This window comes from Linepithema humile, chromosome 8 (genome assembly GCF_040581485.1).
Source record: "Linepithema humile isolate Giens D197 chromosome 8, Lhum_UNIL_v1.0, whole genome shotgun sequence".
Classification (NCBI taxonomy): Eukaryota; Metazoa; Arthropoda; class Insecta; order Hymenoptera; family Formicidae; genus Linepithema; species Linepithema humile.
Genome location: NC_090135.1, coordinates 2891798 through 2952745, shown reverse-complemented (window position 1 = coordinate 2952745; position 60948 = coordinate 2891798). Strand labels below are relative to the sequence as shown.

The window sequence follows — 60948 nt, the reverse complement described above, 5'->3', positions numbered from 1 at the left end:
TTAATTTACTTTGTATATTTTATTTTACAACGAACTTTTAAATTTTGTCAACCGATATGCGTTAGCCTTGCGAAACATACTTGTTTTATTATTGCATGTTTCTTTTGTAACGTTTGTTTACTTATTTTGATATTATCACTGAAGATGGCCGAAATAAATGTGCCGAAACGTTTGAATTGACAATTTAGTTACTTATTATTTTTTGAGCATCTAACACCCGGCTCTGGGTCAATACAGCCAATTTATTTTTTATAATAGAATCCTCATCTGAAAGCGATTCATCAGATGAGGAAGATGTTTTGCCAATATTAATGTTAATTGATAGGCCACGTACAATGCAACATGTTCGTTGCCAAAATTATGTAGAAAATGTCGTGCCTTTATATACAGATACGGAATTTCAAATGCATTTTCGGTAAGATATACGTGTACATATAATTAATCCTTATAAATATTATTAATTTAATATAATATAAAAATGTCCCTCTCTTATAATCTATTTTACAATTATAAACAACTATCTCTGTCAAATTTACAATTCTCTCTCTCTCTCTCTCTCTTTCAAATATATATTTCTTATTACACCTATCTTATGAATATATAATCAATCTACAAATAAGTTAATTAATACACATTATTTATTCTTACTCATATATATATACATCAAAATAATTATTATTGTAGAATAAAACGGAATACTTTTAATTTTTTATTGGAGTTATTAAGACCAAAACTCTGTAAACAGAGTGAAAGATTTGGCAGAGAACCAATTTCTCCGGAGAAGCAATTACTGATTGCGATATGGACATTGGCTACACCAAATTCTTACAGGTAAATAGCATACATATTATTGAATTTAAATGAGAATTTTATATTACAAACATTTATGGCCAATTTCTTCATCTCCAGATAACTTTATCCGGCGAGTAACTTGCTGATTAGCCAATAGAAATTGACTATTCTAGCAAATATATATATCTTGCAAATAAGTTATGTGCCAGATATCTAGAGGTGAAGAAAAAGAGTATTAATCAATAAACCATTCAGATGTGTTTCAGACAGATTCAATGTTGGTAAAGGTACTGCATGGCGAGTTGTGCGAAGAGTGATTAATGCGTTATATGAAAAAGTAGGAACATTTATTTCTTGGCCAAATAGACAAGACGCAGAGCAAACTATGGAAACAATAGAAAATAATTACGGTTTCCCAGGAGTTATCGGTGCGATAGATGGAACGCATATAAAAATTACTGCGCCAAAATATCACGGTGAATCATATGTAAATAGAAAGGGATATCACTCTATTCAATTACAAGTAAGAGATATATAATAAATAATATATAAATTACATATAATTATAATATAATTAATAAATAAAATAATAAATATAATAAAATAAATAATGAATAAAATATAATAAAATAATAAAAAATAATATAGTAATATAATAATATAATAATAAATCAAATAAAATAACATATATAATAAATAAATAATAAATAATTAATTTGTTTCTAGGTTATTTGTGATGCACGTTTACGGTTTATTCATTGTTACACAGGACAAGTGGGATCTGTGCACGACATGCGTGTGTTTCGTTTATCAAATGTCGAAAACATGTTCACTAATGAAAATTTTCCACATGATAGTCATATATTAGGCGATGCAGCATATCGGCTTACCAAACACGTTATGGTACCATTTAAGGACAATGGTCACTTAACTGAACGTCAAATAAATTTTAACAAACGACTTTCTAGTGCAAGAATGATTGTAGAACGATCGTTAGGTTTGTTAAAAGGTCGTTTTAGAAGCATTCTGGATACACTTCCAATGCGAAGAACAGATTTGATCCCAAAATATATTATTGCATGTTGTATTCTGCATAATATATGCATATTACAAAATGATATGATAAACATTCCTATTATTGTTAATGAGCCAAATATCGCGCCACCACAATTAGAAATAAATTGCGAACAGAGAGAGGGCATTGAAAAAAGAAACGCCATTATGTATTTGCTACCAAACATGTAAAATTAAAAATAAGTTACATTTGTTTTTGTATTTAGAATAAATAAATAATTGAACATTTCTGTAATAAATATATTATATATTTTGACTGTTTTGTTATACATATATATCTATATCCAGTACAATATTATATTATAATACTAAAAAAATACTGTTTTGTTTTTATCAATCATAGTTATACATACACTGCTTTGAATTAAAAGAAAAGTCTGAATCTTTTAAATGTATTTAACTCTACTTTTAAAAATATGTAACTTTATTAAATTGTATATGTTACTATTGAAACAATAAAATAAAAAGATAAATAATTAAACAAATCAAAATAAAATAATTAGTATCACTTTAACTCTTAAACAAATCAAAATAAAATTATAAATAGTATCACTTTAACTCTTAAACAAATCAAAATAAAATTATAATTAGTATCACTTTAACTCTTAAACAAATTAAAATAAAATTATAATTAGTATCACTTTAACTCTTAAACAAATTAAAATAAAATTATAATTAGTATCACTTTAACTCTTAAACAAATCAAAATAAAATTATAATTAGTATCACTTTTGTTGAGGTTGTACGGGATTCAAAGAATGCACAGTATAAAGGATATAAAGTTTATTTAGCGCACACTGGTTGTACAGCGTGATGACACGGCGAGCTACACATGACACATACAGAAAAACCAACCCACAAGAGGGAGGAGGGAACAGGAAACCGGATGCATGCGCATGATGCTACCGCACACATTACGCGCCAGAATATAAAAACAAAAATAGAAACGCGCTATGTACTAAAGTAGAAGACAGGGCGCATTGATTAATTGAACCTTACATTCTAACACTCCTCCTATCAATGCGTCCAAAGGAACAAAATAAAAAAAACATCATTACCTCTTAACTTTCTATTCTTATTTTAATCCTAACAACTTTACGCATTCTTCGTGCTTTGCTTTGGTCAAGGGTTTTGTTAATAGATCTGCTATCATGTGGGTGGGGGAAGTCCGAGTCCTGGTGGGGACCCAGATGAGATATCTGGGCCTCATCCTGGATGGGCTTTGGGGATTCGAACGGCACTTTGTGCAAACCGTCCCCAGGGCGGACAGGATGGCGGCAGCGTTAGGCCGTCTCCTGCCCAACGTGGGTGGGCCGAACGTAAGGGTTCGGCGTCTGTACGCCAACGTAGTGCAGTCGGTGTCCCTCTACGGGGCACCGATATGGGCCGATAAAGTCCTGGCCAGTCGGCGCATTAAAGCGATCGTGCATCGCCAACAGCGTCGACTGGCCTCGAGGATCATTCGGTCCTACTGCACGACGTCGTTCGTGGCGGCCACGGCCCTGGCGGGCCTCCTCCCGGTAGAGTTTTTGGCGAACTCGTACGCTGAAGTGTATCAGCGTACGAGGGACCCTGACCGCGCCGGGAGCGCCCGTCTAAGACCAGGGGCCGTGGATAAAATTAGGAAGAGTGCCCGTCGCAGAGCTATATCCCAATGGCAAGAAGCCATGGCGGATTCTGCGACGGGCAGATGGACCACCCACGCCATCCAGCCCTGTCTACCGGAATGGGTAGACAGGCGAGGACGAGGACTTGAGTTCCACCTGACACAGGTACTCACCGGGCACGGTTGCTTCGGTGACTACCTGTGCAGGATTGGTAGGGAGCGTACGACGAGATGCCACCACTGTGCGGCCGGTCGGGACTCGGCGCAACACACACTCCAAGAGTGCAGCGCATGGGACGAGGAGCGTCGAGTCCTGACCGCAGTGGTCGGCGGAGACCTCTCCCTGCCAGTAGTGGTTAAGGCCATGCTGGAGGGAGAGGAGAAATGGAGGGCCGTCTCCTTCTTCTGCGACAGCGTAATGCTGCAGAAGGAGGAGGCGGAGAGAGAGAGAAGAGGGGAGGCGGCGGGGGGAGGGGGATGATTTCCCCTCCCTTCCGTCAACATGTATCCCCCACCCACCCCCCAAAGGGGTAAATAGGAGCAGAGCCTTCCCAGGGGGGCGGTACTCACCCCACTGGGGAGGACTCTTATTGGAAGGGGCCCATTAGGGGGCCCCTCTACATCGGGCAGCCGGAGGGGAGGGAGAATATAGTCCGGTATATCTGGAATTATACCTCTCCTCCGGAGTTAAAATTGGGCAGTAACAACCGAGGGAGAGGGAAAGCCTCTCCCTCGGAGTTTACATTGAGCAGTGGCCGGGGGGGAGGGAGATTACCTGCAATTGTTGGAATTATACCTCTCCTCCGGCACGTGGAGGACTTAATCCTCCACAGCGAATGGCCGGAGAGGTGGATACCGAGCTTTATCGGAATCACATCCTCTCTCCGGCGGGGGGGGTCAGTAGGGAGCGGGGGCTCCCGGCTGGCCTCAGCCCCCCACCAATTACGGGAGGGCGGGGAAAGGCCGAGATAGCCCGGTCTTTCCCGGTAAGGATGGCGACAATAAAGGGGAAGGGGGACTTGAGAACCCTCCCTTCCCCCGAGATGAGACCGATAAACGGTCAAGATTGAGGAAGGGTGAGATGAATGCCGCTGGCGATGCCTCACCCTTCCTCCTTATGGTCTAGGATGGCTATCGGCAGGGGTTTTAGTGGGTATGCCTGGGACATCTTCCCAGGAGAATCCCACATAACCCACGGGACTCCCCCCGGATCCCGTGGGTATCCATAAAGGATTTCCCCTGCCTTATCAAAAAAAAAAAAAAAAAAAGATCTGCTATCATTCTATCGGTAGGTAAGTAACTTAAATTAATTTCGCCTCTTTCTCTAATTTCTCGCGAAAAATGATATCTAATGTCGATATGTTTACTTCGACCATGAAATGTATGATTTTTATTTAACTCTATCGCGCTTTGATTATCGCAATACACTTTTGTTGCATCTGTTACACAAGACTTGAATCCCATATGTTCTAACAAACGTCTTAAGTATACTATTTCTTTACATACTTCCGATAAAGACATGTACTCAGCTTCCATCGTGGATAGTGCTACAGATTTTTGTTTCTTTGATTTCCAACTAATTGGGCCATTAGCCATTATAACTACGTTACCACTACATGACTTACGATCTTCTACATCACCGGCCCAATCCGAATCTACATAAGCTTGCATTCTTTTACAGTCTTTAGCATATGTTATGCCGTAATCGATAGTATGTTGCAAATACCGTATTACCCTTTTTGCAAGTTTCCAATGAACCTCCTCGGGATCCGTGCAGAAACGACTTAACGCATTGACAGCAAACGCTAGATCCGGACGCGTTGCGTTAGCCAAATAGATTAAGCTTCCTATTAATTCTCTGTAAGGTCTACGTTTCATATTCAATCTCTCTTCTTCTGTGCTTGGTTCCAACCTTCTTACAAGCTTTTGGTTTGCTTCAAGTGGAGTCGATATTGGTTTACAATTTTCCATTTTAAACCTTTGTAGTATATCTGTAATATATCTCTGTTGTGTTAACTTTATTTTTCCTGTGTGCCCATCCCTTTCTATGTTTATTCCGAGAATGTCATTTACAGGACCTAAATCATTCATCTGAAACTTGTTACTTAAAGTATCCTTTAGCTTTTGTAATTCATGCATGTCTTTTGATGCCACAAGTAAGTCATCTACGTAAACTATTATTATTACTCTATTATTCTTATTAGTACTTACATAGACGCAAGGATCCACATCATTATTTAACATGTTTATACTTCTAAAATAAGTATCTAGTTTTTCATACCAACATCGACCTGCCTGTTTTAAGCCGTAGAGTGGTCTTTTCAAGAGACAGACTTTCTCCTCCTGTCCTTGGACTTCAAAAGCTTCAGGTTGCATCATATAGACTTCGTCCGGCAAGTCACCTTGTATATAAGCAGTCTTGACATCCATTTGATGCACATGCATCTCTTCTTGAACACATCCGGCGAGAAAAGCGCGTATTGTCTCATATCTTGCTACAGGTGCGAATACCTCTTCGTAGTCTACGCCGTGTTTTTGTTCACAGCCACGTACCACTAAGCGTGCCTTATACTTATCTATTGACCCATCTTGTTTCCTTTTTATTTTGAATACCCATCGATTGGACAGTACTTTCTTCCCTTTGGGTCGTGTTACGAGCTCCCATGTTTTGTACTTCATGAGGGAGTCATATTCTAATTGCATAGCATCTAGTCATGCTTGTTTGTCGATTCTGTTTTCTATTTCTTCTATATTAGATGGCTCAGCTGATGATCCTTCATTGTGTCTCATTTCATGATATAATTTTCTTGGTCTACCCCTTTTTCCAGTTTTCAATATTTTTGGTCGGCCAGGACCTCTTCTTGAAATTTTCGGAGTATCTATTTGTTCTTCATTCGTCTCCTCTTCATTTTCTTCGCTTGATTCTTGTTCGGAATCCATGTTTTCGCCTATTTCTTCGTTTGTTTCGTGAACGGTAGATGGATCCACTGGCTTGGTACTGGGCAATTCCATTGACTGGTGCCAATCTGGATTTAGGAGGACCCTGAAATTTTTCTCCAAACTACTTACTTCACCTTCCAAGTCTTCAGTGAATCTCACATCACGGCTTTTTATTATCGTGTTTGTATGAGGATTCCACAATCTATAGGCCTTGGACTCCTGTGAATAACCAGCCAGTATATACTCCTTTCCTTTTGGGTTAAACTTACCTCTAAAGGGTTTCTTTTCGAGCGCTATGACCTTGCTGCCAAATATACGCATAAAACCTACGTATGGTTTTTCATTCGACCAGGCTTCTATGGGTGTTGAATGTTCTAATACCTTTGTTGGGCATCTATTACGGATATAAGCCGCAGTGTTGACGGCCTCACCCCACAGACTATTGGGAACTCCAGACTGTAATAACATGCAGCGTGCCATTTCTACCAAGGTTCTGTTAGCACGCTCAGCGATACCGTTTTGTTGAGGACAGTATTCGACGCTCAGTTGTCTCTTGATCCCTTCTTCTTCAAGAAAGTTACTAAATTCTTTGGATAAATATTCTTTCGCGTTATCTGTACGAATTTTCTTTATTTTGCAACCGGTTTCTTTTTCAGCGCGCCTTTTGTAAGCCTTAAAGGCTGTTATAACGTCTGAACGTTTTTTCAACATCACGACTTCTACATGTCTAGACATGTCGTCGATAAATGTTACAAAGTACCTTGCTCCACCTAATGAAGGGACGTTCATGGGACCGCATATGTCGGAATGTACTAGCCCGAGTCTTTCTTTTTCCCTCTTAGTTGAACTTTTATAAGGAAGTTGGTGAATTTTACATTTGTTACAAACTTCGCAATTAATTTCTGTGGAATTACCTTTCATATTTAGGCCAATTACCATCTCCTGAGACTGTAACCTTTTTAGATCTCTTAGATTTAGGTGGCCAAACCTTTGGTGCCAGCGTAGAAGATTATTATTTCCGACATCACGCGCAGCCAGGGCCCCCGATTGTACAGCTTCATCTACAACATACAACTGCCCCTGTCTTTTTGCAATTAACGCCGTAGAACCATCGTGTCGATTTACGAACGCGCATTTCTTATTAAATGTCACCGTGTAGCCATTGTCGGTCATACGAGATACTGACAATAAGTTACTTCTAAATTGTGGCACTAGCATCGCGCCTTTTAACTTAATGTCGTTCATCTTACTGTTCCCTAATCTCACTTTCATTCTTACGTCACCACTACCGCCGGATTCAACAAAATGTTCTGTAGCGGTGTAGACGTCACACCTCTCATCTGCATTTAATTCATGGAATTTTTCCTTGTTGTGACACATATGGTTTGTCGCACCACTGTCTAGGCACCACTGCGTTGACTTTTGTGGTCCGCTATATTGGGCACATGCAAACATTGCATCTTGTGTGTTATTTCCTGTATGACGTTTTGATTTGCTCTTACAGTCTATCGATTTATGTCCGATCTTGTTGCACTTATAGCACTTTCCCGTAAACTTGTAGTTTTTCGTGTATTTCGTATGTGTGTCTTTTGCATTTTTGACGGATCCTTTATTACTTGCCATTAATGCGTTGTTTTCTGAGTCATGATTTTTACAATCATCTTGATCGATGCGTCGCGCTTCCTCTTCAATAAGCTTTGTTTTAAGGAAATCAATCGTCGGTATGTTATCTCGTGACTCCATGGCAACACAAAAGTTCTCGTAATCGGGTGGTAATGAGTTCAGCATTATGATTGATATTAGTTCTTCTGGTAACTTTATTCCAGCGTCTTCTAATTGTTCTACTTTATCGACAAAACTATTCACGTATTCCATCATGCTTTGTCCTTGTCCTTTCTTCATACGATATAAATGCTTATATAGAACGGATTTCCTTACCGGACCTCTGGATTCGTATATGTTTGTTAATTTTTCCCATGCCTCATGCGACGTTGTTGCCTTTTTAACGTGATTTAATTGATTCTTCGAAATGCTCAATAGTATTAACGCCAGCGCTTTTTCATCCTTCGATGTCCAAACATCACTGTTTTCGGGCGTGCGAATTTCGGTTCCACTGGTGTATTTCCATAATTCGTTGCATACGAGTACACTTTTTATTTGAATTTTCCACGACTCGTAATTAGTATCGTTCAATTTTTCAATGTTTTGCGTTCCAATGACGACCGACATGATGATTTCTTCTAGAGGTTATTTTTACAGAACAACGAGACTTAGAACACGCACTCGATTTTTACTTTTCTGCGCTCTGGGCCCATAACCTGTTGAGGTTGTACGGGATTCAAAGAATGCACAGTATAAAGGATATAAAGTTTATTTAGCGCACACTGGTTGTACAGCGTGATGACACGGCGAGCTACACATGACACATACAGAAAAACCAACCCACAAGAGGGAGGAGGGAACAGGAAACCGGATGCATGCGCATGATGCTACCGCACACATTACGCGCCAGAATATAAAAACAAAAATAGAAACGCGCTATGTACTAAAGTAGAAGACAGGGCGCATTGATTAATTGAACCTTACATTCTAACAACTTTAACTCTTAAACAAATTAAAATAAAATTATAATTAGTATCACTTTAACTCTTAAACAAATTAAAATAAAATTATAATTAGTATCACTTTAACTCTTAAACAAATCAAAATAAAATGATTAATATCACATTTCAACTTTTAAAGTTTGTAAACGTAACTTTATAACAAAATAAAAACGTAAGTTTTTTTCTTTTTGATTCTAACATCACAATTAATCTTTTCTTTTTTCTAACAGTCTTTCCATTATATTCTCAATCCGCTTAAATATAACCATTTTTTCATTATGATGCTTTTCCTTATTCTCTCTTCTTTTCTTTTGTTCTTCCTTATTATCTGCTATGTATTGCTCCATAAGTGTATTTAATTTCTTTTTTTTAATACCTGAAATTATAATTATAAAAATGCTAACCTAATAAATTTAATTTACATATACATATAAAATATTTAATCTTACGTTTTTCTGGTGGATTCTCTTCTTCTTCTTCACTTTCGGTAACATGAGATCCAGCCACTGCCAATGGTTGCACCCATGGTTTGTCCGCAAATAATTCCTGCATATTCTGAAGTAAAGAAGAGAAAAAAAAAGATACAAATAGTACATTATATTTAATTTACATTTTAGTAAGTAATATTCACTCTAACAAGTAATATTATTTGTATAATAAAATTGTTAAGTATAGATATACAGTGTCCCTAAATTTGCACCCGTGCAATACAAGACGTAATACTTTATGCTAAAAGAAGTAACTTTTCTTTAGCAAAATTACGATAAATAATAATAGTCCGATAAATAATAATAAGATACTCTGTAATGTTAATATAGTTTCTCGGGCGCAATTTTGCTAAAGAAGAACATTGTTTCTGTATTAGGTTCTGTACAGTATGTCTTATACTCCGCGGGCGCAAATATAGAGACATCCTGTATAAATATAAGTATATAAGACATGTATATAAGAACAAGCATATGTCTTTACATAAAATAAAAATTTAAAAATAAGCAATACCTGAAAGTATTTCCATTTCTTAGGGTTATTACCACTTTTGCTATTATGGTCTAAAATTGTTTTATATGTACGTTTCAAGGCCTGAAATTTTGTCGAGCATTTTACACCCGATACATTATATCCTTTGTCTTGCATAATTTTTGCTATTTTTTCCCAAGATTGTTTTACAGTACATTTACCACTATAAAACTCGTCTTTGTAGTCACTATATGTATTTATAAGCAGCAAAGTCTCAGCTTTGCTCCAAAGATGAGTGCCTGTAACAATTAAAAATAATAAATATTTTATATACATAAATATTATACATACATAATTGATTTTATAACATTCATTTCATAAATTATATTCACTTAAATCGCTAAAGTTAAATTTAATAATTTCTAATTATGTACCTTTATATTGTGTGTGTATGTGCAGTATTTATATATATATAAAACATGATTTTTTATATAATACGTAATATCAAAAGTTACATAATTAGAAATTATTAAATTTACTTTAGCTATTTAAGTAAAAATAGGTTATGAGTGTTATAAAATCAATTTGAGATTGGGCTATAATATTATTGTCGTTTACATACAAAGACTATGTTTCTTTACCTACAAATATAAAATATTGTTACCATTAATTATATTGCATTACGGAATCTATTTTATGTAGAAAACACCCGATTGACTACGTTGACTACAGTCATTCACAACTATCGATGCCTAGAATTTTTCCACTGGATGGTTGCTGTGAATGGCCTATGGTTTATTGCAACGTGGTCAATCGCGTGCCATCTATTTTATGTTAATAAATCAATGCATAGATTATAGTATCTTTACAAAATTGTGGCATTGTGTAAATATATGCATAAAATTTTTAGCTTACCTTCTATATTTTCAAAATCACTTTTATCGCTATTCGCTGTACTGGTACTGGTATTTGCTGAAATAAAACAAATTATAGTTTAGATTATTATGTAAATGTAGGCAATTTTGTCAAATGTAAATCAATTTTTGTAACTTACCTTCTATATTTTCAGAATTGTTTCTGCTACTATTGCTCGTACTTGCTAAAATAAAACCATTTGATATAAATTAATAATATTCATTTTATTGTATATTGATATTTTGCGCATAACATCTATTATGATATTTACATTTGGCACAAAGTAGGTTGTAGCTGCACAGCGTCTTTTTTTTAGCTCTTTCCAAAAGTAAAGTTGCAAAAGTCATATCTATAAAATAGGTTAAGTTATAATATAGTATTTTATATTTATAAAAATATCGAAATTATTCATTATATTACATTAAGCATTGGTACCTTGTCGTGCTTTTTCTGCATCTAAAGCATTTACAATTATTTTATATTCACTGTTATCCTCTATATCTATCAGTGTCAGTTCTTCACTGAATGCCGCCATGTTTTTACTTGTTTTTACTGCAACTGCCTCACCTCGCGAACCGCAGTAGTCGAAGCAGGAAGTGACGACGAAATCTATGACGTCACACGAATGTGAATACGCTTTGAAAGCTTACTGCCGCGTATATCGAAACGGCCTTTACTGTGCTACCAGTACTGCCAGTGAATACCGAAACGCAGCCTTTGTGTGATGCTGCCGCTCGTTTCTGGCAGCACTGGTGTGTGTGTGTGTGTGTGTGTGTGTGTGTGTGTGTGTTTGTGTTATGTGCTATGAAACCCGGCTGAAAAAAATGGATTGAAGGCACTCTGAAGGATAAAGTGTATGTATTACACATAAATTTTGCAACATTTTTGCAAACATTCACATTATTTAGTTACATATATTCATATTCTAATTTCTGTAAAATACTTTTATTCATGTGCTTCATGTGTATATATTATATATATTATGTGCTCTATATTATACATATTCACATCAAAGTATCTATGTAAAAAGTTAATATCATTTTGTATATTGTTATAATAAATGTATATGTTATATAACTTATATTATATATTATTTATATGACGAATGGCATATATCATTTAACACATACATTATATATATATAAAGCATATGACGTAATAAAAATATCTTACAATAAAGAATAAGACAAGCCAGAGGTGGTTTTCTCGTGGACTGGCAATATAAAATAAGATAAGCCAGAGGCGGTTTTCTCGTGGACTGGCATTAGAGAATTCTTATTCTTGTCTTCAAGCCAGAGGCGATTTTTTCATGGACTGGCAATACAGAATAAGACAAGCCAGAGGCGGTTTTCTCGTGGACTGGCAATATAAAATAAAACAAGCCAGAGGCGGTTTTCTCGTGGACTGGCATTAGAGAATTCTTATTCTTCTCTTCAAGCCAGAGGCGGTTTTCTCGTGGACTGGCAATACAGAATAAGACAAGCCAGAGGCGGTTTTCTCGTGGACTGGCATTAGAGAATTTTTATTCTTCTCTTCAAGCCAGAGGCGGTTTTCTCGTGGACTGGCAATACAGAATAAGACAAGCCAGAGGCGGTTTTCTCGTGGACTGGCAATTTAGAATTACAAAAGCCAGAGACGATCTAACGTCAGCTAACAATTTTTAATAAATATAGTTAGAGGCGATCTAACGTCAGCTGACCGTTTAGAAAAAAGAGAGCTAAAGACGATTTATTCGTGAACTGACAGATTTTAAGAAATATTGTCAGAGGCGATCTAACGTCAGCGGACCGTTTAGAAAAAAGAGAGCTAAATACGATTTATTTGTGAACTGGCAGATTTTAAGAAATACGTATTTCTTTTAGTTAATAATTTACTACACTTGTGGTCTGTTTTTGTTTTATCGAATAATCTATAAGGTTATTTCATCTTTTTTCTCGCTATTAAAATTCTATCGTATGGCTGTATGATGTACATACGAGACGAAATAGACTTATACAAGGTGTCTAATAGATATAAATTAGATATGATAAAATTTCTTATTTGAAAAATGTATGTATAATACTATACAGGGTGAGGCAAAAGTATGGAAACCCCCGAATAAGTTTTGAGGAAGGCATTTTACGAAAAAATGTTTAATACAAAAGTTTTAGGAAATTTCTCTGGCTTTTTAATGGTGACCTTGGATTTGACCTTGACCGTGACCTTGAAGGTCATTTGAAGGTCAGAGTAATTTTTTTAAATGGAAACCCCTATTTTTTATTCCAAAATCTAATAGCTGGTGTCAAGAACTTTTCAAAACACTATAATGAAGTTATTTTTCGTTAAGTACTTTTCGAGTTATGAGGCTTGTAAATTACAGTATTTTGACATAAAATACAAAATATCTTGTAAAACATTCAATTTTTGGGAATTTTACCTTAATACTTTTATGCATAAAATAATGAGACGAATCAATTGGTATAAAGAAAACACATTGGTTTTAAAAAAAAGTATGCAGTTGCATGTTGCAAACTACATATTTTTTCTTGAAAGCAACTATGTGTTTTCTTTATACCAATTGATTCGTCTCATTATTTTATGCATAAAAGTATTAAGGTAAGATTCCCAAAAATTGAATGTTTTACAAGATATTTTGTATTTTATGTCAAAATACTGTAATTTACAAGCCTCATAACTCGAAAAGTACTTAATAAAAAATAACTTCATTATAGTGTTTTGAAAAGCTCTTGACACCAGCTATTAGATTTTGGAATAAAAAATAGGGGTTTCCATTTAAAAAAATTACTCTGACCTTCAAATAACCTTCAAGGTCACGGTCAAGGTCAAATCCAAGGTCACCATTGAAAAGCCAGAGAAATTTCCTAAAACTTTTGTATTTAACATTTTTTCGTAAAATGCCTTCCTCAAAACTTATTCGGGGGTTTCCATACTTTTGCCTCACCCTGTATATCTAATAAGAAAAAAATGTTATATGCTTTCCTTATTTTTATTCTTATGTAATTAATACAAAATAAATAAATAAGGTAATTATTCAATACATACATATATATATTGAATATAGTTGTCTTTATTTTGTATTTTATATAACTGAAATGATATATACTCTCATTATTTCAGTTATCATCATATAAAATATAAAATAAAGATAATTATTTATTTAATATATATGTATATGTATATATTAATTAATTGATTAATTAGTTATTTTGTATTTTCTACATAAGGATAAAAATAAGAAAAGTATATGACATTTTTCTTCAGTGATATATATAGTATTTTATGAATATTTTTATTTATTATTTTGTCATATTTAGTTTGTATTTATTTGACACCTTGTATACGCCTATGTTTTCTCGGACATTATATTGCAGCCTTGCGACGAAATTTCAGTCGAGGAAACAAGCGCAAGCATCGTTTGTTTACAAACTTCCGATGACACACGTACACAGACCACACGTCAGTGTAGTGAGTTACCACTACAAACAAATGCGTACACACGGACCTACGCGGCGTAGGCTACGCCGATAATGTCATTTCATTTTTAGTACCATCGAAATGATGGCGCTTTCGCGTCGGAGTTCGCCCGTTACTTTAGCATCCTCTTAAATCGACGCATAATCTGATATTACCATTTTTCTTCCTTACAGGTATTATCCGCGCGCAATGGTGAGACGCTCGGACGGATAATTCCCCTTTTTAATAGATCATCGGTGATCTCTCTGATCTGTAGGCGCTCCGCATAGGCAAAGCGTCGCGGCGCAAATGCATAAATTGAAGGATCACGTAAGTGTACTTTTACTTCATAATTATCTTCGATCGGCTCGACATTCTTATTTTCTATATCTACTAACAAGTTAATTAATTTTTCCTTAAATTCTAAATCTATATTGCTAATGCTATTTTCAATTATTTTCTGCAGGTCGTGCGCCTGATTATCTTCAATACAGAGCGGCAATTGCTCGAACAAGCTGACTCGGCTTGTTGAGCTTACCTCCGATGCGTCGCTGTGTTTATAAATTAAGGTGAGTTTGTTCTTTTTTATGAAGTCGCGACCTAGAATCAAATCACCTGTGTACGACTCGTTTAAAATATACAACGGGATTTCGAATATTTTGTTTTCAATGTCTTTTAACGTTACTTTAGTCGGCACGATTCCTACGACCTTCAACGATTTTGTACTCAAATTTACTAAGTCCCTATTTGCCGGTAGAATTTTATGTTTTTTCGGCATTATAAATTTAGCAAAAATCCGATAGTTAATAAATGATACCGGACTGCCGGTATCAACTAACGCTTCTAATTCGCATTTTTCTTCGCAGACGCTCGTGATTTTCGTTGTCGGCTGGAACAGCTCTAATTTGCCTTCGGCTGGTTCTGCGACGATCGCCACGACGTCGTCGTTCGACGCCACGGACGAAACAGCTGCTGCTGTATAGGCCGTCGCCTGACGAGCCTGTACCGTCGGCTTCCCGTCGCCCTTGCTCTTAAGCACGGGGCAATCAAATTGACGGTGACCCTTCGCCTTGCAGTAAAAGCAGGTAGTGTCACCTCGACATTCTTTATGCGTATGTCCTTTTTTCCTGCAATTTCGGCACAAATTAATGTTCGTTTGTCTAGGCGCGTTTGCTGACGAACCGGGTTTCCGTTCGGTATCAACGCCACCCTCAGCGATACGGCGCATTTTCACTAGAAAGTCGTCAATTGAGTCGCCCGCGATCGAGAGAGCTATGGCTCTCAATGAGCTATGCATTATTCCGCCGATAAGCAGATGTATCGAGTCTTTTATCGGTAAATTTAAACTGTTCAATAACGTGAGTTTGGCGATTGTGTATTGGTCGAACGTTTCTTTATGCGCGTTCCATTTTCGCGCCTCGACCTTCTGCATCGCCTTGTAAAACGGCACTTTCTTTTCAAACATTTTATTGAGTTCAATTTTCAGGGCCAGCCAAGATCCGATCACTTCGCCCGTCTGGATCTCATACCACTGGCGGGCGAATTTCGTTAATTTACTGGACGCGGCCAGTAATGTGATCCCGTCGGACGCGCCATGTCCGACGGCAACTTGGTCGACCCGTCTCGACCACACGACAACGTTTTCGTCTTCACCGCCACTAAACTCCGGAATCTGAGAGGCCAGCCAACTAACCGCGTTGCCCGTCGGTAATGTATTTGCACTAATATGAGTCTGGCCGTTTATCGCTGAATTTAAATTGTTCGACACATTACTTTCAGTTCTGCTGTTAGTTTCTGAGCTACCTGGATCTGCCTCTCCGTCTGACTGGACCACCTGAACGTTTCCCGCCCTCGGCGCCAGCTGCTGCAGTACCTGCAGCATAAACTGCTGCTGTTGCTGCTGCTTCATCATCGTCGTGGAGATGTCCGACATTGCCTGACGGAACATCTCCGACGTCAGCAGCTCTCCTCCGACTGTTCGCCTTGCAGACGATGCTGCTGGGACGTGGATCTCACCAACGGCCTGTTGTTCGTCCAACGTCCTCTCCGACGGCCCAATCCTCTCAAGGTGGGTGAGTATTTGATCAATAAGGAGGTCTCGGTCGCCAATTACCGGTATCTGATACCGCCGAGCCTCCCTTTGAATTGCTTCTAACGAAGCCTGCTCCAACTCTTCTCGATCTAGCATCGACCTCGTCTTCGGCATGATGCTTGCCCGACACGACCCGACAACGTCTTTTTAATAGTTTTTCTCCGCTTTTAGACTCGAAGAGCCTGTTTTCGACTTCGACACGACACGGCAGCAATCTTAGTTCTTTTTCGACACGGTGCGGACTTGAAAAGCCCTTTTTCAATTTCGGCACGACACGGCAGTGATTTTTTAACGTATTTCGACACGACACGGCTCAAGGATACCGTAATCCCACTTCTGAGCTGTAAGAAATTTACCGACAGTCTGTAATTTTTAAATAAAAGATGGAAAATATAATGTTCGGCAACGACTAACTTTTTGTACGGTAAGACGGTTACGTCCTCTCTCCGACCTTATTTATTTAAGTGACCCAGATAGCAAAATACTTCCACGGTGCTGGTATGGTAAACGTACGTCGTACTCTGCGTATCAGTACCGTACCTACCACGTACGTGCGTACCATAGGCGTACATTACCAGTACACCGTATTGGTACGCGGTAACGCTACCGTAGCGCCACTGTGCATTTGATATAAGGTTATAATTGTACGTTGTACTCTCACAATACCAGTAAAGTACCAGCATAAGAATGCATTTTCGTACCGGCTACCCTCCCTCTTTGTCCCCTTCTCGCTCCTTTTCTTTTTATTATTATAAAGATATATAAAGGTTATTCATTAAAAAACAGTATTAGTTATTTCAATTGTAATTAAAAAGCATTTATTCATTTACACATCATATGTATACATAATTTTAATATGTATAATAATATTTATAATATATAATATAATGTATATAATCAATATAATATAATTAATATAATATATTATAATATAATTAATTTATATACTAACAAAAAATAAAAATAGAGGGTGTTTGTGCTTAAACCGCTAATTATTATTCGCTAATTTTTACAATCTTCTCGTTTGATACATGAGTTAACAATCTTTGTATAGAAAACAAAAATTAAAACAATATTTAGACGTTTCGATCAGTAATTTGATCATCTTCAGTAACGCAGAAAATTCGCAAAAGAAAACCATTTAATTGTCATACCATGAGACTGCTATTAAAAAGTATGTTAAAGGTCTATATTGTGGAATGAAATTGAGTTGTCGAGACTAAAAAAAACCAACATTTATTCCACAATGTGGACCTATTACATTGTAAGATTGAGAAGATTGTAAAAATTAGCGATTAATAACCAGCGATTTAGGCACGAATATCCTCTATTTTTATTTTTTGTTATTATTTCGTACTTATCTCTTTTATTTTCTTAATTTATATAATTATGTATATATGTATATACATATTTATATAATAATGTATACAATTAATTTATATACATTTAATTAATTTGTTAATTATAATTTAAATTTAAAATTACAATTAACAAATTAATTAAATATCGTTTTAAAATAAAGCCAAACAGAGCTAGAGCTGGATCGATTTGCTCAAAAATTCTTTTTTATTATTATATACAGACGTTTCGGCCAAGGTACGTGGCCATCTTCAGTGTAATACAATTAAAAAACTTAAAACATAATTAGAGAAGCGTTGGTAAAATTTTGACTAAGAAAACGCATCTTGTTAAAGTGAAAAAACAATAATCCAATTAGGGATATTATCAACGGTTCAAACAAATTATTGAAAAATTCTGTGTATAAATACCTCTGATAAAACGTGTAGTACAAAGTAAAATCATATACGTGTAAAGCCAACAGACCGTCTAATTTGCAAAAATAGAAAAAACAAAACAAAATGAAAGACATTATAAAAATAAGTTAAAACATGAAAAATTAATTTTTAATGTCTATACCTTGAACGGTTCGTCAACGATTATGTAAAAGAAATGTGACATGTGTCCACGGCTGTGAGTGGGACTCGACTGGTAAGGATGTAGGATGGAAAGGAAAGAGGGGATAGGTTATAGACGAAGATTATAGGGTGGGGAATTTTTTGAGTATTGGAAGATATGTATCCGGTAATGATTCTGTGTCCTCCTGTTTGTTCAGTCCTGTATTCTGTCTTTTTATATGTAGCATTTCGGAAGTTAATCTTTTGCTGTAACAAGGTTCTCTGTCTAATATATCAATTTCGTCCCATTTAAAGTCATGATTAAAATCCATTCTGTGGCACGAAATTATTGAGGGAGAGCCTGTTTTTTTATTGATATCCGTTCTGTGTTCTTTTATTCTAGTCCGTAATTGTCTTTTTGTCTGTCCTACGTACGTAGCGTCACAGTCTCGACAAGAAATCTTATAGACAATTTCACACTGGTTCATCCTATCTAGAGAGTCTTTTCCGGTTTTTATAAATTTGTTCAATTTATTGTTGCAAGAAAAGGCCAACATACAATCGTTACTTTTTGAGATTTGAACAAATTGTTCCGATAAATTTTTTACATATGGTACCGTAAAAATCTTTCTTTTGTTATTATTGTTCGTATTTGCGTTATTATTGTCATTTTTGTTAAAAATCTTGTGTATATGAAATTTTATTCTATTTTTAATGGTTAAGAAAATAAAATCTAAAGGATAACTATTGTTTAATAAAATAGTTATTATGTCTTCTAAATTTTTTTGTTGAAATTGTGGATGGGATAACATTAGTACTCTATCAACCATGCCAATAATAACGCCTTTTTTATGTGTTAAAGGGTGGTGTGAATGGAAATTTAAATATTTTCCTGAGTATGTAGATTTGTGAAAAATGTCAAAAATAATATTAGAGTTGTCATTAATAATTAAAACGTTGAGAAAATTAATCTGATTTTTATTATTAACTTCCAGTGTGAATTGTAATCTTGGATGTATAGAATTGAAGATGGAAAAAGTTTCATTTATAAGGTCGTTAGGGACTGCAATAAGGATGTCGTCAACATATCTGTAATAAAAAGACGGAGTGCATGGTAAACGTTCTATGGCTGAACACTCTAAGTCTTGCAGAATAATATCCGCTATGATGGGGGATAATGGAGAGCCCATTGGTGTACCAAAAACTTGTTTGTACATTTTATTATTGAACTTAAAAAACGTGGAATTTAGAATGAGAGAGATACCCATAACCAGTTCATTAAGTGGTATGGAAGTATGACCCTTTATCTGATCCCACCGTTTTTCTATGCTATCGGCTGTATTTTCAATTGGTACATTGGTGAACAAAGATACAACATCTAGTGAAGCAATGCAAGTATCAGGATTGATATGTTTTCCATTATTTAGTTTTTTTAAATTATTGTACAATAATTCATGTATGTATTTGGCTAGATTATAAATAGGGCTGTTAATAGAAGAGACTATTAGTCTCAGTGGAAAACCAGTTTTGTGTATTTTTGGTAGACCATAAGCTCTCGATAAAATCCCGTCAGTTTTTAATAAATAAAAGTATGTGTGCTTATCGATATAGCGCCTTCCCTTCCATCTTAAAAGTAGAGTCCGCACGTTTTCGGTTAATTTTCTGGTTGGGTCCCTCTCAACAATATGATAAGTTTCTGTATCTGAGAGAATGTATTCCATTTTTTTAATATAATCATTTTTGTTTAACGCAACCGTGACATTTCCTTTATCAACTCTTGTGAAAATAACATCCGGATTATCATTAACGAATTTTTTTGTTATTTTGAGCCACGACCCAATCAGAAAATCGATGTTATTACCGGAGATCACAAAATTATCGACAATCGAAGTAGCTCTATTCCTTACAGAACACTGAGTTTCTTTATCGTATCTTTCAATATTCCTTTCTATGTTTTTAATAAATTTGAATGAGATCTGTTTTTTGTTAGTTACAGGTAAATTGAATCTATCGCCCAATTGCAAAAGCAGAGATACATATCATTTGGAATCGTAAAATTAGAGATGTTCAGAAACCAATTATTGTGTATTATTTCAAAATCATCTGTAAATTTAAACTTATCAGGTGTGATGTTAATGGTAATATTTTCGTTGTTATTGTTATCCGTTTTTTCCAAAGACCAAACATCACCGATACGATCATCTGTTTTACTCTTGTGAAAGGAATAATTAATCGATTTTATCCTAGATTTCCTTTCACTGTTCTGCAACAAGCCAATCGACTTTTTGATCATGATCCCTAATTTTCTGGTGTAACAATCTTGACACACGACTTTCCTGACTAGTGAAAAATTCACAAGTTAAATTCATCGGTAACAAATCAGAAATACGTTTAAAATTATTGTAAATATCGATTCTTAAGTGTTGCAAAAAGAGATAACCGTCGTTTAATTCCAAGCGTATAATTCTATTAGTCACATCTTTGTTTATATTTGTCAACCTTTTGAATGAGTTCACTTGGTATAGATGTAAATGTTTTGTAAGTGACCATTTAAGATGCGGAGGTGTGACATTATAACGGATACATTTTTTCAAAAACAGAATGCGAGATCGTACTTTCACCATCAAGTCAAATAACTTCATACAATTCTTTAATAAACCGCATAAACATCTGCCGAAGTATAGATGAACAAATTTTAAAAAGGATAACGTACGCATTATTAGGCTAGCGTGTAATTAAAACTACAAAAAATATCAAGTTATTGCTCTTCCTTAATTAAATTAAAAATCGTTTTAAAATAAAGCCAAACAGAGCTAGAGCTGGATCGATTTGCTCAAAAATTCTTTTTTATTATTGTGGCGGCTCACCGCCACACCGATGCACTGACGCGGTATAATACGCCGCGGCGCCGCTACGTGCCGCAGGCCGTCTACGAGTTATGAGCTTGCGGAGACACCGCCAGGTTGCGCAGACGGTGAAGAGCTTTCTCGCGATCAAGCTTCGATCGAAGGGATATAAAAGAGCTGCTCCGCAGATCTTTCCTCACTCACTCGCTTCAAGGCGAGCTCTCTCGAGGGCCCTTGAACTGAGTCGTACTCTGCCTCGGCAGAATCTAACCAGAGACACATAGTCTCGCAGTTTTTCACACGCTGCCTCGCAAGGCGCGTAGAAAGAAAACAGAGTCCCAGCATCGGCCGCACATTTCAACCAAGCGGCCCGCGGATACTCCACTTTTGCCGTCACCTCCTCAGTCTCTAGCTTGGAAATTGATTCCACTAGAGTTCTGCGTCCGGTTGACTCGACCACCAAGGGACACTCTTACACAAGGCGACATCCGAATTCGGAGACCTCTCTCTCCTCGGTACACGGAGCAATCCGTAATACCGAGAGCCGAGACGGTTGCAGTTACCAGCGCACCAGAGACTCGTTCCGTGGCAGTACAGACTTCGCCGCTCAGAGCCTGCTCAGAGAGCAGTTGTCAGACGGAAGACCATTTCCCGAACGGAGTTCCACCGACGCCGGGAAAGGGGCTGCAACGAGCTAACTCAATTGAACCGTCCTTTTTAGGACCCGTTCAAAACACTAAGACGCGGCCGGTAATTTCTTACCGCGCCCGTCAATTTTTCTTTTAACTCTCGGCCTTACACATTTGCCGAGAAAGCGCCTCTGGCGCAATCAATTAAATCAAACAAAACTTGTACATATACTCTATTTCTCTGACGAGGAAAATAAATTATATTTTTCTAAGAAATTGGTTTCATACTTTCAACCAAGTCGAACACAATCCATTGGGCTATACGCCTATAAACTGGTGACCCCGACGACTGGTTAAAGCAAATGAGCCAATCAGAGAAGGCCGGCGATATGCCAGGCGCCGACGCAGCACAAATCGGCAGAGTATCGGTGCGAGTACCACCTTTTTGGCCGGAGGAACCAGAATTATGGTTCGCCCAATTAGAGAGCCAGTTCCTGCTGAGCGCCGTCACGTCGGATTCAACCAAATACGCATACGCAATCTCGCAAATCGAGACGAAATACATCAAGAAAATCAAAGACGTGATAACAAATCCTCCGACATGCGGGAAATACGAAGCTGTAAAAAGGGCACTCATCCAAAGGCTGAGCGACTCGCAGGAACACCGCATTCGCCAATTACTGGAGCGAGAGGAACTAGGCGACCGAAAGCCGTCGCAGTTCCTGCGCCATCTAAGGACGCTCGCGGGCAACGCCGTGCCCGATCAACTCCTGCGCACGCTATGGCTGGGGCGTTTACCGGCCCAGATGCAGATTATTTTAGCAACTCGAGCTGACGATCTTCTCGAGGACGTGGCGGAACAGGCCGACCGCGTTTACGAAGTTACATGCCGAACAGTCGCAGTATTGGACAAGCCTAAGGAGACGAAATCGAAACCTACCGGCTCGCTTGAGGACCAGATACAGGCATTGGTTAAGCAGGTCGCGGCACTCAACACGCGATTGGGCCGGCAGGAGCACCACAGACAGCAGCGCCACAGATTGCGCAGCCGCAGCCGGACTAAATCAAATTCGGAAGAAGACAGCGAGTTTTGTTTTTTCCACCGGCGATTCGGCAGCAAGGCTAGAAAGTGTACAGAGCCATGTACATACAAGGAGAAGAAGAAGGACAAAACGGAAAACTAGACGGTCCGGAATCAATGGCGGCAGACGGCCCGGACCCGAAACCTTGCCGCCTTGTAATAACCGAGCGACAAACGAAAGTTCGGTACCTCATCGACACGGGATCAGACATAAGTGTCTACCCGCGCTCGATGGTACGCGGACGGATGTCCGGAGCAACGCAGGCCCTGTTTGCAGCCAATGGAACTGTCATTCACACTTACGGGTGGATCGCGCTTCAGCTCAACATCGGATTGAGGCGCGCCTTCCAATGGAAATTCATCGTAGCGGACGTCACACAGCCAATCATCGGCTCCGATTTCCTCGGGCACTTCCATCTCCTGCCGGATGTAAGGAGAGGCAAACTTTTGGACGTTACGACGGGATTGGCCACAAACAGCCTGCAGAGCAGAACCGGACAAACATTAATTAAGACGTTACTGCAGGAAACAGCTTTTCACGCCTTATTGGCTGAATTTCCACAGCTCACTAGACCAACCGGAAAGACGGAATCCGCGCCGCACTCAACGATGCATTACATCGAGACAACACCGGGACCACCGGAAGCATGCAGGCCGAGGAGACTGGCGCCGGAAAAACTAAAAGAAGCGAAGCAGCAATTCGATCTTTTACTGCAAGAAAGAGTAATCGCGCCGTCCAAGAGCGCATGGACCTCACCATTACATATGGCACCGAAGAAAGGTGGCACGTGGCGACCATGCGGCGATTACAGGAAGCTCAACAACCGAACGGTGCCGGACAGATACCCGATTCCGCATATCGAGGACTTTACACAGGCTCTTCACGGGAAAACAATTTTCTCTACACTGGATCTGGTTAAAGCTTACAACCAGATTCCAGTAAACGCTGAAGACGTGCCAAAAACGGCAATCACCACACCGTTCGGCCTGTTCGAATTTCTCAAAATGCCTTTCGGCTTGAGAAACGCAGCGCAAACGTTCCAGAGATTCATCAACGAGGTGATACACGGACTCGATTTCTGCTACGCCTACATTGATGATATCTTGGTAGCATCTCACAACGTAGACGAACATAAAACGCACTTAACAGTTTTGTTCCAGAGACTCAGCAAGTACGGAATACAACTAAACCCAGCAAAATGCGTGTTCGGAAGAGAAACCGTAGCATTTTTGGGCTACCAAGTCTCAGCAGAAGGAACGCAACCGCTACCGGAAAAAGTCGAGGCCATTCGGAAATTCCCGAAACCGATCACCGTCAAGCAGCTGCGGCAGTTTCTCGGAACCTTAAATTTCTACAGGAGATTCATTCCGAGAGCAGCCATAGACCAAGCAATTTTGAATGACGCGCTAAAAGGGAACAAACCAGGGAAAACACCAATTGAATGAAGCGCAGAACGAGAAGCAGCGTTTGAAACGTGCAGAGAAAGCCTTGCACGGGCAACGCTCTTGGCACATCCGGACCCGAAAGCAGAACTCTCCTTAACAACCGACGCCTCAGATTTCGCAATCGGAGCAGTAATCCACCAGCATGGAAAACTCGGACAGCAACCGGTGGCGTTCCTCAGCAAAAAGCTGACCACCGCGCAGCAGAAGTACAGCCCGTACGACCGAGAGCTCTTGGCGATATACGCAGCAATCAAGCATTTCCGGCACTGGTTAGAAGGAAGGGAGTTCATCATTTACACGGATCACAAACCGCTCGTGTATGCATTTCGAAAAGATCCTTTGCAGAGCTCACCGCGGCAGACACGGCACTTGGAGCTGATCGGGCAGTATTCAACCGACATCAGGCACGTGGCGGGAAAGGATAACATCGTAGCAGACACACTATCGAGGACACAGGCTGTCCAGCAAGCAGTAAATTTTGCAGAGCTCGCAAAATCACAAAAAGACGACACCGAAATACAAGCATTACTCCAAGGGAATACGAAGTTGCAGCTTAAGGAAACCGTAATTCCCGGCACGGATATCAAGCTGATTTGTGATACATCGACGGGCATCCCACGACCATACGTCACGCAACAGTTCCGAAAGCAAATCTTTAAGCATTTGCACGGACTTGCGCACACAGGGATAAAAACCACCGTCAAACTAATCACGCAGCGCTTCATGTGGACCGGAATAAAAAAGGATTGCCGCAGATGGGCGCAGGCTTGCGTTCCCTGCCAGAAATCAAAGGTCCACCGGCACACCGTTTCACCAACAGGAAATTACTTGGGGCCTACCAGCAGGTTCCAGCATATACATATGGACATCGTCGGACCTTTACCTCCATCTCGAGGGAAGAAATACTGCCTCACAATCATTGACAGGTTCACACGATGGCCAGAGGCATACCCGATGTCCGACATCACCGCAGAAACGATGGCTCGCCTCTTATTCGAAAACTGGATTGCGCGTTTCGGAGCGCCGGCACGAATCACCACGGACCAGGGACGGCAGTTTGAGTCGGAACTATTTAAGCAGTTGGCCAGACTGACCGGATCGCAACACATCTGAACTACCGCTTATCACCCGGCAGCCAATGGCATGGTAGAGAGACTACACCGGCAACTCAAAGCGGCTATCAAAAACCACGAAACGGAAGCATGGACGCAAATTTTTCCAGTCATTTTACTAGGCATCCGCGCCGCAGTAAAAGAGGACATCGGAGCCACACCAGCAGAATTAGTTTTCGGAGAGACCATTTGGATTCCCGGACAATTTTTGGACCAAACCAGTAACGAGCAGCCAACGGACGAGTTTGTCCGTCATTTACAAGAAAAAATGAACAAACTCCGTCCACACTTACGACGCCATGGCCACCGCAGCACTTTCGTACACAAGGACCTGGCCACATCGGAAAAAGTTTTCGTCAGACACGATTGCCCGACCAGAGCGTTACAGCAACCATACGACGGACCATTTAACGTTTTAAGCAGAAACGACAAAGTCTACAGGCTATTGGTCAACGGCAAGCCAATCAACGTCTCGATTGACCGATTGAAACCGGCTTACACGTTGGACGACGATGAGCAGCCAATCGAACCAACACCAGCCGACCAATCAAATGCCCTCCGCAACCAACAAGACGAGGAGCGGCAGAACTTCAAAACCAACCGTGCGTTTCCAGGCTTAAAAACTGCCAAGGGGGTCCTGTGGCGGCTCACCGCCACACCGCTGCACTGACGCGGTATAATACGCCGCGGCGCCGCTACGTGCCGCAGGCCGTCTACGAGTTATGAGCTTGCGGAGACACCGCCAGGTTGCGCAGGCGGTGAAGAGCTTTCTCGCGATCAAGCTTCGATCGAAGGGATATAAAAGAGCTGCTCCGCAGATCTTTCCTCACTCACTCGCTTCAAGGCGAGCTCTCTCCAGGGCCCTTGAACTAAGTCGTACTCTGCCTCGGCAGAATCTAACCAGAGACACATAGTCTCGCAGTTTTTCACACGCTGCCTCGCAAGGCGCGTAGAAAGAAAACAGAGTCCCAGCATCGGCCGCACATTTCAACCAAGCGGCCCGCGGATACTCCACTTTTGCCGTCACCTCCTCAGTCTCTAGCTTGGAAATTGATTCCACTAGAGTTCTGCGTCCGGTTGACTCGACCACCAAGGGACACTCTTACACAAGGCGACATCCGAATTCGGAGATCTCTCTCTCCTCGGTACACGGAGCAATCCGTAATACCGAGAGCCGAGACGGTTGCAGTTACCAGCGCACCAGAGACTCGTTCCGTGGCAGTACAGACTTCGCCGCTCAGAGCCTGCTCAGAGAGCAGTTGTCAGACGGAAGACCATTTCCCGAACGGAGTTCCACCGACGCCGGGAAAGGGGCTGCAACGAGCTAACTCAATTGAACCGTCCTTTTTAGGACCCGTTCAAAACACTAAGACGCGGCCGGTAATTTCTTACCGCGCCCGTCAATTTTTCTTTTAACTCTCGGCCTTACACATTTGCCGAGAAAGCGCCTCTGGCGCAATCAATTAAATCAAACAAAACTTGTACATATACTCTATTTCTCTGACGAGGAAAATAAATTATATTTTTCTAAGAAATTGGTTTCATACTTTCAACCAAGTCGAACATAATCCATTGGGCTATACGCCTATAATTATTATATACAGATGTTTCGGTATCTCTCTCATTCTAAATTCCACGTTTTTTAAGTTCAATAATAAAATGTACAAACAAGTTTTTGGTACACCAATGGGCTTTCCATTATCCCCCATCATAGCGGATATTATTCTGCAAGACTTAGAGTGTTCAGCCATAGAACGTTTACCATGCACTCCGTCTTTTTATTACAGATATGTTGACGACATCCTTATTGCAGTCCCTAACGACCTTATAAATGAAACTTTTTCCATCTTCAATTCTATACATCCAAGATTACAATTCACACTGGAAGTTAATAATAAAAATCAGATTAATTTTCTCAACGTTTTAATTATTAATGACAACTCTAATATTATTTTTGACATTTTTCACAAATCTACATACTCAGGAAAATATTTAAATTTCCATTCACACCACCCTTTAACACATAAAAAAGGCGTTATTATTGGCATGGTTGATAGAGTACTAATGTTATCCCATCCACAATTTCAACAAAAAAATTTAGAAGACATAATAACTATTTTATTAAACAATAGTTATCCTTTAGATTTTATTTTCTTAACCATTAAAAATAGAATAAAATTTCATATACACAAGATTTTTAACAAAAATGACAATAATAACGCAAATACGAACAATAATAACAAAAGAAAGATTTTTACGGTACCATATGTAAAAAATTTATCGGAACAATTTGTTCAAATCTCAAAAAGTAACGATTGTATGTTGGCCTTTTCTTGCAACAATAAATTGAACAAATTTATAAAAACCGGAAAAGACTCTCTAGATAGGATGAACCAGTGTGAAATTGTCTATAAGATTTCTTGTCGAGACTGTGACGCTACGTACGTAGGACAGACAAAAAGACAATTACGGACTAGAATAAAAGAACACAGAACGGATATCAATAAAAAAACAGGCTCTCCCTCAATAATTTCGTGCCACAGAATGGATTTTAATCATGACTTTAAATGGGACGAAATTGATATATTAGACAGAGAACCTTGTTACAGCAAAAGATTAACTTCCGAAATGCTACATATAAAAAGACAGAATACAGGACTGAACAAACAGGAGGACACAGAATCATTACCGGATACATATCTTCCAATACTCAAAAAATTCCCCACCCTATAATCTTCGTCTATAACCTATCCCCTCTTTCCTTTCCATCCTACATCCTTACCAGTCGAGTCCCACTCACAGCCGTGGACACATGTCACATTTCTTTTACATAATCGTTGACGAACCGTTCAAGGTATAGACATTAAAAATTAATTTTTCATGTTTTAACTTATTTTTATAATGTCTTTCATTTTGTTTTGTTTTTTCTATTTTTGCAAATTAGACGGTCTGTTGGCTTTACACGTATATGATTTTACTTTGTACTACACGTTTTATCAGAGGTATTTATACACAGAATTTTTCAATAATTTGTTTGAACCGTGATAATATCCCTAATTGGATTATTGTTTTTTCACTTTAACAAGATGCGTTTTCTTAGTCAAAATTTTACCAACGCTTCTCTAATTATGTTTTAAGTTTTTTAATTGTATTACACTGAAGATGGCCACGTACCTTGGCCGAAACGTCTGTATATAATAATAAAAAAGAATTTTTGAGCAAATCGATCCAGCTCTAGCTCTGTTTGGCTTTATTTTAAAACGATATTTAATTAATTTGTTAATTGTAATTTTAAATTTAAATTATAATTAACAAATTAATTAAATGTATATAAATTAATTGTATACATTATTATATAAATATGTATATACATATATACATAATTATATAAATTAAGAAAATAAAAGAGATAAGTACGAAATAATAACAAAAAATAAAAATAGAGGATATTCGTGCCTAAATCGCTGGTTATTAATCGCTAATTTTTACAATCTTCTCGTTTGATACATGAGTGTGTTAACAATCTTTGTATAGAAAATAAAAATTAAAACAATATTTAGACGTTTCGATCAGTAATTTGATCATCTTCAGTAACGCAGGAAATTCGCAAAATAAAACCGTTTAATTGTCATACTATAAGATTGCTATTAAAAAGTATGTTAAAGGTCTATATTGTGGAATGAAATTGAGTTGTCGAGACTAAAAAAAACCAACATTTATTCCACAATGTGGACCTATTACATACTTTTAATTAATTTGTTAATTATAATTTAAATTTAAAATTACAATTAACAAATTAATTAAATTATAAATTATAAAAAAATTATAATTTTTTAAATAATTTTTAATATAAAAGGAAAAGGGCCCCATCCCCGCCCTTTTCTGTGAGGCACAACCAATTTTTTGCCCCTCCATACTTTATACCTGAAAAAGAAAAATTAATTAGGGGTGAGAACGGCCCCACCCCGCCGTTCTCTGTGAAGCACATCCAAATTTGATACTGCTTCTCCAAGGTACCAAAAAAATACAAAATTTACCATAAATATTCTGTATCTTCTATGAAATTTTCTTGCTATTCTAATGGCAGCTGCAGATCTTCGTTCTGTGCCATTTCCTCTAGGATCTTGTCGTCGTCTACGTTGTCCTCGGTTTCGTCGGCGTCATCTTCATCCATGTATTGGGTGTCCTCGATATTGTTGTCCTTCCTGGAAAAAATAAAATTTTTTATATTTTCTATAAAAATTCTAAAACTTTCTCAAAAAATTAATATATATTACAGAACTTCTTGAGCTATCGCTGGTTGATAGTGCGAAAATTATTAATGTTTTCCATGTAGAAATTTCAATTCATCTACAGAAACATATTAAGTGCACACTGATCTCGGATTTGAGATACTAAAGTGTACGAAAATTGCGTACATCTATCTCATTATCGAGAATCTGAATGTACGAATTAAAAAGAGGAAGGAAGTTATTTGAAGGAAGGAAGAACGAGAAAAAAAATATCAGGGCGCGAGTGGCTAGAGAACAGTCGCCCGAAAAGCGGAAGACCCGGGTTCAATTCCCGGCTTAGTCATTCGCTTAGTCATATCGTGCCCTAATATTTTTTCTCTCATTCTTCCTTCCTTCAAAAAACTTCCTCTTTTTAATTCGTACATTCAGATTTTCGATAATGAGATAAATGTATTTCGTATTTTATAGTAGATTTCTTATTCTATAATTTTCTAAAAAATATTAAAAAATCTGAATTTTTATACTTTTTTTAGAATTCTTCATAAATTTAAATTATAAAAAATTTCTAAAATTTAAAAGATTTATAAGAAAATATGACATTTTTTTACCAGAGCTGATTGTGAGTGTTCTCCATTTCGTCGGTCTCCTCAGTTTCCTCCGTGTGCTGGGTCTCTTCCATTTCGTTGCCGTCTTCGGTTTTCTCCGGGATGTCCTCGAATCCTGTAGTTTCCTGTAGATCATAGATCTGTTCTTTTTAGCTGAACTGGCTGCACTAGTTCAGAGTTTATCTTTTTCCCTCCACATTGGAAGATGAAAGATAAATTCTGAACTAGTACAACTAGTAAAAAAAAAGAGCACAGACCTCATCTTCGTTGTCCATTCGCCGGCGTTGATTTGGTAAGAATTCCTCTTCATTTTCTTGTCGTCGTTTTTTATTATAACGCCATTTTCTGGTTTTAAGGCTTTTTAGAGCCTTTTCCAGGGCTTCATGAAATTTAACGTTGTTGGGGTTGGGAAAATGTTTATTTGAGTTCATGGCATCTGGAAAAATCGACGAGAAACACCTTAGTTATCGTCATGTATTCAATGACTACGTTTACATGTCACTCTTAATCAAATTTAATGACATTCTAATAAACGAGAAAATATTAAAAGTTCAGAAATAGGATTGAAAATTATTCAGAAGAATTAAATAGAATTCGGCATCATCGTAAATGAATTCTTCTCAATAATTTTCAATCCTATTTCTGAACTTTCAATACTTTCTCGTTTACTGGGATCCGTTGTTCCAAGGCTAATCAATGACAACCGTTCCATTTTTTAGAAGAATGGCTGTGATTAACCAACCTCAGAACTACAAATGTTACTAAACCCGATTAAGTTTGACGTGTAAACGTAATCAATGTAGAATATAAACACTAACAGTATTTTTTACGAACCTTGACATGCTTGTGCAAAGCGACTGTCTCGCAGTTTACATCCCCCTGGTCCAGTTCTTCCATTTAAGGTGAGGTGTGATGAAACCTCCTCATCTTCTGGAAATACACTGCGAAAATATTCTGCAGCGCAATCAACTGGATTGGCCTTCCAACCGTCCAAAGTAAATAAAGTACCCCACCTAATACAAAATTTTTGTAGCAAACTGAATTACTGTAAATATACAGGGTGTCCCGCCAAAAGTGGCCACTCCTTTTATTTTTTAAATTAAAAGAGATAGACCATAACAAATATATATCAAATTAAATGGTTCAAACTGAACTCTATTGTGAGCATAATAGTTGCTTACCAAAACTATTCGTGTTAACGAACGGAGAGGTATGCATAATTTTTTTATAATAATGTAGATATTTTAATGTAAAAAAAGTTGTAGCGCTGTTTGAAAAAAATACAACAATGTATAATTTAATATAAATATTTTACATATTATACGAGTTTTATCGGCTTGAAATATCACAGGCGACGTCTACCTTTTCACTTTTGGCCCTGCGATATGACCAACTTCAATAACTAATTAATAATTAACAGCGCTACAATTTCAATTGACATACGTCAATCTCTAACGCACGAGTCAGAAGTTAGCCATATCGTAAGGCCGAAAGTGAAAAGGTAGACGTCGCGTCGCCCGCAATACTTCAAGCCGATAAAACTCGTATAATATGTAAAATATTTATATTAAATTATACATCGTTGTATTTTTTTCAAACAGCGCTACAACTTTTCTTACATCAAAATATCTACATTATTATAAAAAAATTATGCATATCTCTCCGTTTGTTAACACAAATAGCTTTAATAGCTTTTGTAAGCAACTATTATATTCACAATAAGGTTCAGTTTGAATTATTTAATTTGATATATATTTGTTATGATCTATCTCTTTTAATTTACAATAAAAGATAAAAGGGGATGGCTACTTTTGGTGGGACATCTTGTATATTTAGAAAAAATTCTTACCAAATCATTGTAAATTTCTTCGTCAACTTCTTCGAAGGCCAAGAAATCGTCCACGGTTCTAAACAAAATCCCCTGTGGCTTTGCTGGTCTCCTCACTGCAGACTCTCGTAATAACCGTTTAATAGTTCTTCCATTTTCACTGCAGGAAAAAAATAAAATTATGGGATTAAAAATTCATTTATAGTACAATAAGTTGCTTGCTATTCTGCTGGTCCACGTCCACGACCTGGCCGGATGGTATCGGCCAGGTTTCCGCCAGAACGACCGCCATCAAGATGTCTTCCTCCATTTTTCCATCCTCTCCGCTGGGTGCCACGCCTGCCGCGGCTGAGTCTTCCGGTGAGGGTGGCCGAAACCTCGATCACGATGTACCTGTGATCGGACCCCGAATCCAGGTCTTCGTCCACCCTCCATACCGTTATCCTGTGCGCGGCCGACGGGAAAGCCCACGTGAGGTCCACAATCGACTCCCCCCGGGTACGCACGCAAGTGCTCCTCGAGCCTGTGTTTAGAAGACACAGGCTGAGCGCCGCCGTCCAGTCCGCCATCTCCCTCCCTCTCCTGTTAGTTCGCAAGGAACCTTACAACGCCGACCAAGCGTTGAAGTTCCCCGCGACTATAACGGGCCGGGAAAGGCATCGACGGATGCAGTCCCCCAGCCCCGACAGAAAGGTCTCAAAAAAGGGAGCGCGCCAACTCGGCGGGGCGTAGCACCCAATGAGGATGAACTCTTCCCATTCCACGGCCGCGAACCCCATTCCAGCCCTAAACGGGAAACATGTAGAGGAGTTCGCAGTTGGTCTTCAGTAAACCGCAACCCTCTGGCCCAAGGGGTCTGCGGGCACTGTGGGCACTCGAAACTTGATACGGTTCCGAGGCCACCCCCAAATTAAAATTACCCTCCGCCATGGTCTGTAGAAAGAGGTCCTACGCCATGACGGAGTAGTTTAGATTAGCCTGGAGAATCTGAAAGGCCGAGAATTTTACGCCATCTTGGTATCCTCCGGACTTTTTGTCGTCTTGTCCCTGGCGACGAACCTCACTCCGTCACCAGGGCGAAGAAAGTTCCCCCTGGGTCTCTGCTCCCTAGGAGGGGAAAGCTCCTCCGCTACCATTGCCTGGTCGGCAGGCATTATTGCGGGCGTGGAGGCCAAGGCCGCGCCCGCGGTAGTACTCTTCCTGCCTGCGGATTCCCTCAACCTAGGGGCCTTACAGGCAAAGCCGCCTACTTGGTGCGTGTGCGGGAGCCCCTTCTTCTTGCATATAGAGTAGCTCGCCGGGGCCGCGCATTCCTGCGCCCTATGCCCGGGCAGGCTGCATCTATAGCATGCCTCGCTCCTGTTCGTTGAGTTCGGGCACTTTCCCCGGATGTGTCCCTCTTCCAAGCATCTATAACATTGGAGGGGCCTGGCCTCGAGAAGCGAGGCCCTCGTCTTTATCCACCCGACTTGGATGCGGCCCACCTCTGCGACCTTAATCGCCACGGAGAGGGGCATTGCACCCAGGCCGAGTTCAGCCCGTTGGGAGAGAGCCGGATCGGTCCCACCCTGACCGATAAGGGGAGGCATCCCCTCACCTCGGCTACTGCGTCCGCAACCTCTTTCGGCTCAACCGAGTGGTCGAGGTCGCGGATTCTTATTTTCCCTTTCTTCACGGGTCTGGTCACCCTAATCCTCTCTTGGCTCTCGAGGACCCTGTTGAGGGCGATAAATAGGGCATCCGCCTTCGTGTTGCCCTCGGGGCCCGGGACTTTTAGAACCAGGGCGTCTGTAATGGCCCTCTTGGCCCTCAGGCCCTCTATTCCAAGGTCCTTGAGGGAGACCTTCTCCCTTGCCTCCTTCAGGATCCGGGAGTACTTCTTCGGCGGACAGATGATAGTCACCGCCGCCGTATTTGGAGGCTTCCGGGTCTTCTTGATGGGAGGCGAGGGTTTTCCAGGGTTCCTTCCCCCTCCTTTTCCTTCTTCTGCTGGGCGGTGCCCTCCGCCCTGCCGTCCTTCTTTTCTTTCCTCCCAACCACCAATACCCAGGATTCCTGGGTGGTAGGAGGGACATGGGCACGATGCGGTTAAGGGGGAGAGGACGTCCTTACCCCCTTTAGTGGTGGGTTTTGGAGGAGGGACAAGTGGCGCTTCTCCGCCGGTCCGGCTTGGTCCCGGAGATTTCTTTGAAAGAATGGCGTAGGAAGAAGAAACGGCCCTGGCCTTTTCCCTTTTATGGGCGTAATGCCTTAAGGATGTGTTCGACTTGGTTAAAGATTTCTGAGAACCAATTTGTTAGAAAATATATTTTATTTTCAACGTCAGAAAAGTGAGTATGTACAGGTTGTGTGCTGTATTGTGTTTGAATACTTTATTGCGCCAGAGGCGCTTTCTCGGTAAGAGTGTAAGACCGAAAAGTTTTAAAAGAAAAATTGACGAGCGCGGTAAGAAATTACCGGCCGCGTCTTGGTATATTGAATTGGTATATGATATTGCGGGTACTAAAAAAGACGGTTCGATAGAATTGGCTCGTTGCAGCCCCTTTCCCGGTGTTGGAGGAACTCCGTTTGGAAAGTGGTCTTCCGTCTGGCAGCTACTCTCTGAGCACGCCGTAGGCGGCGAGGTCTGGATAGCCACGGATCGAGTCTCCGGTGTGCCTAAAGATGCAACCGTCTCGGTTCTCGGTGCAACAGAATGTTCTGTGAACCAAGGAGAGAAAGGTCTCCGAATTCGTATGTCGCCAGCAACGAGAGTATCCCTTGGTGGCCGAGTCAACCGGACGCAGAACTCTAGGGGAATTAATTTCCATGCTAGAGTCTGAGGAGGTGACGACGGTGCTGGTGAGTCGGCGGGCCGCTTAGTTGAAATGTGCGGCTGAAGCCGGAACTCTGTTTTTCTTTTACGTGCCTTTCGAGGCGTGAGAAAAACTGCGAGGTAATTAGCCTCTGGTTACGCTCTGTTATTGCAGAGTAAGACTCAAGTCAAGGGCCCTGGTAGAGAGCTTGCCTTGAAGCGAGTGAGTGAGGAAAAGCTTGCGACGAAGCTTTTTTATACCGCTTCGATCGATCCTCGATCGCGAGAAAGCTTTACACCGCCTGCGCAATCTGGTGGTGTATCTACAGGCTCGTAACTCGGCAGAAGCCCTGTGGCGCGTAGCGGCGCCGCGGCGTACTATGCCGCTTCAGTGCAGCGGTGTGACGGTGAGCCGCCACACTCTTCCTCCTTTTTTCTTTCTTTTCTTTAGGAGGGGGGCTCCTTCCTCGCCGTCGGTCCGGCGGGGGCACACCCCATTTTTACCGGGATCGCTGAAATCAGTTTCTCTAGCAATCCTGGCAGCCTTCTCAATATCTCCTCTCTTCCCTCTCCCCGTCGTGGGGGGGATGGTGGTAGGGGAGGGAAACGCATTCTTTATCTCTTTTGGAGACCCCGCTAGTCGGAGGTCTCCAAGCGAAGGCTGTCCCCCCTACATCTCCATCCAGCTCTACCTGGTTAGGGGCGGTTTGTGGAGAGGATCCCCTCTTGGCCGCCCTTGTTGCCAGCCTCCCCATCGACTTCAGTGCCGGGGAGAGGTAGGGCCGGCCCGGAGAGGGAGGGTTCTCTCCCTCCTTAATTTCTCCATTTCCTCCCGGAGCTTCGCGTTCTCCCTTTTGAAGTTGTCCACCTCTGTAAGGAGACGCTTGCTCCGGTCCTCCCCCGTATCTTCGCCCGCGCAGTAGGCGCGCAGGCGTAGCGCTAGGGAGCAGGCCCTTAGCCTCTCCGTGGCCTTCTACAGCGTCTTTTGCGCGCTACCCCGGATTCCCCCCGACTTCTGGTAACAAAACCGGATTCTGTTGATCTCCTTGTTACTTATTTCAAGGAGAGACTCGGTTGGTTCCAACTTGTAATCTTCCAACAGTTCTTTTTCGTTGGATTCAGCGGTTCGCATCCTTTTCGTTTTGGTGTCCAGGCTGACGTGCTTTGCCTGGAGCCCCCGAAGAATCTCTTCTCCTCCCTCTGCCTGGCTATTGGGGCCCTTTCCGGCCTCTTCTCCGCCGTGAATTGGCGTATGGTCCGGGTTTATCGCCTTACGGCCTCTCCTCTCTCTCCTTGAGGAGGAGGAACGGACGGATTCGTCAGAGCCATCGCTTGAGACGGTCTCGATCTCTCCCTGAGGGGGCGTACCGGGTCAATCTCACGGTCTGGAGTGGCCGTCACCTTTCTCCGGACCAGTGCTGCAAGATCGAGCATCCTGCAACAGAGCAACATGAGGGGAACGGCCCCCACCATGCGGGCACTACACAAGCAAAAACCGCACGTCACGCGTCCGTGTGCGCACGCGTCTGCGTAGCATGCTATATTTTGTGTCACTTCCCTAGCCTGCGAAAAATGCTACGTACGAAATATGCTAAGAAGCCAAGCGTTTTTAATCGAGTAAGGCGAATCGCTTGAATAATAAAGATTACGTTTTCTAGACTTGCATCTTGCAACTTTTTTTTTTCTTTTTTCCCGCATTTCTTTCTAACGCACAATCTAATGCACAATCGAGTAAATAATTAAATAATTTTTTTTTCTAAACAGTATTATTTTATATTCATTAAAAATATTCGCATAAGTTAAATTAATAACTGTTGAAAAAGATATTAATTTGCTATGACTTGTCAATAAAAAATTAAAATATAATTTTACAATTTTTCAACAAAATGCAAGTTTAACATATGCCAAGATTATTAATAAATGTAAAATAATACTTTTTTGTGGAAAACATTATTTAATAATTTGATTGATTACTGTTAGAAACTCATGTGCAAAAAAAGTTGCAAGAAGCAATTTCCAAACACAATATCTTCAATATTTTAGCTACTCACGTTACCCGTTTAGCCACGCTTGCTACTTGACATTTACCGCTTTAAACTGAAAAAAAAGATATATTAATAATTTTTTACTAGTTAATAGTGGCCTTCCACGCCATCCATGAGGTGCCACTAATAGCGCGCTAGATTTTTTTAAAGTGGATCTTCGCCTGTAGCCCTATTATACCACATATTATTGCAAAATACCACAAAAAATATATTACTATATAAATATTATGTATGTATATTACAATATAAAAACTATATGTATAATATAAACATATACATATATATTAGTATTAGTATATATATATTAGTATCATATTTACGTATGAATAATAGATGTGTATGGTACGCACGCGCGCACGCGCACGCACATATCTATTACTTATACTTGTGGTCTGAGATATATAATGTCAGACATGATGTTTAAATGTCTAAAATATTATGTCTGTAACAGACATGATTTCCTAAAAATTTAAAAGTGTGGTCTGATATACATGATACCAGACATGATGTTGAAATGTTTAAAATATCATGTCTGCAACAGACATGATTTTCTAAACATTTAAATGTGTGATCTGATATACATGATACCAGACATGATGTTCAAATGTTTAAAATATCATGTCTGCAACAGACATGATTTCTTAAACATTTAAAAGTGTGGTCTGATATACATGATACCAGACATGATGTTTAAATGTTTAAAATATCATGTCTGCAACATACATGATTTCCTAAACATTTAAAAGTGTGGTCTGATATACATGATACCAGACATGATGTTGAAATGTTTAAAATATTATGTCTGCAACAGACATGATTTCCTAAACATTTAAATGTGTGGTCTGATATACATGATACCAGACATGATGTTCAAATGTATAAGATATCATGCCTGATATCACAGGCATGATATTCCATACATCTGAAAGTGAATAAAGCAAATATTAGCAATTAGCAATGCAATAATAAATTTTATTCTAAACATTATTATTGCATATCATTAGACGAGGAGGGACCAGCAATTTCATTAATATCTGCAGCATATAGTGTTAGACAACTTTTATTTTTTTTAGGACATGCAGAATACAATTTGTCCGCGGACATTAGAGACAAATGCTTTTCTTTAATTTCTATGTCTACAGCTGTTTCCCCTCTCGCTTTCAATGCTGACTTAAGCACGCATGTAGCATTGACACTGACAGATGAAAGTGGATTTCGTTTTTTCGTTTTTATATCTGGCAGCAAGGAAAAGATTCTTTCTGAATCGGCATTAGAACTTGGTAGCGATCTTATAGCATTCAAAAGACACATTAAATTTGGATATTGATGAGTGTGTTGAAAAATTTGTTTCCACATGTCATCAAAATTCAACATTGATAGAACATCTTTTTCTGCTTCTGTAAAGCTTTGATGTAAAGCAAACCATTCTTTTCTTAAACCGTTTTCGTTAAACCCGCCAATAGTCTGAGCGACAAAAGAAACATCATTAAGTGAAGTTTCTCTATTAATATTACGTAAAGCTGTGTCCGGTTCAAAAATTTTTAATTTTGATAAAAATTTGTCATTTATTGGTAATCTTTTACAAATTTCTTGGGCAGCAGTTATGTAAAATTGCAAACAGTTCTCTCGAACTATTGCAACTACGTTTGCGTGTCCCTCTGTTATCAACTCGTCAAGATATTTTTCACATTCATCTCTTAAATATACTTCGTTAAAAGATTTTTGATCTTTTTTGGAAAATTCAAAATTATTACTTATATTTTGTAAAAGTTCTGACTTTAAGAAATGTTTACAAATAATTGTTAAGAACTGAAATAATTTCGGCTGCAATAACTGTATTCTTGTTTCTAGAGCTTGGAAAAATGCATTAAAAGCATTAAAAAAATGTAAAATATGTTTTAAAAATAATAAATATGCTTTTATATCAAGTTTTTGCATTATAGATAATAAATTTTGTCCAGACTTTGTTCTTTCACTCATTACCATTTTTTTTTAAAAATGCTCGACAATATCTTAATACTCTAGAAGTCTTTCAATACATGAATGCCGAGAAAGCCATCGTGTGTCGGACAACTTTAAAATTTTTCGGTTTGCTTTCTGAAAACATTCACAAAATCCTTCAAAAATAGCAGATCGTTTTGGACTACTGTTAATATAACTTGCTATTTTTTTTACGAATTCCTCGCAATAGTCTGGGATCTTACCACATGCAGTATGTGCAACAAGTGCAGCGGAATGACATGGGCATAAAAATGTTAACAAATTTTTACATTTTTTTTCAAGTTTTGTTTTAAATGATGAATATTTGCCCATCATGACGAACGCATTGTCGCATGACAAGGCAACAATAGTTAAAAATGGAATTTGCAGTCTATACATTTCTCGTTTGAAAGCATCAAATAATTTTTCCGCACTGCTATTCCTTGCATTAATATCTATTAATTTGACTAATTGCGAGCGAATGTCGAATGTTGCAAGATCAACATACCGAACATGCAACGTCATCCATTTTTGATTAGAAATGTCTGACGTTTCATCAATAAAAATAGTAAATTTTGTATTTTGAATAATATCGACTACACGATCCGTTTCAACCGAACATAACACGTTCAAAATAATTTTTTGACATTTAGTCCGACTCATTTTCATGTTTTGCAATACGTCAAAATCTTTTCCTATTTGTTGGAAAAAAGTGAGAATGTCTGTCGCAGTTTGACGCGAAATGTTTTTCTCAGCGATGAAAGCAGCGTATCGAATTTCTGCAGCTTTCTTTCGCTTATCGAACAACAAAATTGATTCGTCCGGCATATTGACATCTTCGTCTGTATTTTTCGTTTCCATATTAACATTTTTAGTAATTGTTAAATGTGCTATTGATTGTGCATGACGAGAAATGCATGACATTTTAGCAATTAGATATATTTCACAAAACGAACAAAAACATAATGTTTTATCGTGTGATACTTCGCGTAACCATGGTTGAAAGTACTTTATTTCTAACCATTGTGGTTGAAATTTTAATGTCTTAGAAATATTTTTTTCTACAGTAATATAATTATTATTTAATAACAAAGATGTGTCTTTTTTAATATTACTTTTGTGATACGTAGAATTTGCATGTCTAGAAATGCTCGTGTTGCAAGAAATATTTTTGGACATACGCTTGGTTTCTTAGCATTTTTCGTACGTAGCATTTTTCGCGGGCTGGGGAATTGACACAAAATACAGCATGCTACGCAGACGCGTGCGCACACGGACGCGTGACGTGCGGTTCTCGTTTGTGTAGTGCCCGCATGGTGGGGGCCGTTCCCCTCATGTTGCTCTGTTGCAGGATGCTCGATCTTGCAGCACTGCTCCGGACTTTTCTCGGCTTCGATCCTGAGGCGACTTCCTCGACCGATGGCGCGTGTTCCGCACTCTCGCTCGAGACCTCCGTGGCCTCTCCCGCTAGCGTTCTCAGCTTGTTGAGCGGGGTTCGGAACACCGCCTCCTCCGCTCCACTCTCACCAGAGGACGAGAAAGTCTCCTTCCCCTTCCTTTTTACGCTTGAAGAGGAGGAGTCCCTGCTGCTGCCTGTGGCCATGACGCTGCCCAAGTGCTGCAGACGCACTACCGCCTTGCCGACAAGCGGGCCAATGGCTCTCGGCTTCTCGCTCAACGCCTTCTCGATTCTTTTTTGAATTGCCTTGTTTTCTTTGTTAAGTTCGTCTGTGTTTATTTTTGTATTTGTATTTGTTCTTTCCATGTTTTTCCCACGTTAGTGGTAGGTAGAAAGGTCCGCTCCGGCAAAGCCTCCTTGCCGAGATAAGGCGACTAAAATACTATAAAGTGGCGCCAGGTACCCCATAGGAATCGTTTGCGACCGCACATTTTTTGAGTTCCTGCGGCCATTCAGTTCTCGGCATGATGCCTTCCACCTTGGCTTGGGACTTTCCCGCGTTGTTGGTTTGGACCCTGACACACAAAACGGCGCGCACACCTCACGGGCCCCCAAAAAGAAACTGGCCCGCTCGGTGCACGCTACCAACTGGCGACCCGCCCTGCCACCCACCTGCAGAAGGTCCGACATGCAGCGGATCAAGAGCGACAGCGTACGCCGAAAGTGCGCCCCCGTGTAGAATGCGGATTCCCCCGGGAGACGCATCCTACCGCAGCCGCCGCCCCCTTACCACCATATGCCGTCCCGGGCCCCCTAGACTCGGGGGCGGACCACAGGTCCCCCCACAGGCGGGCGTAAATGAAGTGAATGTGTGTGTGTATGTGTATGAAAGATGAATGTATGCGTGTGTGTATGCAGGGCGGGAAAAACATCTTACGCATCTAAGTGATGTGCGGGGGTCCCCCGCCGAATGCATACATGGTCCCCGACTTCCGAGTATCTTCACATCGGTGAAGGTGTCCAGGAATGTGCATGTGTGTGTGTGTGTGTGTGAGCGCGAGCACGGGGGGAGCCGATCCCCGGCCGAGTGCGCGAGGTCCAAAACCAACCAAGGGGGAAAGCAGCGCACCTCCCCCTCCTCCTACTCTTGGGTTTATTATTGGAGTTTTTCTTCTCCTAGGTCGGCTGCCGACTATCGAGTCCGACCAACCCGGATCTTTTTATTGTCACCTTCGCGGCCCGTGTTTTTAGCACGGGCCCCCGGCCCCAAGCTTGGAGTAACGGTGTAAGTCACCACGCCCCCCTTGTGCAATGGGGGGCCAATTGTTATGCCGGAGCACCGGCGTGCTAACAAGACTGACTAGAACCCGGGTTTGATTCGGAGTTTTCCATCTCCATAGGCTTTTAGCGAGGCTTTCCCCTTCGGCCGGCTGCCTCACAGGGCTAACGAACCCGACTGGCCCGAGTTTTTTATTGAGGTTTTCTTTCCTCTAACGAGTCTCCCCCAGATTAGTGCCTGGAAGGATACCCGGGTTTTTCTTCAAGGTTTTCTTTCCTCTATTCTGGTGGAGTGTTTCAACCACTCTTAACAGGCCAGACCGCCGGGTTCTTGTCGGAGTTTTCTTTTTCTTAGGTGTGCTCTTAGACCCTCCGCCTCACCCCAATCCATTCTGGGACCAAAGTCCCGATCCGGAAAGGGAGATCATTGGTTCGGGGAGCCCTGGCACCACGACAAGGTGGCACACCATCGCCAAGGAAAAGGAGGTTAGGGTACAAGGTCCCAAAACCCCGAGGGTTTACTGGAAAACCCACAACCTTCGATATGGCGGCGAACCGCCCCACCCCGGGGGGATTTTTCCAGTCATGGGAACCCCTCAGGAAAACCCAGGTTTGGTCACGAAGTTTTCCTTCTTTGGGACTTTTTCTCTTTTCTTCGGATCGTTACTCCGGTCTTCGGGTGCTATAGACTTGGTAGCTACCTACGCTAACTACCGGGTTGTCCACTCCCAGGGGCAACTTGTTAGGGGAGCCGCCCTCGCATTCTCGGACGATCTTTGTTAAGCCTGGATCCCGGCCAGCTGGATATTTCCATTTGAGATTTTTCATCAGGAGGTGTCCTCAAAACTCCCAGTTTTTTCACGAGATTTCCTTTCTCGGGGGAGTGTTGTTTAGCCTGGATCCCGGCCAGCTGGATATTTCCATTTGAGACTTTTCATCAGGGGGTGTCCTCAAATCCCGGTTTTGCAAGAGGCTTTCCTTTCTCCGGACGATCTTTGTTAAGCCTGGATTCCAGCCAGCTGGTTTCTTTTATTTGAGAATTTTTATCAGGAGAATTTCAAGCCCCCGGTTATTAACGAACCTTCCATCTCGGGTTTTTTAGTACATGCCGCAGTAGAGTGCAAGCGAAAGAGGTTCTTTTCATAGTTTGCTCCATGGTTTTGGTTACAGAGTTGCATTTCTCCGAGTTTTAGTACCGAATGTTTGCTCTCATCGGGTTTTCATAGAAGTTGTCCCTTAATAAATAAATAAATAAAACAGAAATTGATCAACTAATTAATTTATTTGAAAAAATTATCGATAGATTGATACATTTTTACTAATAATTTTTCAAACATTTTATTATGTTTTGTGGCTCTGAAAAAAGCTGATTTGCTCACAAAGCCGGCTCAAAATATCCTCCATCTACTGCCAGACAAGCGTGGGCTCTCCGCTGCTTCGTTCCTTACGCGAAGAAGCATCTCGGCATCTATGATTGCCACAGCAGCCTGGAGTCGGGCAATTACTTCTTCCATGTCTTCTGGCTCTTCCGCGTAAACTTTTTCCTTTAAATAAAGGAAAAAGTCCATGGGGTCACAAAACATAATAAAATGTTTGAAAAATTATTAGTGAAAATGTATCAATCTATCGATAATTTTTCCAAATAAATTATTAGTTGATTGACTTCTAACTGTTTTTATTTATTTATGTATTAATTAATTTGACAAATTAAAATGCAATTTTGACAGAGGCAATGTAACCGGAGCAAACGCGAGGGATCGCACGGCGCGCGACGCCCCTGCGTACTTTGGCTGTGCGCCGTTTCATTGGGGAACTTTAATAGTTAATAACTCGGTAAGTAATGGTCTGAGCCAAAAGTGAAAATAAAACTTTTAATTCAAAATTCCACCTTCTTTCACTCCCTGCAAGGTTTTTTAATCATTATGGGACACCCTGTATATACCAACTTATATTGTATCTAGACCATGAAACCGATAAGACACTTATGTCACTTATGTCACCTATCAAGATACGCAGTGTTCCTGCACCTGCCTTGAAATGACCTTGAAATTCACAGGTAATCAGAAAGGAAATAAGTCCGCATCCTCGCAATCCATATCTTTGTTCTTAAAAGAAGAACCCGTGTGTCCTCCGGATGACCTTGGGCCTCAAAGTAGAAGGCCCTTGGAAGTGGAAGGAACATGTACATCCGTGACTTTATCAGTAGTTTCATCGGTGACCCTGACCCTATCTTTGTCGGATATATTCTTCAAAATAACGTCCAACTTCTTACGCGAAACCGATTTGCATTTAATGCTGCCTACCAAATAGTCAGCATTTAGACTTCTGCACGAGCAAACCGGACACTTCACCTTATTGCTACAGTCAACCGCCTTATGGTCAGTCATTCCACACCTATAGCAACAGAAACGTCTGCTCTCAGTGCTGGGACAACGCTGTACGGTATGCCCAACAACGAGACACCGGAAACACTGCAGGGGTCATGCCCTCAAAACTTCTACACTGATCAAAGACCAGCCTATGCTCAGCCTCTTCGTTTCCAACAACTTAACCGCAGAAGCTACTGGACATTGCACGAAAACAACCCTCAGACCCCCAAGAACGTAACAGATACCGCACGTAATCTCATCCGGGAAATAACCCCCAGCTTTAGAGACCGAATCCTTGATCTCATTGATAGTAATGGAGTCATCGAGACCGGACAATCTCAGTTGAGACTTCTTATTCGGTCTTCGAATACTAACTCCTTTTTCAGTCATAAATAAGTCCTGTATTAATTTCCTGTACAGACGATCTGCTTTAAAACAAGCATTATCCCCAGGTATCTCTATCAAGATTTCTCCATTGGCCGAGCGTTTCAATCGAGTGTTGGTGATGCCCAATTCCACGAAAGACACTTTTTCCCGTGCTTTACCTAAAATCTCCGAATACAACATATCGCTTCCATCTAGTAAGATGGAAACCACGGCACCTTTTTTCTCAAGGAAAACAATGTTTCTCTATTCGATACATTCGCATTGTTCGAAGTATCCTTTTTATTTTGCGAAACTACGCTATCACTAGATAAAATCTCCTTGTACGACCGTTTGTTCCCACTCAAAACAGGTTTCAAGGCGGAAGACCTATCCAACCCTTTCCCAGGCTTGTTTTTACGGGTCACCGTCCAGGGCCCCTTCTTCTTATTAGAATTATTAAAGGTAACTGATTCATCGCCGCTCATACTAGTCGCTAGATTAGACGCTTAGTTGCTTTCAAGAAAAAATATGTAGTTTGCAACATGCAACTGCATACTTTTTTTTAAAACCAATGTGTTTTCTTTATTTTCATTATTTTATGCATAAAAGTATTAAGGTAAAATTCCCAAAAATTGAATGTTTTACAAGATATTTTGTATTTTATGTCAAAATACTGTAATTTACAAGCCTCATAACTCGAAAAGTACTTAATGAAAAATAACTTTATTATAGTGTTTTGAAAAGCTCTTGACACCAGCTATTAGATTTTGGAATAAAAAATAGGGGTTTTCATTTTAAAAAATTACTCTGACCTTCAAATAACCTTGAAAATTGACTTTAAGGTCAAAGTCACTAGCACAAATAGGTGACCCCCATTGTCCTGAACAACTTTTGTCTGAACCATTTTTCTGTATTTGGCTTACTTACAGAGTTATTTGCATGGATGGATTAAAATGGCCCACCCTGTATATGTATATAATATATATTTTATAAAAAGTTATTTTGCCATGTTTTTTTAATTTTGTAACAATGAATAAAAATTTGTTACAAATAATAACGAAATTGTTTCAATTAATATTTAGCTGATATATTTATTGTAATGCATTATTTTAGTGTATAATTAATATAACTAATATTTTTTCAATTACAGATAAACAAATATTATGCCTGGTCTAGACTGAAGGATGATCCTCTACTTGTGACTAAACAGTTTAACGGGTAAAAATTATACTATAGTTAGAGCTTTTAATCGTATCAATCTAAATAATTTTTTTAAGATAAAGATATTTAAGTTAATTTATTTAAGATAAAGATATTATTTGATACAGTTGATACAATTAAAAGTCAACTTTAGTATAATTTTCACCTATCAAACTCTTTAGCCACAAGTAGAATCATCCTTCAGTCTAGACCAAATATTATAGCAATATTTCGTTGAGGAACGGTATTGAAATGTTTCCTGGGCATCCGATAAACGTTTCAGAAACGTTACACACAATACTGCAAAAGATGTTACGCAAGAAATGTTTTTCTAACGGTGTACCTACACTGAGAAAAATGGTTTTATTATATTAACAAAATTCTTCTGGTTGACCGTATTTTAGTCAAACAAAACAGAATTTCTGGTTATCGTCACAAAATTTTACACCTGTTGTGCCCTTTGTGGTATGGCACAGGTTCGGGATCTGCCGAGGAGTTAGGCCGGGAATCCGAAAATAATCTTTGTTGTTTTTCCAATAAAAACAGTCTCCTGTATATTTATTGGTTTCTTGTTTTATTACAAATTCTCTTACTTCTAGATAATCTAAGTTCCGTCAGGAATCCTTGCCTTAGTGTAGTATCACGGAGCCCCAAGTTACTCTTATTCGCTTTTAGCGATTTGTTATAATTCGCGTTCTTCTAGATTTGTGGTCCCGACGGACATACGTCCGTTTCTTTTGACTGATAGTTTTCGACCCGCCGTCGTGATCTCGCGACAGCGATTTTATATGCGCGAAACTGCACTTGATTGCAGTTTTAACGGTCTAACTTGCTAACGAAATTCGATCATTCGTCAGCATTGTCGCGTAAAAAGTGAATTAGATTTTAATTTTCGCTGCGTGATTCTCCGGTGTCTCGCATGAGCCGGAAACTGAATATTAGATATCTTAATCTGATATGCAATAGATATCTTCTTATATTTTATTAATATATATATATTTTATTATTAATAATTGGTTGTGGTTCTTTGGATCCACAACACCCCCCCCCCCCCCCCCCCGTTGAGAAAAGAAAACGAGGAGATACGAGTTTTCGTAACCTTGAGGCTCCATTTATTTATTCTAAAATGGACTTCGCTCTTTCCATAGTTTTATTCCTAATATAATCGCAAGTATTATGGCAATTACAACAGCTATGCTACTTGTTGTCATAGGATAGACAAATGCTTGTTCTGTGAATGGATTTTTTAGATTGTCGTTCCATCTTTATTTATTTCCTCAAGTTTATTACTGAGGTCCATTAATTCTTTTGGATCTTGTATAATTTTTTTGAATTTTAGTCCTTGCAATGGACTTTTCTTATTTTGTGTATTCTGATCTTTGCTAAATGTTAAATTAAAATTTGGTAAATAAGTTTGTATATTCGCGGTTTGCTCAGAGTTTTTTTGTTTTTATTGTCATATCTGTTGCAATTACCTTACAGTTTTCTTTTAACGTTATTTTTCCTGTTCGCTTAATTACTACAACAGTTTCTTTATTATTTTTACAATGTATATATATTTGTTGTTCCTTAAGTGTAGAGTACAACCATGTATTTGGTGTTCTTAATGCTATCCATAAAGTTTGATTACTCTTAATATAACGCTTATCGCAATTATCCGTATTTTTTGTTATGTGTGAGTACGTTTGTATTTCGCAAAGAGAATTTGTGTTAACAATATAAATAGGACTATAGGGTTCGCATAAATATGTATTATGTACATTGATACATTTATTTAAGTTTTCTTTTGTTATAGTCATGTATGTCGGTCCGTCTGTACTTATCGCGATTATATGTTGATTCACTTCAGTGAAAACGAAAATATTGTCATGGTCATGTATAGGTAAAGGAATTATTTTTATTATTTTGTATTTAGAAACGTTATCAAAGGGAATTGTAGTATAGTATAAATATTTGTATTGTCATAGTATGCGCTTGTGGTAATTAATTTTTTGATGGTATTCCATTCTTCTATTTTAAGTCCAAAGGGAAATTGTGTTCCTTGAGGCAAATGAGGCATCGCTTCTTTTAATTCAGAAATTATTTTTTCTATTAGTGTTATTTTTGGATTTGATATTCCGTTTTGTATTTGTGTCAGAAAGTCAATAATATCTTGAATATCTCGTTGTAGATCAGTTAAAATTGCGTTTTTTATTAGAAAGTGTTCTAATATATCTTCTCGTTTAATTTCATCTGAGATTCGATTGTAAATTTTTTTTGTAGCGTTTTTTAATAATTCGTTATTATGTTCTAGTGTATCTTCTAGCTTATTTATGTGTGTAAGCGTTGTGTTTAATATTTTTATTTGTGTTTTCGCGGCGTGTTGTGTTATTTGCTCGTTATTCTTTATCAAATGTAATTGTTCATTAATATATTTCTCGTCATCTGCGTCCATGGTTCCAAATAGAGTTTTAGCGATACTATCTATCCCGTTAATTAATCCGCGTCGTTTGTCGGAAGGTTTTTTATAAATGGTATTTATATTTGTTTTATCAATTCCGTCAATTGATTAATGTTCTTTTCGATTATTAACTTCATGTTTTGGCATGGTTGTTCTGTGGATTTATTATCAATTTCATTACAAATTTCATCCGTATCTTGTATTTTTTCCTTAATACGTTTAAATCTTATATTTATTGCCGTAATATCTAATTTTATTACTAGTTTCCATTTTGTTTCAATGAGATTTAGTTCTCCTATTTGTTCGTAATATAGCCCTAGTTCTTGTGAGAAGTATTCTATCTTGACTGGGGATATCGTTTCAGTTCTCACCTTTATTAGTTTATCCTCCAGTATAGCGTACCTGGAAGCTTTATGCTACGTGTTATATTATATCAGTAGTGTAGGGTGTTAAGATAATTTTTTATATATGCGTGTTCTGCATTTCGTCCTTTGAAAGGGTCTTGTGATTTGCGTGAGTGCTACTGTGCGTCAGTTCTTGTTAGATCGTGTCTAATGATGGATCCTTCTTTTGAAAATTTGATTATTGTTGTGCGGCCTACGACCGGCCAGCGAGTAGTGATTGTGCGTGAGTTAACCACGGCGGAGCTATTGGAGGACGTAGTTCTTGCTCACGTTCAGGGTTCGGTGTAGCGATATCATATTTGCTGCGAAAGAACGGCCTTTACCCTTGAACTCATCGAAGGGTTGCGTAGTGCGGTGTCGAGGCAGTTTCGACGATTTGGTGGGCATCGTCGTCGTCGTGTGGGGTGTTTAGAGTGGCGACGTGCAATGTTGGCCATACTCGAGGCGACTTGCACCCTGAACCGGATTTTTTGGCTCCAGGAGGAGGCCAGCGAGAACGAGGATTATCCTGATTCTCCATAATGTGGTAAGTGTGATTTAATTTTCAATAAAATGCTTAATGCGGTTTGCATGCACCAGCATTGTTTTTTGCCCCTTTTTTATGATGTAGTTAACGCTTGATTTTTTCTCAATTACTATGTAAGGTTCTGTCCATAACGCGTCAAGTTTTTTCGAGCGTCCTCGTCTTAGTGTTTCATTGTATAATAATATTTTATTCCCTGCTTTAAATGTGCTTACTTAAGTCTTTTTATCACAATAGTCTTTAGCTTTAATCTTTTTCACCTTTAAATTTTCTTTTGCCACTTGGTGTGCGGCTCTTAATTTTTCTCTTAGTTCCGCGGCGTAATTATCGTACGTATAGCTAGTTTTCGGTGGATAGGTTAATGCTGTCGGAAGCGTTGCTTGATGTCCGTATATTAATTCGTACGGAGTATAGATTGTCGCGGTGTGCGGTGTTGTATTATACATGAACATCGCGTAAGGTATCCATTCATCCCAATCTGTTTGATCGGAGTTAATATAATGTCGTAAATATTCTGCTAACGTTCTATGTTATCGTTCGAGTGCTCCGTTGCTTTCCGGATGGTATGCAGTTGTTTGTATTTTTTCTATCTTTAGCAATTTGCACACGTTTTTGAATATTTTGCTTACAAAGTTGGTACCTTGATCTGTTAAAATTTTTTCGGGTATTCCGTATTCCAATATTATTTTCGTCACGAATTCTTTAGCTATTGTGTTAGCTTCTTGATTAATAATTGGTATAGCTTTACTAAATTTAGTCAGATTATCTTGAAAAGTTAGGATGTATTTATTTCCGTTATTAGTAATCGTCAGTGGTCCTACTATATCAAGAGCGCATTTTTCAAAAGGTTTCTTTGGCGTATCAGTGATTATTAACGGTGCCTTTGTTTGTCGTGATAATTTATTTTTCTGGCACAGGCCACATTTGGCTATGTAATTTTCGACATCTTTGGTTAGTCCCTTCCAATTATGCTTTAAGCGTATGCGATTATTGTTTTTTTTTTTCCTTGATGCCCTCCTATAGGTGCATCGTGATATTCGTAAAGTATGCGTTGTTTTTTATATATTTTAAGTGCATCGTTATCTTCTTCCTTTTGAAACGTAAAAATTTTTTCGGTCACATTGCGACTGCATTGGTATTAGATTTCCCTGACTTATGAATGATTTCATAATCGTACTCTTCTAATTTTAATCTCCAACGGATTAATCTTGATCCCGGATCAGTTACATTAAATAGCCATACGAGTGGTTTATGATCGGTAACTATTTTGAATTTAGTTCTATATAAGTATGGTCGGAAATGTTTTACTGCCCATACTATAGCTAGTTGTAGGCCAATAATCTTACTATCATAAGATAAGTCAGTACGAGTATCATTCTTAGTCTTTATGTAGCTAGAGATAGAACAAGAGGCGATCGAATCGGCGTGCGTGCGCATATTAATAAGTGAGGATCGAGTCCAAGTCAGTCGATAGGCGTATCCCAAAAGGAAAGCGTATGCGTAAGCTCGTTGTCGCACAATTTCATAACCTTAATATATATTTGTATTCACTTTTTCGTTCAGTAATAAACTTTATTGCAACAATCTGGTAGCAGAGCGTGGTTACAATCCACGGAAGAAGAAAGTGATACATACTCTAAAGATTATTAACCGTTACATTTAACATGGAGAGAAACGCATTGCCAGCAGTGCCGTTATTAACAGGATCCAATTATCTAGTTTGGGCAATAAAAATGGAAGCTATTCTAAGCTTAAAGAAGCTGGATATAATAATAAAAGAAGAAAAACCAGTAGAAGACGCCGAACAGAGAACGAGGATCGAATGGGAAACAAAGAATAAAGAAGCAGTGGCATATATACGCTTACATTTATCGGACGAACAAGCACTGCAATTCGCAACCGAAAATGAAGCGAAGATATTGTGGCTAAAAATTAAGAATGCCTACGCAGGAGCGGCAGAGGACCAGAAGATCGACGCGAGCAACGACTTGAAATTTCTCCATATGGAAGATAAGGAAACTATAACCAATTATATTGCACGTGCACGCGGTTTATCTATGAAATGTGCATCGTTAGGCTTAAATGTGACGCCACGAGAGTTAGCATATTACACAGTACGTGGAATAAACAACCAATACAAAGATATCCGCGAAATATTAAAAACGCAACGGGAAAAATCTCTAGAAGAAATTCACGAGATACTAAAGGAACGTGAGAAAGAATCACAACGCCGCGGAAGCCATCTTAGAGAAACGGAAGGTGCCTACGCCATCCAAAAGAAGAACGACAAGAAATGTTATATCTGTGGTAAAAGCGGCCATATTGCAAAGGTATGTTGGCACCGTAAAAATTACAAAGAGGATCATCACAGAGCTACCAATAACAACAACAGACGAGACGGAAAGAAGGACCCGGATACGAGCAGAGGGAATGCAGAAAAGAAGAAATCCGCTAATAGTATAGTAAAACCCGTAGACGGTAACGATAAAAAATACGCATTTACAATTTATAATTCTGAGTTAGAAAGTAATATTAATGAAAACTGGTTATTTGACAGCGGTGCGACCAATCATATGGCGAATAATCTTAAATGGTTCTCAAATATCGATTTTCAGGTTGGTGAACTCTGTCAGGCGGGAGCTGGATCAAGATTGCGTTACGAAGGGATAGGTACTGTCGAAATTGAGACGAGAGATGAAAATAATGAAAAAAATTACCATAGTAATAAGCGATGTCTTGTATGTACCGTAACTTAGGGAAAATTTATTGTCTACAACGACGCTCATGAAGAAAGGATTTAAGGTAATACAACAAAATGATATAATTGTCATAATAGACAAGGAAGGTAACGCAGTCTTGACCGGTGAGTTAATTAATAAACGTTTAAAGTTTCTGGCTAAGCCTTGTAATGTCGAAAATCAAAAAGTTTCTTACAGTATTGGAAAACCGTCTGACATTGATCACAAGATATGGCATAAACGACTAGTACATATAAACGATCAATATCTGTTTAAAATGAATAATGATAATCTTGTAGATGGCATGTACATAGCTCTTGGTGATGATTTCGTCTGTGAAAGTTGCAATCTCAGTAAAATAACTAGAAAGTCGCACAAAGTAGTGACAATAGATCAAAGTAAACAGCCGCTTGAGCTAATTCATGGCGATCTCTGTGGACCAATATCGACTGAATCCTTGAATGGTTCTCGATATATGCTTGTATTAATAGATGATTTCTCTGGAATGTATTTCACGTATTTTTTGAAGCACAAAAATGACGTCCACGAGAAGTTTGTTTCATTTAAAGAAAAATACGAAAATCTACTTGGTGTTAGAGTAAAACGCTTTAGAACAGACAATGGTCGAGAATTTGTAAATCGAGAACTTGACGAATTTTTAGAAAAAAACGGAATAATTCACGAGAAAACCGTACCGTATAATCCTGAAAGCAATGGCAAGGCCGAAAGAGCCAATCGAACAATCCTAGAACGTGCTAAAACTCTCTTATATGATTCTAAATTACCAAATATATTTTGGGCAGAAGCCGCAGCGTGCGCTAGTCACGTCACTAACGTAACTTTTCGTAAGAATAAAAATAAAACGCCATTCGAATTATTTTTCGGAATGAAGCCAAATATCAATTATCTTCGTGTATTCGGATGTATAGCATATTATCATGTGCCTAAGCAGAAGCGCGATAAATTGAACTTGCCCGGTAAAATAGGAATAATGGTAGGTTATGCGCGAGAAAGACGCGGTTATAGAGTTTACGTACCAGAGACTGGTGAGGTTTTAGAAGAAAGATCCGTAAATTTCAATGAAAATGATTCAGGTGCAAAACTTATCGATAAAAATAACAAGGACAATAATGAATACCATTTATTAACATATTTAGAACCAGAGGAAAGCGTAATTAAGGATCAGGATGATAACGAAATACACGCGGATGTTGATAGTGAAACAGATGACGAAGAAAATGAGGAAATCATGGAAGCAGAACGTAGACCCCGCGGAAGACCTCCAGGTACGACTCGAGCGGTTATGGAGGCGAGAGAATATTTACGGCGTAATGAAAATGATGAGAATCAAGCAAATGTTCGAAGATCTGAAAGATTGCGAGAAAAAGCAGCCAGTTTAGTAGAGCAAGTTAAGACGCCATCTAGTTATAATGAGGCAAAAATTAGTCAAAACTGGCCAGATTGGGAAAGGGCCATGAGAGATGAGTTAAAATCATTTGATAAGCACTCGGTATGGGATATAGTAGACAAACCCTATAAAGGAAAAATTACGAAGAGTAAATGGGTTCTAACTGTTAAGAATGCTAAAGAGAATGGAGGTGTCAAATTCAAAGCCAGGTTAGTAGCGGCAGGATACAATCATGTTAAAAATAAAGATTATGAGGAATCTTACTCACCTGTAGTATCCATAGACGCATGGCGTCTGACTATAGCATTAGCTAGTAAACTAAAACTAAACCTGCGACTCTTTGATGTCAAAACGGCATATCTATACGGTGATTTATCGGAAACGGTCTATTTGTCATTGTCTTCAGGATTTGAAGAAGAATACGGAAAGGATAAAGTTTTCAAACTTAAAAAGAGTATATATGGCCTCCCTCAATCGGGGCGTAATTGGTATTTAAAATTCAAAAATGTTCTAATCCAACTAGGTTTCAGATCGATGTCCTCGGAGAACAGCATATTTGTATTGCAAAGTCAAAAGGCGTTCGTTGCTATTTCAATTTATGTTGATGATTTCTCGATTATAGATAACAATTCTAAATATTGTAATAATATATTGTTCAAACTGAAACAAACTTTTGAAATCAACGAGACTACTGATAATAACATCTTTCTAAACATTAAAATAGAGAAATTTGAAAATGGTATCGCCTTATCACAGACGGAATATATCACAAAGTTATTAAGAAAATACAATTTAGATGAATGCAAATCGGTAAACACTCCGATCGTCCCAGGAGAAGACAAAGTATTTGAACGAACAGACGACGTAATAGATATAGATTCTTATAAAGAAATAATTGGTGAATTATTGTACTTAGCAAATCGGACGAGACCAGACATCGCGTTTGTGACATCGTATTTGTCACAATTTAATAACAGACCTGAAAAACGACATATTATGTTGACTAAACGCGTGTTACGGTATTTACAAGGTACTCGAGAGAAAAGATTGTTTTATACTAATGAAGTAGGAACCTTAAGAGCATATGCAGATTCTAGTTGGGGAAATGGCGAAAATGGAAAATCGTTCTCAGGAGGAATTGTTATGCTAGGAGATTCTCTAATATTGTGGAAAAGCAATAAGCAAAAATGTGTAGGATTATCTACCTGCGTAGTAGAATTATTTGCGTGTTCAGATATAGTAAAAGATGTGAAATGGTTGTCGAATTTATTAGTAGAAATGGAACTAGAAACGTTCTTGAATAAACCTGTTGTGGTGTATTGTGATAACACGGCGGCAATAGAATGGATGAGGAGCGTGCGTTCATCAAATAAGACGCGTCATGTAAATCTAAAATTTCATTTTGTTAGAGATGAAATAGAGAGGGGAGATATAGGTGTTAAGTATGTTGAAACAAAATATATGACTGCGGATTTTCTAACTAAGGCGGTAACGCATGAAAAATTATTATGGATGTTAGAGAAGACTAGTGTAATAGATTTAAATACCATTAAAGCTAAAAAATAAGAAACAATATACAATAATAATACTCGTAGGAGGAGAATGGAGGCCAATAATCTTACTATCATAAGATAAGTCAGTACGAGTATCATTCTTAGTCTTTATGTAGTTAGAGATAGAACAAGAGGCGATCGAATCGGCGTGCGTGCGCATATTAATAAGTGAGGATCGAGTCCAAGTCAGTCGATAGGCGTATCCCAAAAGGAAAGCGTATGCGTAAGCTCGTTGTCGCACAATTTCATAACCTTAATATATATTTGTATTCACTTTTTCGTTCAGTAATAAACTTTATTGCAACACTAGTAATTCTTTTTCTGTCGTATTATAATTTTGCTCAGCTCGAGAGAGTATTTAGCTGGCGTATGCTATAGGACGGTTGTGTCCTATCAGGCCTTGTGATAGTATAGCTCCCAAGGCGTAATCTGATGCGTCGGTAGTTAATAGAAATTCTTCGTTAAAGTCCGGATATTTAAGAATTGGTGCTGTTATTAACTTTTCTCTAAGGATATCAAATGCGGTTTGTTGCTCGTTTGTCCATTCAAATTTTATTTCCTTTTTTGTTAATTTGGTTAGCGGTTTAGCGATCTTAGAAAAATCTTCGATAAATCTTCGATAATATCCCGCAAATCCGATAAAAGATTGTATGTCTTTTACTTTCCGCGGTACCGGAAAATTTTTTATCGCCTTTAATTTCTCTGGGTCAGGCATGATCTCATTTTCGGCTATTACATGCCCCAGATAGGTAACTTCTTTCCTAAGGAACTCGCATTTATCGGATTGTAATTTGAGATTGTTGGTTCGTATTCTTCGCAACACGTCTTTTAATCTACGGTTGTGCTCTTGGAGACTGGCTCCGTATATCACTATGTCATCAAGATATACTAGGCACTTTATTCCTTGTACACCTGTTAGAATTGTATTCATTAGACGTTGAAAAGTTGCGGGCGCGTTCTTTAATCCAAAGGGCATTCTATTAAACTTATAGTGCCCATGTGGTGTAGAGAATGCAGTTTTCTCTTTATCTTTGCCGGCCATTGGTATTTGGTGATACCCTGACGCTAAGTCTAACGTCGAAAAATATTTAGAATTTCCTAATTGATCGAGTATATCCGTAATGTTAGGTAATGGGAATGAATCTCCGATTGTTAAATCGTTTAATTTTCGGAAATCTACGACTACACGTAGTTTTGCCTTTCCTGAAGCGTCTGTCTTTTGTGGCACCACTAGCAATGGAGCATTCCATTGGCTATTGCTCGGCTGAATAATTTTATTTTTTAGCATTTTCTGTACTTGTCGATTTACCTCTGTCTTATGTTTCTCGGGCAGGCGATAAGGTCGAGTGTTGACCGGTGCTGAATTGGCACGCGTCGCTATCTCATGTTTCGCGGCCGCGGTAGCCGTCAGTGGTTCTCCTTCTAGATAAAATACATCATCGAAATCTTCGCAGATTTTAAGTAGGGTTTTTCGCTCTTCGTTATTTAAGTGATCGAGACGAAGCGCCTCTTTAATTCGTTGCATGCGTGACAAGGGAATTTCCTTCGGTATATACGTCTGAGCTATTAATATCTCGGCATTTTCTTCTGTCTTTATTTCTTCAATTTCTACTACTGGAGCTTGCATTTCTATTTTAGTTTCGGTAGTATTTATTATGCTAATCGGGCAACTATTATTTTTTGGCTCGACTAGGCAATTTCCGATAAATATTCCTGCTTTAGTTTCCACTGCTTGGATTATTCCTGCTGTGTTTTCTTTAGTTATGGCTGTTATAATAGTTTCGCTTCTAGCTTCTAAAGTAAATTTTTTGCATAGGAAAAGCGTAAATAAATTTTTATCGATGCGTAGTTTTTTAGTAGTATAGTCCCAAGATGCTTGATATTTTTGTAGGAAGTCGGCTCCGAGGATTCCGTCATATTCAATAAGAAAGTCGTCTTTTATCACATTTAACTCGTGTTTAACATCTCTTGTTTTTAACGGAATAGTTGCTTGCATTACGCCTATAGTATCCGCTTTGTGCCCTGTTGCGCCAATGATTGTTATCTTTGTATCGTATATTATGGTTTTATCTTTCAATTTATTCAATTTTATTAGACTTATGGTAGCTCCTGTGTCGATCAACATATTTATTTTATCGTCAATCACTTCATTCATGGGTAGTGAAATCAGATCGAGCTCAGTGTGTGCATGATTTATCTCATCAGCTGTTAGTACCTTATGCTCTCGTACTGTCTTAGCTGTTGCTTTAATTGTTTTCTTTCTGCATCGTTGTCCTCAGTCTTGCGATACTTATTAGTTTTATTTATGGTATTTCGCGTGTTTGATTCTTTATTTATTTTCTTATTTTTAGTATATTCCGGTTTTCCGTTTAATATCCAACATTCGGTACGGTTATGTCCGGATTTCTTGCAATAATTACAATGTTTTTCCAGCGTATTAAATCTTGATCCGCTCGGCTTAGGCAAAGTGAATTGATTACCGTAGCGGCTTGCTCGGCAATCGCGATCGTAATGTCCTTGCTTGCCGCATTTATGGCATTGAATTGCCTTAGGATTATTAAAACTTTTATTCGCGTTGTACGCAGAATCACGTAGTCTCTTTAATTTTTCCTCTGCTTTGGCCCCTTCGATGGCTTCTTGCAGGGTTGCATATCGTTGCGCGCGTATTACCATTCGTATATCTTCGCGCAGTCCGTACACAAAGTTTTGTAGCGCTTGCTGTTTAACTGTATCTAATATAGTGCGTTTATTTTGCGGTGTCTTTTTTGGACTGTCTGTTAGAGATTCGTATAGCTGCATCGCTAAATGGTCTGCTCGTGCCCTATATTCTACTGCACTTTCTCCGGGTCGTTGTTTCAAATGATTAAATTCAATTTGAATCAATGCAGGATTTTTCTTAGGGTAGTAAAAGCTTTCCAGTTTGTTTTTTAACTGTTCAAACGATCTGATATCTTTGATCTCAAAATTTATTAATGCTCTGCCTTGCAGTTTAGTCGACATTATGACGTCGAGTAGCTCGTCTTCAAACTCGGGCTTTACATACTTCATTGCACATGTACAAGCGCTTAGAAATGATTTTAAGTTCGTTCGTGACGTACCGTCAAAAATAGGTATTAAATCTATCGCGTTTTTTGATGTCATGTAGCGTTGTGCGTCAGTGGACTGTCTGTTTCGTACGTCTTCAGTAGTTCGACCGTACGAAATTTCGATTTCACGTTCTTGTCGCGGATTTCGTTCGTGATGGTGCGCATGAAGATACTCAAATAATGTCACGATCTGTTCGCGCATTTCGTGCAATGCTTCTTCTATTGCTGAATTCTGATTCTTATTTTTTGGGCGTGTTCCCGTTCGAAGTCCGCTGGCTTCGTTTTCTCTTGTATTTTGCTCCATTAACGCGGATATTTCGTTTTCTATTTCGATGTCTACCTCACTCTTTCTTCTTTGAGACATTTTTTCGTTTCTTCTTTCACGGATTTCGTCCGGATCAAATATGCTACTATCGTATCATGTTAGCTCAAACTCGCTGTAATCTGACACGCGACTTGGTGTTTTACTAATGTAAGGTCTAGTCTTTTTAGTTTTTACTTTTATCACGGTATCGTTAAGAGCGGGAATTAAACTCGAATCGATATCTTCGAAAGTGTAATCTCGTTTATTTTCTATGTTTGCATCTAATTCGTCGTCGGTGTCACTGTCCGAGTTTGTGTATTGTAAAGTACGGCGTACGTTATTGCTTATGTCGCGAGTCGCGTCTTCGATAATGCGTATCGGGTTTAACGCTGTGCGGATTGCGTGTCGCGCTTGGTTGCTTAATAACCACGACCTATTTCGTATGGGACCGGGGTCGCTTTTGCTTTTGTACATTCACGCGTTTTTATATATTATATAATGGTTCGGACAGTAGTAATAGTATGATCGCTCGTATGTTGCCTCGTCCTTAGCTGCGGTTCGCTGTCCGGCTGTAGATCGTAGGCTGTAGGTGTAGGTCGCTCGGCTGCTTTCTGCGGCTGGCTCCTATTTCGCTGACTCCGCTTGGCATTGCTTGGCTCTGGATAGTCTGCTGCTGCGCTACTACTCTGCTTACCGTTGCGTTGGTCGGGGTCTTCTCGTTTCAATAATCTCCGTATTGAAACTTGTCCGCCGACTGATTTTCACTCACTTAAATTTTTTCTTTTTGTTTCAGGCTCTGGACGTTCCGGGTTCCTGGTCCCGAAGGAGAGGCAGATCCCACTGCTGCCACCAGAATTTTGTTGTGCCCTTTGTGGTAGGGCACGGGTTCGGGATCTGCCGAGGAGTTAGGCCGGGAATCCGGGAATAATCTTTTGTTGTTTTTCCAATAAAAACAGTCTCCTGTATATTTATTGGTTTCTTGTTTTATTACAAATTCCCTTACTTCTAGATAATCTAAGTTCCGTCAGGAATCCTTGCCTTAGTGTAGTATCACGGAGCCCCAAGTTACTCTTATTCGTTTTTAGCGATTTGTTATAATTCGCGTTCTTCTAGATTTGTGGTCCCGACGGACATACGTCCGTTTCTTTTGACTGATAGTTTTCGACCCGCCGTCGTGATCTCGCGACGGCGATTTTATATGCGCGAAACTACACTTGATTGCAGTTTTAACGGTCTAACTTGCTAACGAAATTCGATCATTCGTCAGCATTGTCGCGTAAAAAGTGAATTAGGTTTTAATTTTTGCTGCGCGATTCTCCGGTGTCTCGCATGAGCCGGAAACTGAATATTAGATATCTTAATCTGATATGCAATAGATATCTTCTTATATTTTATTAATATATATATATATTTAAAATATAATATTGGCTCAAATTATTCAAATAAATTATTAACAACAAGCTACAGAGCCCAAGCTGGATTTTCGTGCTTAATTTATTAATATATTATAACAATGTTTAGTTCAATCTAGACGTTTCGACCATCTGGTTGTGGTCATCTTCAGTAGTTAGTTATTATAAAATTCGGAACATTTAATAAACAATCGTTACTTATAAAACTAATTCGGATATTACAATCTTCTTATATTCGTTACATTTAAAAATTGTTTAGAAGGACAACACATCTTGAAAGTCATGCCTCTTCTAATAACACCAATCTTAAGATCTTCAGGAAGGAAATCATGTTTTACATTAACATACACGATGTCCTTTTTAAGATTTGAATTGTGGTTGATTGCAATTCTAAAACCAGCATGAACCAATGTCTACTTTTATCTTTATATTACTTGTTATTTATTAAAATTACTAAAAATATTCTTACCTCAATGCATAGCAGTACCGTCATGTTGTGTTTTCGTGTAAACTTTCTTATTTTAAAAAAACTAAGAACTATTCGGTGTAACGAGTCAGTTTGCTAAAAATGATATTGGAGGTCCGTGTCGTTTGAGTGGACATGGCAAACTAGTTGAATATAATAGAGGATATATTAGAGACCTCGTATGTGAAGGAGATTCGTGGTGGGAGAGTGAGTGATCTTTAAGCAGTAAACAAATTGAGAACTGGCAAATACAAGTTTGGCAGTAACTCAGTATCGTTCTGCTTATTGAGACTCGTTTTTTGCCGTTTTATGTGCAACATCTCGGAAATAAGCCTTTTGCTATAAGACATTTCCTTGTCTAATATTTCTACATTCTCCCAATCCATTTCATGGTTTTTTTCTAATCTATGACAAGAAATGACAGAAGGGGATCCCGTTCTTTTATTTATATCCGACTTGTGTTCTTTAATTCTAGTTTTCAATTTTCTCTTTGTTTGTCCCACATAACTAGCCTCGCAATCATGACACGTTACCTTATATACTACATCACATTGGCTCATGGATTCAATAATGTCTTTCCCTGTTTTTATAAACCTATTAAGTTTATTGTTACACGAAAAGGCTAATTGATGATTGTATTTTTTCATGTTCCGTGTGAATTTATCAAAAGTTTCTTTTATATATGGTATCGTAAAATAACCCGTTCTATCATTGCTATTTTTGTTTTTATTACAACAATTATTGCTAAATTTTTTAAGTCTTTCGTTAATACTATTAAAAATTAATTCCAATGGATAGCCGTTAATTAAAAGTAGGGAAATCATTTCCTCGATGTTCTTGTGCCAATATTGTGGGTGTGTTAACTTTACAACTCTGTCAAATAAGCCAATGATAACACCTTTTTTGTGTGCCATGGGATGATGCGAATAAAAACTTAAATATCTGCCCGAAAAAGTAGGTTTGTGGAACAAATCAAATTTAATAAAATTGTTTTCCGATATTAGTTTAACGTTTAGGAAATTGATATGATTATTTATTCCTTTTTCCAATGTGAATTGTAATCTGCTATGCATTGAG

General features: G+C 39.0%; 4 protein-coding genes and 1 long non-coding RNA gene across 6 annotated transcripts; 4 read left to right on the top strand and 1 right to left on the bottom strand.

The window, feature by feature from the left end:
* Positions 1 to 634: 634 nt before the first annotated feature.
* On the top strand, positions 635 to 2122 carry LOC105670485 (putative nuclease HARBI1; the record flags this gene model as incomplete). The annotated part of the gene is made up of 3 exons (XM_012364029.2): positions 635 to 831; positions 1048 to 1315; positions 1519 to 2122. Coding segments are annotated over 3 exons (984 nt in total), but the record flags the coding sequence as incomplete, so codon positions are not given.
* A 6645-nt stretch (positions 2123 to 8767) lies between these two features.
* On the bottom strand, positions 8768 to 11585 carry LOC105674022 (uncharacterized). Its single transcript, XM_067360059.1, has 7 exons — positions 11323 to 11585; positions 11159 to 11236; positions 11027 to 11071; positions 10888 to 10944; positions 10015 to 10271; positions 9465 to 9570; positions 8768 to 9391 (listed from the first exon to the last, which is right to left on the bottom strand). The coding sequence occupies exons 1-7, from the start codon at positions 11420 to 11422 to the stop codon at positions 9222 to 9224; spliced, it is 813 nt and encodes a 270-aa protein (XP_067216160.1). The 5' UTR covers positions 11423 to 11585; the 3' UTR covers positions 8768 to 9221.
* A 2-nt stretch (positions 11586 to 11587) lies between these two features.
* LOC137001356 (uncharacterized) lies at positions 11588 to 17656 on the top strand. Of its 2 annotated transcripts, none has more exons than XR_010891397.1 (7): positions 11588 to 11741; positions 14535 to 14670; positions 14807 to 14909; positions 15207 to 15425; positions 15827 to 16047; positions 16120 to 16412; positions 16604 to 17656. It is a non-coding gene; the product is annotated as an uncharacterized lncRNA (long non-coding RNA). The 2 variants fall into 2 exon arrangements; XR_010891396.1 differs by having other exon boundaries at positions 16120 to 16408; positions 16604 to 17655.
* Positions 17657 to 22164: 4508 nt separating this feature from the next.
* Positions 22165 to 22986, top strand: LOC137001683 (uncharacterized). The gene has a single exon (XM_067360787.1). The coding sequence runs from the start codon at positions 22165 to 22167 to the stop codon at positions 22984 to 22986; it is 822 nt and encodes a 273-aa protein (XP_067216888.1).
* A 2486-nt stretch (positions 22987 to 25472) lies between these two features.
* Positions 25473 to 26111, top strand: LOC137001682 (uncharacterized). The gene has a single exon (XM_067360786.1). It carries the CDS (start codon positions 25473 to 25475, stop codon positions 26109 to 26111), a length of 639 nt encoding a protein of 212 aa, XP_067216887.1.
* Positions 26112 to 60948: the final 34837 nt, after the last annotated feature.

Coding starts and splice junctions, on each gene's coding strand:
- LOC105674022 (XM_067360059.1), bottom strand. CDS start 11,422: ATGGCGGCATTCAGTGAAGAACTGACACTGATAGATATAGAGGATAAC. Junction 11,072..11,158: donor CAACCTACTTTGTGCCAAAT/GTAAATATCATA, acceptor GTTTTATTTTAG/CAAGTACGAGCAATAGTAGC. Junction 10,272..10,887: donor TGATTTTGAAAATATAGAAG/GTAAGCTAAAAA, acceptor TAATTGTTACAG/GCACTCATCTTTGGAGCAAA.
- LOC137001683 (XM_067360787.1), top strand. CDS start 22,165: ATGAGCCAATCAGAGAAGGCCGGCGATATGCCAGGCGCCGACGCAGCA.
- LOC137001682 (XM_067360786.1), top strand. CDS start 25,473: ATGGTAGAGAGACTACACCGGCAACTCAAAGCGGCTATCAAAAACCAC.